We start from the raw sequence: 69,675 nt of genomic DNA on the forward strand, positions 1-69,675 counted from the left end.
TAACAGAGATCCAGGTCACAGTGCTGTGAGGACAGGAGGGGGGCGTGGGGGTTGCGGGGAGGAACATAGAACATAGAACATACAGTGCAGAATGAGGCCATTTGGCCCATCGAGTCTGCACTGACCCATTTAAGCCCTCACTTCCACCCTATCCCCGTAACCCAATAACCCCTCCGAACCATTTTTTTTTTGGTCACTAAGGGCAATTTATCATGGCCAATCCACCTAACCTGCACGTCTTTTGGACAGTGGGAGGAAACCGGAGCACCCGGAGGAAACCCACGCAGACACGGGGAGAACGTGCAAACTCCGCAGACAGTGACCCAGCGTGGAATCGAACCTGGGACCCTGGTGCTGTGAAGCCACAGTGCTATCCACTTGTGCTACTGTGCTGCCCTTAGGAGGAAGGGAATCAGCAGCAAAAGGTCAGGGTTCTGACTCTCAGCAAGCCCTTCAGTCTGTCACTGAGTGCCTTTGAACAAGGGTCTGTCCAGCGTTCCCCCCGCTGAGGCAGCAGTGCTAACCACTGCGGCACTGTGCTGCTCCTTGTCTGGATTGAGATGAAGACAGAATTGGATTTGTGAAACTCATTGACAAGACTCGGATGAAGAAGTTACTGGAAAAAAGTGTCAAGGATCATCAGCTTTATGTGAAATGGTACCTCAGCAAGCAGGTAACCCTTTCATAAGTATTCAGAAGAATTGAGAGGAAGGGAGTAAATGTACTTTGACCAACGTAAATGACTTTTATCTTTTCCTCCATCTTGTCTCTATTTGGCACGAGTACGGGAAAGGTAATGATCGGGAACTCACAACCAAGTGTGCTGATGCAGTAAATGTAATATTTATTCATTATACCAGATTTTTACTTTTCAAATTGTCTTTTTATTTTGCAATCCTTTGTATTTTCTTCTCCTTTCCACCTTTGACTCAAATCTCCACTCGAGACCGACATGCAGGCTTTGCTGTTGCCAAATTTCAACAGGCCACTCGGAGTCGTAGTCTCTTCTCTTCAATTGAGTCACAACGTGTCTGATTCAGACAGCAGCCAGAGAAAGAGCTTGAGTGATGACAAAGCTAAAATAAATCTGTCAAAGATTTTTATCCAGAAGATCATCTCATTCAGTTGCCCTATCTCAATCATTGCCGAGTCATTTAAAATCAAGTGGTTGGGGTGGGGATTGAGAGGGAATCCCAGCTGGAGAAGACAGAGGACACCCAGGTCTGGGAAGTCCATTGTTCCTTGTGGTGACTGGAGGCAGCAGCACACAAATTTGACCATTTCAACTTTCCCCGAGTTTAAAATTGGTCCATAAATTTAACAAATTGTTCAAGCTAAAACTGCAGTAGACAGGGCGAAGTGCTACGTATTCAACTAACTCAGCCAGGCAACCTGCTGATGTTGGACCTGAGTTCTCACAGAGAACTGATCCTGGATGTCACAGGAATCAAGCATGCCAAAGCCTCTTGAAGACAATCTTTCAAACCGTCATGGGAAAATCATGGTTGATTTCATGAAGCTTCTCAATTGGCAGTGGTTTTGGCAAGAGAGGAACAAAATGCCATTGCACTAAAATATGGAGGGACAGGTTTTGGGTTGAGGTCCATTTCTACCAAGGTCCCGCTCACTTTCTCCCCAATAAGTGACTCTTCATTGGTGTAGACATGTAAATGACATACACGTTGTATAAGGCATCAAAGTTTTCATAGGGTGGAATTTTACAGGCTCTCCCAGTGGCAGGGTTTTCTGCTCCCATCAAGTCAGCAGACCTTTGAATGACTCGCCCCATTTAATGACCTCGCCCCCACCACAACAGGGCCATAAAATTTCACCCATAATTTATGACCCCATTAAACATTGCTTCCATCACATCCAGATAAATGGTGTCGCCTTCTCAGGAACTGCACAGTTTGACCAAAGTGATCCATTTAAATGTGTGTACTGCCCAAATACTCTTCAGGTATGCTTGCATATATTCTATTTTTTTTACTTTGCGGAGCTGCCAAATTGAGGGGTTCTCCGGACCAAAGATAAGGACCGGGATTCTCCGAAATCTCGGCCAAGTGTTGACGCCGGCGTCAAAGGGCTTCCAGGCCAGGACTTCTGGTGGCGGCCATGCGCGGGTAGGTCACGTAATCGGCAGCTCCCGCCGTGAACGGACTAATGGGCCCTTTTAAGGAGCTTTAGCGGCTCCTCCTCGACGAAACTCAGCAGGCAAACGGCACTAGAAGGCTCCCCGCATCAGTTTATGGAGGGGACCAGGAGAAGGACGGCGAAACAAACGAGCACCGAGAAGCAGTTGGAACGGGTGCGCGAACATAAAATGGCGGCCGGCTCGGATCAGGCAGCGTGGGCCCAGTGGTTGCGGGAGCAGCAGGAGTTCCTTAGAAGTTGCTTTGCTGATCTGAAAACGGAGATGTTGAATCTGGTGAAGGCCTCAATGGAGAAGATGGTTGAGACCCAGAAAATGCAGGAGAAGGCGATCAAGGAGATTGAGAAAAAGTCTCGGATAATGAAGATGAGATACTGGGTCTGGCCGTCAGGGTGGAGGCACATGACGCCCTGCATAAGAGGTGGCAGGAGAGGCTGGAAGACCTTGAAAACAGGTCCAGGAGGCAAAACCTGCGCATTCTGGGCCTACCTGAGGGTGCGGAGAGGTCGGACACGAGTGCATTCGTGAACACGTTGCTGGGGACCCTGATGGGGACAGGAGCATTTCCTCGGCCTCTGGAACTGGACAGAGTCCTTGCAAGGAAGCCCAAAACTAATGAACCGCCGAGGGCTATGGTGGTACGTTTCACCGCTTCTCAGATAAGGAACGAGTCCTGTGATGGGCGAAAAAGGAGCGGAGCAGCAGGTAGGAGAACAGCATTTCCGCATTTACCAGGACCTGGGAGCAGAACTGGTGGCAGCTAGGTAGCATTGTGGGTAGTACAATTGCTTCACAGCTCCAGGATCCCAGGTTCGATTCTGGCTTGGGTCACTGTCTGTGCGGAGTCTGCACATCCTCCCCATGTGTGCGTGGGTTTCCTCCAGGTGCTCCGGTTTCCTCCCACAGTCCAAAGATGTGCAGGTTAGGTGGATTGGCCATGATAAATTGCCCTTAGTGTCCAAAATTGCCCTTAGTGTTGGGTGGGGTTACTGGGTTATGGGGAAAGGGTGGAGGTGTTGACCTTGGGTAGGGTGCTCTTTCCAAGAGCCGGTGCAGACTCGATGGGCCAAATGGCCTCCTTCTGCACTGTAAATTCTATGGTAATCTATGAAACTGGCCAAGAGGCACGCTGGATTCAACTGTGCTAAGGCGGCCCTCCACAACAAAGGGGTGAAGTTCAGACTGCTGCATCCGGCGAGGCTTTGGGTCACGTATCAAGATCGCCATCACTACTTTGATGCACCGGACGAGGCGTGGACATTTATCAAGCAAGAAAAGTTGGACTCGAGCTAAAGGACAGCCACACTGGGACGAAACGCTCTGGTGGGGATGTTAACTGTTTGATAGCCGGAGGGAGCTATGTTATGTTGTTTCCCTTTTTGTTCCCTGTTTCTCTGGGCAATTTCTCGGCTTTTGTGGAGTTCGGCGCAGAGGGAGGAGAGGGGCCCTATACTTAGGGCTGCTCTTCAGGCATCTGGAGCCGTTTCTTTTGTGGGGCCGGGTTTGTGCCCGGGGTTTGTTGTTTGTTTCGCTGGGGGGGTGGGGATGGAAAATGTTCTTTGGGGGCTGTTAAGGCAGTTAAGTTGGGCTTTTCATAGGAAGGGAGGGGCCCGAATAACAAGGCATCGGGATGATCGAAGACAGAGGCGGGAGCGGCCGGGGTCAGCATGGGTCAGCTGACTCACGGAAGCGTAATGAGGGGAGTGTTAAGCGGGTGCTTGACTTGGTGCATTGGGATATGGGGCTGATGGGGGGGGGGGTGGCGGATGCTGCTTTGCTGACAGAAAAGGAGCCAATGTGTGGGAACAGATGGAGAGTCGGGGGGGCCTCCAATGTGAGGGCTCGAGTAAGCGGGTGACGTAGGCTCGTGGCTGGCCGAAAAAGGGGGATGGCTAGTCGGCAGGGGAGGGGCGGGGGGTTATCCCGCGTCCAGGCTGATCACGTGGAATGTGCGGGGTCTGAATGGGCCAGTCAAGAGGGCTCTCGTGTTCTCGCACCGAAAGGGGTTAAAGGCAGACGTAGCCATGCTACAGGAGACGCACCTAAAACTTGCAGATCAAACAAGATTGAGAAAGGGGTGGGCCAGGTGTTCCATTCGGGGCTGGATTCAAAGACCAGAGGGGTAGCAATTCTGGTCAGTAAACGGGTGGCATTTGAGGCAGGGAATATTGTGGCTGATAAAGGGGGCACGTACATAATGGTTAGTGGGAAGCTGCAGGGGACCCGTGTGGTGCTAGTGAACATCTACGCCCCGAACTGGGATGACGTGGAATTCATGAGACGCATGCTGGGTAAAATTCCGGACTTAGACGAACACAATTTGATCATGGGGGGTGACTTCAACACAGTCATTGACCCTGTATTGGACCGGTCAAACCCCAGGTCGGGAAAGCGACCAGCGGCGGCTAAGGAACTGAGGGGCTTCATGGAACAGGTGGGGGCTAAGACCCATGGAGGTTTTTCTCCTATGTCCACAAAGTTTATTCCCGTATAGATTTCTTTCTTGCGAGCAGGGCGTTAAATCCCAAGGGTGGAGGGGACGGAATACTCGGCCATTGCAGTCTCTGATCATGCTCCGCACTGGGTGGATTTGCGACTTGGTGAAGAGAGAGGACAGCGCCCACTATGGAGGCTAGATGTGGGACTGCTAGCGGATGCGGAGGTTTGTGGGAGGATAAAGGGGAACATTCAAAATTACTTGGAAACTAATGATATGGGAGAGATAACGGCGACTACGGTTTGGGAGGCCCTGAAGGCAGTTATCAGAGGGGAGCTAATCTCTATCAGATCCTACAGGGAGAAGAAAGAAAGAGCGGAGAGAGAGAGAGAGAGAGAGAGGCTAGTTGAGGAGATACTCAGAGTAGACAGGAGTTACGTGGAGACCCCCGAGACGGGGCTACTGAAAGAGCGCCGGAGGCTGCAGGCGGAATTTGATCTGCTGACCACAGGGAAAGCAGTAGCACAGCTGAGGAAGGTAAAAGCGCCGATGAATATGGGGAGAAAGCAAATAGAATGCTGGGAGGGAGGCGGCCAGGGAAATTGGGGAAGTTCGGGATAAGGATGGTAACAAGGTCATGGACCCAGAGGGGGTCAACAAAGTCTTTAGGGTGTTTTATGGTAAATTGTATGAGTCAGAACCCGTGACGGGAGGGGAGGAGATGAAGCAATTCATGGACCAATTGAGGTTTCCAAAGGTGGAAGAGGATCTGATGGAGGGACTGGGGCCCCGATAGAGTTGGAGGAGATTGTTAAGGGTCTAGGGAGCATACAGTCGGTCAAGGCTCCAGGGCCGGACGGCTATCCTGTAGAATTCTACAAGAGATTTTCGGAACTGTTGAGTCCACTCCTGCTAAGGACTTTTAATGAGGCTAAAGAAAGAGGGACCCTCCCCCCAACAATGTCACAGGCCTCGATCTCACTCATTCTCAGACGGGAGAAAGATCCGCTACAATGTGGGTCCTATAGACCGATATCGCTCTTGAACGTGGACGCCAAATTGCTGGCCAAGAATTTTGGCCGCTAGAATTGAGGACTGTGTCCCAGGGGTGATAGGGGAGGATCAGACAGGCTTCATTAAGGGCAGGCAATTGAACTCCAATGTACGGAGGATCCTAAACATTATTATGATGCCCTCAGAGAGGGGGGAGGCAGAAGTAGTGGCTACGATGGATGCAGAGAAAGCCTTAGACCGGGTGGAATGGGAGTACCTGTTTGGATTCAGTGAGGGATTCGTAGGATGGGTCCAGCTACTTTATCAGGCCCCCGTAGCGAGTGTATGCACGAACAGGGTGAGGTCGGAGCACTTTAGGCTCCACCAAGCGACGAGGCAGGGGTGCCCCCTCTCCCCGTTATTATTCGCCCTTGCAATAGAGCCGTTGGCCATAGCGCTGCAGGCTTCAAAGAACTGGCAGGGGCTGGTCCGGGGAGGGGGGGGGGGGGCATTTTGGACCCACTAGAGGAGATGGGGGAGGTCATGCAGATTTTGAGGGACTTCGGCAATTTTTCGGGGTACAAAGTAAACAAGAAGAAAAGCGAGATGTTTGTGATCCAAGCTAAAGGGCAGGAGAAGAGACTGGGAGAGCTTCCGCTTAAGATGGTGGAGATGAGCCTTCGGTACCTAGGTATACAGGTGGCTTGAAACTGGTATGCCCTCCTCAAGCTTAATTTATCCCGGCTGGTAGAGCAGATGGAAGGTGACTTTAAAAGGTGGGACATGCTCCCGCTTTCTCTAGCAGGGAGGGTGCAGGCCGTTAAGATGACGGTCCTCCCCAGATTTCTGTTCGTCTTCCAGTGCCTTCCCATCTTCATCCCTAAGTCCTTCTTTAAGCAGGTGAACAAGACCATCTCGGGATTTATATGGGCAAATAAGACCCGGCGAGTAAAGGGACTCTATCTAAAGCGCAGTCGGGGGGCGGGGGGGGGGGGGCTAGTGCTGCTATTGGGCGGCTAATATAGCCATGATTAGAAAATGGGTATTGGGGGAGGGGTCGACGTGGAGCGGTTAGAGGCGGCCTCATGCAAAGGCACCAACTTAGGGGCACTTGTAACGGCACCTCTGCCGTTCTCGCCGGCCCGCTACTCCTCAGGTCCGGTGGTGGTCGGCACTAAGGATCTGGGGTCAGTGGAGAAGACACAGTGCGGTTGAGGGTATGTTATTCTCTAAGTCTGAATAAAGATTGTAGACTTCCAGTTAACATAAATACTTTATTCAGTGGGTTTGTTCTGTTTCCAGAGTTGAACTAGATATAATACAGTCAAGTGGTATGACCAGTGAAGCTAAGGTAAGCTGCCTATGCTGAGCTGTCTCTGTGTGCTGCTGCTCACTAGCCCTGTGCTTCTGAAAGAGGTGGATCCTCCCTTGGCTGGACCCTTTATACCCATCTCTGATGCCCTCTAGTGATACTGTGGCTGTTACATCTGTCTGTAGTCCTTGGTGTATGTGCAGATGTATGTACAGATCACTACATCCCCCCCCCCCTTTTATTGGACATGTTTTCTAGACTGGCCTCAAGAAAACTGCACATAACAAGTGGTGAGAATATGCAAATCTGCACACTGTGAAAATGATAAAAGTAATACAGAAACAATTAACTGTGTTGTGAGTCCATCGTGTGAAATGTCCATATTCGTCTTGTGCGTGTGTTGAAGTGTCGTTACAAATATCGCCGGTAGGGTGCCTTACGGCTTCTGCTGGAGGGTCTTAACGGTGGTAGTAGGGATGATGGTTTGATGTCATCAAGAGTACTGTCTGGCGTTGTGTGGCGAGGAACGTCCTGTGGACAAATGGACTCGGTCAAGTCCAGTGTGGGAAATATTGGCGTTGTAGGTCGAATCTCTAATGGATCCCGGCGCTTACGGCGAAAAAGTACTCCCGCAGATGATTTGACAATGTAGGACCACGGTGCCTCCTGCCTGATCACCGTGGCTGACTCAGACCATCCGCCTTCTGGGTCCCTGATTCTGATGGTGTCACCTATTGTCAGTGGCTTGAGTGGGATTGCATGTTGATCGTAGTATAGTTTTTGTTTGGAGCATAGTGCCCGCATGTCGTCGAGAACCAATGCGTTGCCAGGGTCTTGGAATTGTTTTGCCGGTAGGGTTGTCCGGATGTCTCTGCCGAAGAGCATTTGCACTGGCGACAGTCCTGAGCTCAATGGGGTTGTTCGGTACGATAACAGAGCTAGGTTGATGTCGGAACGTGACTCGGCTGCTTTGCTGATGAGACGTTTAATGATGTGGACACCTTTGTCCCCTGTTCCATTTGATTGTGGGTAGCGATTCTGTGTCGCACCGTTGTCTGACCTCGACTTTTTCCTGTATTTGTGGTATTGATTCTGTACGTCATCATTCGTGAAAGATGTTTTGCTCGTTTGTTCTGGAGCAGATGTGAATTCGTGAGATTCTTTATCATGCCATGGCATGTTTGTAATCTTGTCATTGTTACGCGGTGTGCTGTGGCATTGTCCTTCACGTGCAGAGTTGTACCATGTTATACAGGTCGTTGTTTCATTGTTATTGTTTCTGTCATTTCTGTCTTTGTTGTTTTCGCTGTCGTTCTTGTTGTTGTTTTTGTCGTTTCTGTCTTGGTTGTTTTCGTTGGCGTTCTTGCTGTTGTCGTTCTTGTTGTTCTTTTTGTTGCACTTGTTGATTCTGTTTTCGTTATTTTTGCTTTTATTCTTGTTCTTCTTCTTGTCGTGCTTGTTGTTTCTGGGATGCTTCTTGTTGCTTTTGTTGTTCTTGTTGCGCTGCATGTTGTTTTTGTTGTTGCTGTTGTTGTTCTTGGTTCTGCTATGCTTCTTGCGTTTTTTGTTGTTCTTGTTGCGCTCAATGAGTGTGCCATGAGGATGATTTGAGTTATTGTCACAGTTATTGGTGTCTGTGTCCTTTGTGGTATCTGCTACATTGAGTGTATCTTCTTGAGAATTGTGAGAATGATCTGATGTTGCATTGATGTTGGTGACATCAGTCATTTGTGGTGGATTCGATTCCTCTTCTTTGCTTATTTGGTACTCCTCTTCTCGAGTCATTTCTGGTTCACTTGAATCATCATTGATTTCTAGGTACTCCTCTGTTGGAGTCATTTCAGGTTCATTTGAATCATCTGTGATCTCTTTGTGCTCCTTTTCTGGAATCAAAATCTTCACGATTTCATTTTGTTGTGGGTCATGGTGCTCCTTTTCTGGAGTCAAAATCTTTAGGATTTCTATTGACGTGGTCTCTCTGGACTCTTGGTGCTCCTCTTCTGGAGTCAAAATCTTCAAGATTTCAATTGACGTGGTCTCTCTGGACTCATGAGTAGCCGTCCTCTGATTATTGAGTGCTTCTGTGCAGAGGAGCTGAGATATGTCAGTCTCGCTGTGATCCTGCACATCCTGTATGGGAATTGTGATTTTATTGTCACTTGTCTCACATACAGTGGGTAGACATTCAGTGTCTTCTTGTTGGTTAAATGAGCTGGGTAGACTTTCAAAGTCTTCTTCTGTTGGCTCAAATAAGCTTGATAGATCTTCATGGTCTTGTACATGCATGGCGTTCGCTATGGAGCGTTTGCTTGCTTCCATTTTTGAGTCTGTCACCAAGCTGTCTGTGGAGGCTTGCGTCGCTCCCTTTGTGGAGGCTTGCGTCGCTCTCGTTGTGGAGTCCTTCATCGCTCTCTCTGTGGAGTTTGTCATCGCTCTCTCTGTGGAGTCTGTCATCCCTCTCTCTGTGGAGTCTGTCATCGCTCTCTTTGTGGAGTCATGCAGTGTTCACGCTGCAGAGTCAATCTGTGCGCTCTCAACTGAGTCGTTCTGTGCTCTCTGTGTGGCGTCGTCTTCGGCTTGGGTATCGCTGTCATCTAATGTATCGACGATCTGCCATGGCACCATGGTATTGGATACATCCACCATGAGAAGTGTCGTATTGAGCTTTTCAACCATGTTGCTGATGCTGTGATCAGCATATCTGAATAACTCAGCCATGTCTGAGCAGTATTGTGTGTATTGTTCGATAGACAAATCAGCGCTTTTTGTTTCGGAGTTGCGATCATTCTCTTCATGCTCAATAAACAAATCATCTTCTTGTGTGGGACAATTCATGGTGCATGGCCCACTCTCTGTTTCTTGGTGTCAGGCCGCAGCATAATCCTGCACTCACGAGTCGGGATGTCATATATGCTGGGCTGAAGATTCCCCAATCGGAAGAACTCATCGTAGGGGTCTTCACGGTACAACACCTCTAGGGGTCGTTCGGATTTGGTACTAGGGTAGCCATCTCCCAAGATGAAATCTTCATCTGAGTCTTAGTCTACAAGGACCATATCATCTTCTAGGGTGGTGCTAACTGCTTGTTCCAGGGTGTTGTGAAAGTTATCTTCAACTGCTGGTGTAAGTTCGAGCATTGTTGTGCCTTTTGAGGCAAGAAAACTGGGTTTTGCAGCTTTAAATGTCTTTTTGTTCATTTTCGTGCATTTCCTTTTTAAGTGGGCGTGGTCCTGGTCCTCTGACATCATGACGCTCGTGATGTCATGCGTAGGACTCGATTGCCCAGGCGCACACTGCATTTCCTGTACTGTGTGCTCTTTTCGCAACTGCGCATGTGCGGCTTTTTTCTCGAGATGGCTGCCACTCATAACCTCCATTTTCCTCCGATTCAACCCTGCCTCCGCCACATGGTGAGTGTTTGCACCATTTTTACCGAATTTGTTTTCCAAATGATGATTCTGGGTTTGTAGAGACTCAAAGTATTGATGTTGTTTTTGTTCATAAGCAAGGCAGTTTTGTATAGCGATTTCTAGAGTTAGCTACTTATTTTGTGAAAGTTCTTCCCTCGAATTTTTATCACATAGTCCAGAAAATAATTGATGCATTATCACAGTGTCTCTGAAATCAGCATAATCACAGCCTTGTGGCATTAACTTGACATTGGTAATAAAATCAGAGATGGGCCCTCCATTTCTCTGACAAGAGTTAAATCTTCCCAGCATCTCACCAGACTGACTGTTACAGCGTTCAGCAAATTCTTTGAGTATAACTTCTACTTTGGTGTTGTCCTCACCTTCTAAGTAATTAAAGCAATTATAGATTTCTCTAGCTTCATGCCCTCCTGTTGAGAGTAGTAGGGCTATTTTTATTGCATCAGAGGTAGTGCTTAAATCATTAGCTGTAATAAATATTTGGAACAGCTGTTCAAACATTTTCCAGTTATAACTTAAATTACCGGTTGTTTCCAGCTGCCATGGAGTTCCATCAAGTTCCATCGAATCAGTTAGTCGTCGAGGATCCATTTGCTGCGAAGTCTTCCACAGTCGAATATCCGGTTTAAGTTTTTCTTCTCTTGCTGGTGTCGAGCTAGCTTTCTGAAATTACCCCTGGTATCATATGTTACTCTCTAAGTCTGAATAAAGATTGTAGACTTCCAGTTAACACAAATACTTTATTCAGTGGGTTTGTTCTGTTTCCAGAGTTTAACTAGACATAATACAGTCAAGAGGTATGACCAGGGAAGCTAAGGGAAACTGCCTATGCTGAGCTGTATCTGTCCTAAGGCCCAATCACGACCGCATACGCCCCCTCCTGGAACTCCCCCTCCCCCACTGCCCCAAGGCCCTGAAGAGATGCCTGTGGTTCTTCTCCTATTATGCCCAGTGGGTCCCCAATTATGCGGACAAGGCCCATCCACTTATTACATCCACCATTTTTCCCCTGACGGCTGAGGCCCGCCTGGCCTTCAACCGCATCAAAGCAGATATTGCCAAAGCCGTGATGCACGCTGTGGACGAGTCCATTCCGTTCCAGGTGGAGAGCGATGTGTCGGACTTTGCTCTGGCCGCTACCCTCAACCAGGCGGGCAGGCCCGTGGCTTTCTTCTCCCGTACCCTCCATGCCTCCGATATTCGACACTCCTCCGTCGAAAAGGAAGCCCAAGCCATTGTAGAAGCTGTGCAACATTGGAGGCTGTGACAAGCCCAGGCATTTAACAGTACAACAATACAATACAATACAGTGGTTTACCATGTCCCTGCTGGCTCCGAACCACTGTAGTATATAATATGTGTGTTGTGGTAAACTGCCACTGTATTATATGTAATGTGGTAAACCACTGCCTGCTGGCTCTGCCTCCCCTCGGGCTCAGTATAAAGGTGGCTAGTCTCCGCCGCTGCCTCAGTCCGGGATCCGAGGCCATGAGGCTTTCTGTTTAGTTTATTAAAGCCTCAGATACGTTCACTACTCATCCTGTGTTCATTGATGGCATATCAAGCAGTCACCAGCCATACCTGGGAGATTGCTGGGAAATGATGGCTGCCATGAATATCCCCCCCCCCCCCGATGCTTTTAGATGCCTCCATAATTGCTGTAGGGGAAAGTCTTACTGTGCTGTACTTGCACTCTGGAAATAAAAACAGCCAGCAAGGTCACCAACCCAGCATGGGAGTAGTGGTGGTCAGTGCGAAGGCCGTGCAGAAGAGGACAGTCATCCAATGCAGGAAAAGGATGAATGATCTCCTCCGTTCTGTCAGGATAAATCACTCTTCTCATTACTCTCAACTCACACACCCATCACACATCAACAGTGGTCTCACTCACTGCCAGCTCAAGGGACAGCACCACTCACTTTCCCACACACATCATCATCTCCCCCTGCCAGTTGTGTCCTCATCAGCTCACTGGTCCCACTCACCATCTACACAGGCCAGGCATTCTCATCAATTGTCCTGGCACGCGTCCTGCTTTCACTCTATCCGTCTGTTTTCATGCAGGAGGAGCTGGCACACAAGAGGGAAAGATCTCAAATGGGCGGAGGGATGCTAGAGCTCAGGGTCCTCATAGACTTTGAGGACAGAGTCACCCAGCTGGTGACAGCTCCTGTGCTGATGGTGAGGTCGACGGCGATAAACCAAGTGAGAATCCAGCACTGTATCATCCAATTGACACAATGCTGTGTCATGTTCCTGTTTTTCAGGCTCCTTGCTATGCAGTAATAACCTCTCTTTTCTTTCGCTGGTAAATCTGAGTAGCAGCCCAGAGAATGCACAGGCCAGGTCCTCGTCTCCAACCATGACACCAGCACCGAGGAGGATTCATACCCCCGATATCGAAGAATCGTGACATCTCTCACTCACACCCTACACCAGTGCATAAGCACACACCTCAGTGGGGCTGAGTTCTAGAGTAGCCTTGGGATTCACAATCTGGTGAGCACATCACTCTCTCAGAGCCACAGCAGGCAGAGGCAGGGACGCCCCAGGGTGTCGGCACTCAAAGAATTGCTGTAGGCCAGGATGGCGAGCCCCTGGACTCGGTCATGCCCCAGTTGCTGGAGCTCTAAAGGCAAACTTGGGAAAATCACCCGGGGTTGTGACAATTCGGGAGTATCCTAGCCGGACGGTGATATATCGAGGGGATCTCACCCGGATCAGTAACGTTTGGGTAACTCCACAGGTTTGGGTCGTACCAACATGGAACAATGCTCCAGCGAACGTGAGGCAGGTCTTCGAACCAACACCACCCTCAGCACTCTTTTGATGCTGCCGCGGGGCAGGAAGTGCACATATGGCGGGTATGGGCAGAGGTGTTGGGTTCAGTTTTCCGAACTGAGGAATTTCCAATTCTCATTCCCCAAACCCAACATGAAAATCCAGCTCAAAGAATGAATTTAACATCTCTGCAATTCATTGTTCCCTATTATAATATAATCTGTCCCTGCCCCAATGGACCCATGTTTACTTTCACTAATCTCTGTCTAATTACATGCCTAGAGAAATGTATACAATCTATCTATCGGACCAGACTATCCTGGTGGCAAGTGGGGCAAGGAAATCCTGCCCAGTGATCCACCTTTGCTGAATAGCAAAATTCTTCCAATCCTCAGAATTGTATTCTTTTTGGCAATATTATAAGCCTCTTTCTTTGATCCAAAACTACCTTTAACTCCCCTTGTTAGTGACAGGTGATTCACTTTTTCTCCAAGTTTATTGTGCCTTGAAAGGAATGTATGTTTGGTGCAAATTGTGTATTAATTTGTAATGTTCACCATTGCTTGTTTACCATTTTATGCTTTAATGTAGCTTCCCAAATTACTTCGGCCAACTCACCCCTCATAACTGTGTAGCTTGTTTTGTTAGGTTGAAGACTTTAATTTCAAATTTAACTCAATCACTTGCAAATTCAATACAGAATTCTATTGTATTATGGTCACACTTCTCCAGAGGCCCATTCACTATAAAGTTATCAATTAAGCCTTTCTCATTGCACAATACTGGATCCAAAATTTTATTGTTCCCATGTTGGTTCCTTAACATATTGATCGAGCAAACTGTCTTGTATCCATTTCCATGAACTAGTCCTCTGCACCATTAATACAAATATACCCAGTATATAGGAGGAATGATATACTCATGATTGCTGTATTACCCTTGTTACATACGCTTCTGATTTCCTGAATTCATAGAATCATAGAAAAGTTACAGCACAGAAGGAGGCCATTCGGCCCATCTTGTCCATGCTCTTCTGCTCTACAATGGTACCACCATTAAGAAGCCTATTAAAACTCTCGCTAGTATTTTCTGCACTTTGCTGATACCTGGCACCACCCAAACTGATTCTACTTCTTAATTTTCTGATCTACTCTCTATTGTCTTTACCCCCATTCTTTATTATTATGGCTAACCCTTCTCCTTTGTCATTTTGCATTTTTTGCAACGTATCCTGGAAAGTTTAATTCCCAACCTTGATCACTTCACAACCACACCTCCCAAAATCAAATGTCTTAATTCTGTTAATTATTGGTCACCAGAACATTTTAAGCATCTGCAGGTTGTAACAGACACTATTTAACAGTGTAGGTTTCCTTATATGGCCGGTTGCCTGTTCGACCCATTAAAGAACCAATAGAAGAGAGCTGCCGCAATTAGAAGAGATTTTATGGCCCCTCTCAGAGGTTGTAATCTGTATTTTATCTTGAGCTGGCCTCCTGGTGGCAGCCGTGGGTTGGGAGGGGTGTTTGATGCCTCTCCTCCTTCACCCCAGGACCCATGTTCACCCTCCACAATGATGGCCAACATCTGCAGCCATGCACTGCCTTTAATTTTACCCGGTGCTCCATTTTGAGGATCCCTCTCCTGAATACCTCAGGAGAACCCACCTCACACAGTGCGGCTAGCTGTGCATTGTTGCAAACCCGCCCCTCACTTCACTGGTCTCTCTCTCTGTCTCTCTCTCTCTCGCTCTTTCACTCTGTCCTTAATTTGATAGGACTTCCAGAGTCCTAATTTGGTTCTAATTTGGCCACTTTTGGGGAGATTGCAAGCATTGTCCCACCACAGCCATTTTCAGGTTGTAAATCAAGAATTGAAGCCACTTAGGAAGTGTGTCGTGGGGGAGGGGTCGGTGTGGAAGCGGATGGGGGCGGCATCATAGATCATAGAATTATAGAATTTACAGTGCAGCACCCTACTTAAGCCCACGTATCTACCCTAGCCCCGTGACCCAGAAACCCCCACTTAACTTTTTTCAGACACAAAGGGCAATTTAGCATGGCCAATCCACCTAACCCACACATCTTTGGACTGTTGGAGGAAACCCGAGCACCCGGAGGAAATCCACACAGACACGGGGAGAATGTGCAGACTCTGTGCAGACAGTGACCCAAGTCGGAATCGAACCTGGGACCCTGGAGCTGTGAAGCAACTATGCTACCCACTATGCTACCATGCTGCCCTCATGTAAAGACACAAGTTTGGGAGCACTGATATCGGCACCTCTTCCATTCTCGCTGGCTCGATACTCCACAAGTCCGGTGGTGGTGGCGGCTCTGGGGTCAGTGGAGGAGATATAAGAAAATGGAGGGAGCATCGGTTTGGACCCCAATTTATAATAATCATCGGTTTGTACAGGGTAGACTGGATGGTGGGTTGCGGAGATGGCAAAGGACAGGAATTAGAAGGATGGGGGATCTATTTATAGACGGGAGCTTTCCCAGCTTGAAAGCCTTGGAAGATAAATTCGAATTGCTGGCAGGGAACGGGTTTAGGTATTTGCAGGAGCGAGACTTCTTGAGAAGGCAGGTTCGGGCCATCCCGCTGCTGCTGCCATGGGGGATACAGGACAGAGTAGTCTCCAGTACCTGGGTGGGAGAGGGGAAGGTATCAGGTATTTACCAGGAACTTTTGGATGCGGAGGAAACTCCGGTGGAGGAGCTTAAGGGCAAGTGGGAGGACGAGCTAGGAGGAGAGAAAGAGGCGGGTCTGTGGGCGGATGCCCTAAGCAGGATTAATACATCCTCATCATGTGCCAGGCTTAGCCTGATACAATTCAAGGTAGTCCACCGGGCACACATGACGGTGGCCCAGATGAGCAAGTTTTCTGGGGTAGAGGACAGGTGTGCGAGGTGCACGGGAAGCCCAGCAAATCATGTCCACATGTTTTGGGCATGCCCGAAGCTTAGAGGGTTTTGATGGGTTTCGCTAAGGCAATGTCCGTGGTACTCAAAACATGGGTGGTGCCGAGTCCGGAGGTAGCGATCTTTGGAGTGTCAGAAGAGCCGGGAGTGCAGGGGGCGAAAGAGGCCTTTGCCTCCCTGGTAGCCCAGAGAGTGATCTTATTAATGTGGAGGGACTCGAAGCCCCCAAGTATATAGACCTGGGTTAGTGACATGGCTGGGTTTCTCAGTCTCGAGAAAATAAAGTTCGCCTTAAGAGGGTCAATGGTAGGGTTCACCCGGAGGTGGCAGCTGTTCGTCGACTTTCGCGGGGAAAATTAAAATGTCAGCAGAATCAGAATGCCAAAGGGGGATACCATGGGCGAAATTCTCCCGAAACGGCGCGATGTCCGCCGACTGGCGCCCAAAACGGCGCCAATCAGACGGGCATCGCGCCGCCCCAAAGGTGCAGAATGCTCCGCATCTTTGGGGGCCAAGCCCCAACATTGAGGGGCTAGGCCGACGCCGGAGGAATTTCCGCCCCGCCAGCTGGCGGAAACGGCCTTTGTTGCCCCGCCAGCTGGCGCGGAAATGACATCTCCGGGCGGCGCATGCGCGGGAGCGTCAGCGGCCGCTGACAGTTTCCCATGCATGCGCAGTGGAGGGAGTCTCTTCCGCCTCCGCCATGGTGGAGACCGTGGCGGAGGCGGAAGGGAAAGAGTGCCCCCATGGCACAGGCCCGCCCGCGGATCGCTGGGCCCCGATCGCGGGCCAGGCCACCGTGGGGGCACCCCCCGGGGCCAGATCGCCCTGCGCCCCCCCCCTGGACCCCGGAGCCCGCCCACGCCGCCTTGTCCCGCCGGTAAGGTAGGTGATTTAATTTACGCCGGCGGGACAGACAATTTATCGGCGGGACTTCGGCCCATCTGGGCCGGAGAATCAAGCGGGGGGGGCCCGCCAACCGGCGCGGCGCGATTCCCGCCCCCGCCGAATATCCGGTGCCGGAGACTTCGGCAACCGGCGGGGGCGGGATTCACGCCAGCCCCCGGTGATTCTCCGACCCGGCGGGGGGTCGGAGAATGTCGCCCCATGTTTATGTCGCTGTTTTGTTATTATTGTAAAAATTTGCAAATACCCTAATACAAATGTTTTTTTAAAGAATTGAAGCCACATCGGAATTGCAACCCAACCAATTATAAACAGCCCTGTATGTGAGATAAACAGATTTACGCTTTGTCGTAATGACTTTTACAAAGCATAGTTGTATTGCAGACAATACACACTCCAATTTACCTTTGACTAGAGCAAAGAACTGCAAGTGCCGGAGACCTGCAATGTCTCTCCCCACATATGGTGCCACGCCTGATCTACATTTCCAGCAGTTTCTTTTCTTAAAATAAATTTAGAGTACCCAATTCATTTTTTCCAATTAAGGGGCAATTTGGCGTCGTCAATGCACCTACCCTGCACATCTTTGGGTTGTGGGGGCGAAACCCACGCAAACACGGGGTGAATGTGCTAACTCCACGCAGACAGTGACCCAGAGCCAGGATCGAATCAGGGACCTCTGCACCGTGAGGCTGGAGTGCTAACCACTGCGCCACCGTACTGCCCTTTCCCAGCATTTTCTGTTTTTATTCCAGCTTTGTCTATCTCTGACGGTCCAGAATATCACTGGATGGAAAGTGCAAAGTCTCAGGCAAGCGAACATTCGGAAGCGGTGACTGTAGAAAAGTTTTGATTTATTCTCCTTACTATTTACACCTCCACCTCCACCTCTCCGAAACATCTCCCATCCCCGGCCCACACCCGGGCCAGAGTATGTGTGTCCCAGCAGTCCTAGGAAAAGGGGTTTAGCCCCTCGCCCCTCATCTGGATAAATCAAACTCAGGTGAGGCAACAGGGACTCTGAGGTTGCAGATCCCTGGCCTTCCTGTCGGGTTATAACATCCCCCACCCTCCCCCAAGCCCAATAGACTCTTAGGTTGCAGATCCCTGAGCCTCCTGTCAGGTTATAACACCCCCACAAGGCAAATAGACTGAGGTTGCAGAACCCTGAGCCTCCTGTCGGGTTATAACACCCCCCCAAGGCCAATAGACAGAGGTTGCAGATCCCTGAGCCTCCTGTAGGGTTATAAAACCCCCACAAGGCAAATAAACTGAAGTTGCAGATCCTTGAGCCTCCTGCAGGGTTATAATACCCCCACAAGGCCAATAGACTGAGGTTGCAGAACCCTGAGCCTCCTGTAGGGTTATAACACCCCCACAAGGCAAATAGACTGAGGTTGCAGATCCCTGAGCCTCCTATAGGGTTATAACACCCCCATAAGGCCAATAGACTGAGGTTGCAGATCCCTGAGCCTCCTGTAGGGTTATAACACTCCCCCAAGGCCAATAGACAGAGGTTGCAGATCCCTGAGCCTCCTGTAGGGTTATAAAACCCCCACAAGGCAAATAAACTGAAGTTGCAGATCCTTGAGCCTCCTGCAGGGTTATAATACCCCCACAAGGCCAATAGACTGAGGTTGCAGAACCCTGAGCCTCCTGTAGGGTTATAACACCCCCACAAGGCAAATAGACTGAGGTTGCAGATCCCTGAGCCTCCTATAGGGTTATAACACCCCCATAAGGCCAATAGACTGAGGTTGCAGATCCCTGAGCCTCCTGTAGGGTTATAACACTCCCCCAAGGCCAATAGACAGAGGTTGCAGATCCCTGAGCCTCCTGTAGGGTTATAACACACCCACAAGGCCAATAGACTGAGGTTGCAGATCCCTGAGCTTCCTGGAGGATTATAACACTCCCCCAAGGCCAATAGACAGGGGTTGCAGATCCCTGAGCCTCCTGTAGGGTTATAACACTCCCCCAAGGCCAATAGACAGACTTTGCAGATCCCTGAGCCTCCTGTAGGGTTATAACACCACCACAAGGCCAATAGACTGAGGTTGCAGATCCCTGAGACTCCTGTAGGGTTATAACACCTCCACAAGGCAAATAGTCTGAGGTTTCAGATCCCTGAGCCTCCTGTAGGGTTATAACACGCCCACAAGGCCAATAGACAGAGGTTGCAGATCCCTGAGCCACCTGTAGGGTTATAACAATCCCTCAAGGCCGATAGACAGAGGTTGCAGATCCCTGAGCCTCCTGTAGGGTTATAACACCTCCACAAGGCCAATAGACTGATGTTGCAGAACCCTGAGCCTCCTGTAGGGATATAACACCCCCACAAGGCCAATACACAGAGGTTGCAGATCCCTGAGCCTCCTGTAGGGTTATAACACCCCCACAAGGCCAATACACAGAGGTTGCAGATCCCTGAGCCTCCTGTAGGGTTATAACACCTCCACAAGGCCAATAGACTGATGTTGCAGATCCCTGAGCCTCCTGTAGGGATATAACACCCCCACAAGGCCAATACACAGAGGTTGCAGATCCCTGAGCCTCCTGTAGGGTTATAACACCCCCACAAGGCCAATACACAGAGGTTGCAGATCCCGGAGTCTCCTGTAGGGTTAAACCACCCCCACAAGGCCAATAGACTGAGGTTGCAGATCCCAGAGACTCCTGTAGGGTTATAACACTCCCCTAAGGCCAATAGACAGAGGTTGCAGATTCCTGAGCCTCCTGTAGGGTTATAACACACCCACAAGGCCAATAGACTGAGGTTGCAGATCCCTGAGCTTCCTGTAGGGTTATAACACTCCCCCAAGTCCAATAGACAGAGTTTGCAGATCCCTGAGCCTCCTGCAGGGTTATAACACCCCCACAAGGCAAATAGACTGAGGTTGCAGATCCCTGAGCCTCCTGTAGGGTTATAATACCCCCACAAGGCCAATAGACTGAGGTTGCAGATCCCTGAGCCTCCAGTAGGGTTATAACACCCCCACAAGGCAAATAGACTGAGGTTGCAGATCCCTGAGCCTCCTGTAGGGTTATAACACCCCCACAAGGCCAATAGACAGAGGTTGCAGATCCCTGAGCCTCCTGTAGGGTTATAACACCCCCACGAGGCCAATAAACTGAGGTTGCAGATCCCTGAGCCTCCTGTAGGGTTATAACACCCCCACAAGGCAAATAGACTGAGGTTGCAGATCCCTGAGCCTCCTGTAGGGTTATAACACCCTGACAAGGCCAATAGACTGAGGTTCCAGAACCCTGAGCCTCCTGTAGGGTTATAACATCCCCACAAGGCCAATACACAGAGGTTGCAGATCTCTGAGCCTCCTGCAGGGTTATAACACCCCCACAAGGCAAATAGACTGAGGTTGCAGATCCCTGAGCCTCCTGTAGGGTTATAATACCCCCACAAGGCCAATAGACTGAGGTTGCAGATCCCTGAGCCTCCAGTAGGGTTATAACACCCCCACAAGGCAAATAGACTGAGGTTGCAGATCCCTGAGCCTCCTGTAGGGTTATAACACCCCCACAAGGCCAATAGACAGAGGTTGCAGATCCCTGAGCCTCCTGTAGGGTTATAACACCCCCACGAGGCCAATAAACTGAGGTTGCAGATCCCTGAGCCTCCTGTAGGGTTATAACACCCCCACAAGGCAAATAGACTGAGGTTGCAGATCCCTGAGCCTCCTGTAGGGTTATAACACCCTGACAAGGCCAATAGACTGAGGTTCCAGAACCCTGAGCCTCCTGTAGGGTTATAACATCCCCACAAGGCCAATACACAGAGGTTGCAGATCTCTGAGCCTCCTGTAGGGTTATAACACCTCCACAAGGCCAATAGACAGAGGTTGCAGATCCCTGGCCTTCCTGTAGGGTTATAACACCCCCACAAGGCCAATAGACTGAGGTTGCAGATCCCTGAGCCTCCTGTAGGGTTATAACACTCCCCCAAGGCCAATAGACTGAGGTTGCAGATCCCTGGCCTTCCTGTCGAGTTATAACATCCCCCCCCCCCTCCCCCAAGCCCAATAGACTCTTAGGTTGCAGAACACTGAGCCGCCTGTCCAGGTTATAACACTCCCACAAGGCAAATAGATGAGGTTGCAGATCCCTGAGCCTCCTGTAGGGTTATAACACTCCCCTAGGGCCAATAGACTGAGGTTGCAGATCCCTGGGCCTCCTGTAGGGTTATAACACCCCCACAAGGCCAATAGACTGAGGTTGCAGATCCCTGAGCCTCCTGTACGGTTATAACACCCCCACAAGGCCAGTAGACTGTGGTTGCAGATCCCTGAGCCTCCTGTAGGGTTATAACACCCCCACAGACCAATAGACAGAGGTTGCAGATCCCTGAGCCTCCTGTAGGTTTAGAAAACCCCCACAAGGCCAATAGACAGAGGTTGCAGAACGCTGAGCCTCCTGTAAGGTTACAATACTGCCCCCCCTCCCCCGACAAGTCCAATGTGTTGTCCATTTCAACATGAGGGGAGAAATCCTTTGCCCTCTTCGCCTGGGGTTGTCTATCCAGCGTCCGCCATTCCAGGCCCGGAAGGGTATAACGGACTGGGGAGTGTCGTTTCCTGGCCGGACGTCAGGGAGGTTCCTCTGCCCATTGCTCGGCGGTCACTCCCGGACCTGCGTCAACTCTGTGGGCAAAATCTCCATATCCGACTCCTGGTCAGATTGGTCGACCTCACGCATTTCGGAATCACAAAGTTCAGCCACCTCGCTGGGCATAACCGGAGGCTGTTCCAGAGGTCGGCCCGCGGGTACCTGTTCCACCCGGCTTCGGGTCGGTTGGAGTCTTCTCCCCCATCATATACGAGACTGGCCCGGAATTCTACCATTATTCCTGAAATTCATTATGCCCCATCTCCAAAACTCTGAACAAACGGCGTGGCCTGAAACAAATTCCCTCATGGGCCTGCCTCGCTTCTTTCAAACTGTTCCTGCTGGTCGCGGATCGTGGGCGAAATTCTCCCCCAACGGCGGGATGTCCGCCGACTGGCGCCAAAGACGGCGCCAATCGGACGGGCATCGCGCCGGCCCAAAGGTGCGGAATGCTCCGCATCTTTGGCGGCCTAGCCCCAACATTGAGGGGCTAGGCCGACGGCGGAGGGATTTCCGCCCCGCCAGCTGGCGGAAATGGCGTTTGTTGCCCCGCCAGCTGGCGCGGAAATGCGGCGCATGCGCGGGAGCGTCAGCGGCCGCTGTCAGTTTCCCGGCGCATGCGCGGGAGCGTCAGCGGCCGCTGTCAGTTTCCCGCGCATGCGCAGTGGGGAGAGTCACTTCCGCCTCCGCCATGGTGGAGGCCGTAGCGGAGGCGGAAGGGAAAGAGTGCCCCCACGGCACAGGCCCGCCCGCGGATCGGTGGGCCCCGATCGCGGGCCAGGCCACTGTGGGGGCACCCCCCCGGGGTCAGATCGCCCCGCGCCCCCCCCCCCAGGACCCCGGAGCCCGCCCACGCCGCCTGGTCCCGCCGGTAAATACCAGGTTTGATTTACGTCGGCGGGACAGGCAATTTCTGGGCGGGACTTCGGCCCATCCGGGCCGGAGAATCCAGCGGGGGGTCCCGCCAACCGGCGCGGCCCGATTCCCGCCCCCGTCCAATCTCCGGTACTGGAGACTTCGGCGGGGGCGGGATTCACGGCGGCCAACGGCCATTCTCTGACCCGCGGGGGGGTCGGAGAATGACGCCCCTTATCCCTGATGTCCGGCGAAACAAGGCTCAATCGTGTGCGCAAGCGACGTCCTATCAAACGTTCCGCGGACGTCACCCTGGTGGTAGCGTGCGGTGTGGTTCTATCATAGAGCAGGAAACGGGCGAGGTGGGTTTCTGGGGAACTATCTCGCATCCCGAGTTTCAATGTCTGTACAGCACGTCCCGCCAACACATTTGAGGATGGACGGTAAGGTGTGGTACAGACATGACGGACCCCATTTTGTGTCAAAAAATTCGCAAACTCCGAACTTGCAAAAGCAGTGCCATTGTCTGATACAAGTACCTCCCGGAGTCCGTGAACACAAGAAGTTTGCCTGAGCCGCTCGGTGGTAGCACGTGATGTAGTCGTCGTCATCCATTTGGAATGTGCATCTACAATAATTAGGTACATCGCTCTCAGAAAAGGCCCCGTGAAATCTACATGGAGGTAGGACCATGACCGGTCTGATCGGGTGAAGTGGGGCTACCAGGGGCAGCTTCTGGTGCTCCTGGCATCATGTACACTGTTTTGCCAACTTCTCGATATCCTAGTCTATGCCAGGCCACCACACATAGCGTGTGGCCAACATTTTTATGTTAGAGACCCTTGGGTGTCAGCTATGGAGGTTTGCAAAATTGCTCCCTGGCTGCGTTCGGGAATGACCCCTCAGAAACCCCACAGCAGGATGCCTTCCACCAGGCTGGGTTCCGCCACTTTTATGGTAAAAGCCCTTAGGTCCTCTGGGAGGACATGGTGCTGGGCCCCATACAGCACTATATGGCAGACCTTAGCCATCAGCGAGTCCGTCTGTATCCATGCCGTTACTTGGGCCGCCGTCACCAGTAAAGAGTCCATAAAATGTTAGGGTGCAATTACTTTGTCCGATGCTGTTGGCGTGCTGGTGGGTAGCAGGAGGGGGCACAGAGCATCCGCATGGGGGAATTTTCATCCCTGGGCAATGTTCCAAAGCACACTCAAACACTGCCAAGAGGAGAGCACAACGCTGAATATGGAGGGGACGTCACTGGGGGATTTGCCTTATCCTCGTTGAATAAGGGTTTATGGTCTGTGAACCCATGTTTACGCTGTGAACACATGTCCATAGATATACTGATGGAAAAGTTTTACGCAGAACACCAGCGCCAAACCATATTTGTCTATCTGAGCGCAATTCCACTCTGCTGCCGCTAAAGTGCGGGAAGCGAACGCAATGGGTCACTCGGTACCATCGTCCATCTTGTGCGCTAAGACGGCCCTGATTCCATAGGGCGAAGAGTCACATGTGAAGAACAAAGGTCTCGATGGGTCCAAGTGAGTCAGCAGATGTGAGGGACTGTCGCCGTTTAACTTCATCGAAAGCTGTGTGCTGCTGCCAAATCCCCGCTGCCCCTTCTGTCACAACCCATGCAGTTGGACCAACATTGTCACCAGGTTTGGGATGATCTTCCCATAATCGTTTATAAGGTCCAAGAATGAGCGGAGTTCTGTAGGATCCTTAGGTATGGGCGTCTGCCGGATGGCCTGTAACTTATTCTTTACTGGGTGCAGGCCATGCCTGTCCACCATGTAGCCTAAATAGACCACCTCCTTCGCGTAGAAAACGCACATTTTGTGCTGCATGCGGTCCTCTGGCCTTTTCAAGTGTTCCTGGTCGGAGGAACCGGTAATCTGCACATCATCCAAGTAGACTGCCGTCTGCGACAATCTTTGGAGGATATTTTCTTTTTTAAAATAAATTTACACCTGTCAGCATCAACAGGGCTGAGGTGCAGATGGTTAGCAGTTTCAAATTCCTAGGGGTGCACATCTCCAAAAATCTGTCCTGGTCCACCCACGTCGATGCTACCACCAAGAAAGCACAACAGCACCTATACTTCCTCAGAAAACTAAGGAAATTCGGCATGTCCACATTGACTCTTACCAACTTTTACAGGTGCACTATAGAAAGTATCCTATCTGGCTGCATCACAGCCTGGGATGGCAACTGCTCGGCCCAGGACCGCAAGAAACTTCAGAGAGTCGTGAACACCGCCCAGTCCATCACACAAACCTGCCTCCCATCCATTGACTCCATCTGCACCTCCCGCTGCCTGGGGAAAGCGGGCAGCATAATCAAAGACTCCTCCCATCGGCCTACTCACTCTTTCAACTTCTCCCATCGGGCAGGAGATACAAAAGTCTGAAACACACATGAATAGACTCAAAAATAGCTTATTCCCTACTGTTACCAGACTCCTAACTGACCCTCTTATGGACTGACCTGATTTCCACTACACCCCTGTATGTTTCACCCGTTGCTGGTGTTATCTAGTTACATTGTGTACCTTGTGTTGTCCTATTATGTATTTTCTTTTATTTCCTTTTCTTTTCATGTACTTAATGATCTATGGAGCTGCTCGCAGAAAAATACTTTTCATGTACGTTGGTACACATGACGATAAACAAATCCATTCCAATTTAGAGTACCCAATTATTATTTTATTTTCCAAATTAAGGGGAATTTAGCGTGGCCAATCCACCTGCCCTGCGCATCTTTGGGTTGTGGGGGTGAAACCCACGCAGACCAGACATGGGGAGAATGTGCAAACTCCACATGGACAGTGACCCAGGGCCGAGATTCGGACCAGAGTCCTCAGTGCCGCAGTACCAGTGCTAACCACTGCGCCACATGCCGCATACAGTCCTTTTTGTGTGTTCATGGTCACATATTTGGGTGAGGACGGGTCCAAGATCAATTGAAGATAAGCATGGCTCAGGTCGAGTTTGGTGGAAGTCCTTCCTCCCTTGAGCCTTGTGGATAGGTCCTCAATCTTTGGCACTGGGGAACAATCCAGACGGGACGCTCGGTTGATGGTCAATTTATTATCTCCACAGAGACGGATGGAACCGGCAGGCTTCATAACCGGCACGACCGCCGCAGCCCGATCCGCAACTTGCACCGGGTGAATGATTCCCAACTTCTCCAAACGATTCAGTTCTGCATTGACTTTTGATTTCAAAGTGTAGGGAATGCGGCGGCCCCAAAAATAGCATGGCTGAGCCTCTGGGCCTACTGGTATCTAGGCAGAGGACCTCCGGATGATACCGAGGCCATCCTGGAATACCCCCGGGAAACGTAGCAACACTGCACCTGGCCCGTCGGGGACATCCAGCTGCCGGTCCATCCGGAAACGTTTCAGTCAGTCACACCCCAGCAACTACGGGCCCGAATCTTTTACCACTACCAGTGGTAAGTTGGCCGACTGAGCCAACCATCTGTATTCCACAGATGTGTATCCCTGAGCGGATACGTGCGATGGCTGATTACAGCAACCACGGCTCCGGTATCAAGATCAAGCTTCATCTGTATTGGGAAACCGTTGATTCCGACCGTCACTTGGATAGGCGCCCCACCCGTGGTGCCGGAATGCAGTAAAGGCAGTGGGCCTCCTCTGATTCATTGTTGATGAAATGCGTCCGCCCTCTGGGATGGTCGTCGGGTAACGGTGGCCAGTGGGTGCAATTTCCCGCTGGCGTCTGCCCCACCGATTCCCTGCGGTGTTGTGCGTTCACCCGTGCGTCAGGGGTCTTCGGTGCGCGAGAAACTCAGCATCCCTTGGCAGGAAAATGTTCCCATCGGCCCTGGTCGCCCAGAGTGCACCCCCTACGTGGGAGTCCAGAACTGCAGCACGGGAGATGGGCGCTCTGTGCCCTGTTGGGCGACCAAGGTTCAGGACGGCCATTCCTCGGAGCTCTAGAAACTGCGTTCTACCCCCCTTCCGGGACAAAGCTATTTCAGTCACTTTCTTCAGATCCAGATTAGTTTCACACAACAAACTTGGGTCGCCCCATCTCTGATCTCGCAAACCAAATGGTCTCTGAGTGCCTCAGATAATGTCGAGCCAAACTCACAGAACTCGGCGAGTTTTCACAAATGGCCCAGAAATTCCGTTACAGGTTCTCCCAGGTGTTGGGAAGCCGTGTGGAAATAAAAATAGCGTACGATTAGCAGCGGTAACGAGCTTAGTAACGAGCTCCAGAAACTGGGGAGTGTCACGTGAGTCAGGAAAAGTTAAACTTTTGATCATGCTGTAAGTCTCAGCACTGCAGACCACGAGGAAGGTCACCGTCTGTCTGTCATCCCCAACTATGTTATTTAGGTGAAAAAAGTAGCGCATTCGCTCAATGTACAGGATCCAATTCCCTGTCTCGGCATTGAAAGTCTCTAGCTTACCGATTAGCGACATATCTATTGCCTGAATGGAGGTCTGCTGAGGCCTAATCAAAGTGGACCTGGTCTGGAGCAAAGGGCGCCTCTTGCAGCTCCACTTAATCCTTGTCGCCAGTGTAAAGTCTCAGGCAAGCGACCACTCGGAAGCAATGTCTGCAGAAAAGTTTTGATTTATTCTCCTTACTATTTAAGCCAACTACTCCCCGAAGGGTCTCCTGCACCCGGCCCACACCCGGGCCGGGGTATTTATGTCCCAACAATCCTATGAAAGGGGGGGGGTAGCCCTGCTCCCCTCATCTGGGTAAATCATACTCGGGTGAGCCCACAGGGACTCTGAGGTTGCAGAGCCCTGAGCCTCCTGTAGGGTTATAACAGACAGCATATTCGACATATTAACATATTCAACGATTGACATTTCAATTTATGACTGAGAACTGCTGCTTGATTAGTAGTTAACGACTGCAGTGATAAATGTTAATAATGGGCATTAGTGCTGCATAAGCCAGCCAACAGTTAAACCAACTAAATGTTGCTACACTATAATTACTCAAGGAAAAGCCCAGCTTCAGGCAACATCACTGAGCTCTGCTGCTCAAAACCTGTACCCAGTGAATTCTATCGTGACAAATAAATTCACAGCCTTGCTCGTCTAAATCCAATCAATAGAGCGAGAGAGGCATCTCCAATTGTGCTCAAATCCATGGTTCATTGGAAGAAATGTCACAGAAGGAGATATTTTCTGCTAAGTGATCAGTGGCACAGCAGCAGAATGATGTTCTGTGGCAGAAGAATCAGTTACAGATCCATATATCTAGATCTGTGTTATATTTGTGCTGAGTGCAGACCTCTAACTGGCCCTGAAGTGCTCTCAGCAAAAATGCACTTGAGCTTCATTAAAGAGGCTAATAGATTGAATAAATGCACTGCATAGCTTTCTCTCCATGTGTACTTCATTTGACCATCTCGAACAGACTGCAGGGAAGCTTCATATGCCATGGAGCTCAAAGACTTTACAGACATTTTTTTTGCGTGATCAATTTCTATGCACATTTTGGCTCTCATTGTATTAAAAAATATTTTTTTAATGTATTTTCCACACTTAACTATTCTCCCCAGAAATGTTTCTGTGGATCCTGGAGAGGGTGAATCCTTTATTTTATGGTAATTCACCGCAAAACTGACTTAAGCAGTACAGAAGAAGAGGACACGAAGAAGCAACTCTTGTGTTAGAAATCTTCAAGGACAATTAAAATGAAACAACGCTTCTAAGCACAAGCACCAGTTGCAGAATTGCACAGTGCTCAGCAAGTCAGGTTAACATTAGTGATGGAGTTTAGTTCTGAAGGCAACCATTACAGTATTTTGTGGTTTAAGTGATAGAAGATACAAGGAGGCATACCATGAAGATCAGCCATACCTAGAGCCAGGTTGGCCACATTGACTTTATTCCACCAGTTGCATCTGCAGGGCTTAAGACCCTTGCCTGGCAATGACCCAAAACTGGCACCTGGGTCAGTGGAGTTGCACCACCCACAATAATGCCATCTGGAGCCACAGAATGTATGAAACACCTGGGGCCTTGAGCTCCCGATTGGCTGACTCGGTTTCACATGATGGTTATAATTCCAACGACATTTCGAAGAAGTGGCGACCAACAAAAGTGTTCGCCATACCAAAACCCAGAAAAGACCCCAAACTTCCAGCTAGCTACATCCAATCTCTCTCCTGTTGATCCCATATAAAATCCTTGAACGCCTTACCCTTCAGCGCCTATCCCCAATCGTTAAAAAAAGTCCTTAGCATCGACTAAGCTGGTTTCTGCAAGAACCGCAGAACAGGGGAGCCCACACTTGCCCTTACCACCTACATTGAAAATAGCTTTCAGAAAAACTTCAAGACAGGTCCTGTGTGCCTCCACCTCACAGCTACCTCCAACACCTTTTCCTGAATGACCTGAAGTCGCCATTATGAAGACTACCTCCTTGGACAGAATAATGGAAGGACTGGGTGAGATTTTTGCAAGATTTGGTTACCCTGAACAACTTGTTAGCCACAGTTCGCTTCGCAAGAATTCACAAATTATCTGAAGGAGAGCAGAATCAAACACTTCCGAGACGCCCCTTATCATCCGACCACAAATGAAGACAATGAAGTATTCATTGAAGGTAACAAGGTGAAGGTGAGCAAGGATCATTGTCGAAATGACTAAGCCAACTCCTGATGACAACTGTGGAAGACAGTACCCCAATTGAAGACACCTCAAAACCGAGTCAACCTCTGAACATGATGTCCACTCCGGTTGAGCCAACTACGGATGACGTCCAAACTAAACCAAAAATGCCAGCGGTTGCAATCAACACAACAAAAACCGATGCCTGAGGTCCGCTGACAACCATACAAAAGTCCTCCTAAACTTTAACTTATTGACTGCTGTGTATATAAATTGCTCATATTGTAAATTTTGCTTGTTAACGTTATGCTGTGTTTCATTGCAGGAACTTCTAATGTAAAGGGGGAGGAAAGGGTTGTGTATGCATGTTTGTTTCTAGTTGGAACAAGGTCACTGTAAGAGTCCGATCACATGACATATTGATGACGTCATCGGCTGTTTGCACAGGCGAATGAGCAGTCTATCCTAACACCTTGTCGAGTAAACACCTTTCCAATAAATATCTTGCTTGTTTGTACCTTTGTGGTCTGCATGCCTATCCTTTAAAAATACCACACTGAGATGAACAGATTTTTAATCAGTAAGGGTGATGGGGATAAGGCGAGGAAGTAAAGTTGAGGATTATCATATCAGATCTGTCATGATCTCACTGAATGGCAGAGCAAAATTGATGGGCCAAATGGCCTACTTCTGCTCCTCCGTCTTATGATCTTGTGGTCCAATCTGAGCATCTGGGGCGGGATTCTCCAAGCCTCCCGCCAAAATCGCGATTGGTGCAGGGGCTGAGAATGAGCGTTGATGCCAAAATCAGGCGCAATGCCGCTCCCCGGAGAATTGGCATGAATCGCGCGTGTGCGGTCTATGCAGCGCGGGTAGGGGGCCACTGACAGAGGCACCCTGCGGCGATTCTCCAAGTGTAACTGGCCGAGGTCCCGACGGCATGGGTTTCTCATGGCCCCACCTGTCGGGAACTTGGCAGCTGTGGACTCAGTCCACGGCTGTCCTGGTGGGGGGCAGGGGGATTCTTCACCGGGGGTGCCTCACAGACAACCAGGCTATCGATTGGTGGCCACCGATCCACAGGCACGCGTGATTCGGTGGGGGGGGGCCTATCTCTTTGGTGCCGGTCCATGGTGTGGGTCCGCCATGTCGTGCGGGGCAGCCAACGCAAGCTGCCGCTGTGCGCATGCGCGGACCCCGACCGGAAATGCAAGGCCCCGTATCGGGAGCAAGAGCTGCGAGGAGTACCCCGGGACCCTGCTAGCCCCATTCAGGTAGGAGAATCACTCCTCCCTTTCTTCAGGAAAGTCCAGAGTGATTCACCCGCGTTTTGACGCTGGAGGAGGGACATGGCCCCATTATTGAAGAATCCCGCCCCAGGTTTCTGTTGCTTCTCTATCATCAATGTTTTCTTTTCTTCACCTGTGCACTGTGACCTACCTGGTGTCATCTGCTCAGGCTTAATATACCCCAGAAAACATGTAACTGTGCCGGTGCTCACAAACACTTGTGAGAGGGGCACAGAGTATTGTTTAGCTCTGGGCCATGGGCAGTGCTGGCAAGCTGTTCTTCTCAGCCTACAGTCTATGTAAAAAAACAAATAGTTGGAAAGCTGGCTCAGACTCGTTAAGCAGAACTAACAAGATAGGGTGTGTGATGTTTGTGTGGCTGTGGTGCTGCCTATATACAATTGTGTGAGAAAGGGAACCAAACAAAGGGGCAGCATGGTACTCGGCTTGAGCAAGGGCAGCATGGTACTCGGCTTGAGCAAGGGCAGCCTGGTACTCGGCTTGAGCAAGGGCAGCTTGGTACTCGGCTTGAGCAAGGGCAGCCTGGTACTCGGCTTGAGCAAGGGCAGCTTGGTACTCGGCTTGAGCAAGGGCAGCTTGGTACTCGGCTTGAGCAAGGGCAGCATGGTACTCGGCTTGAGCAAGGGCAGCTTGGTACTCGGCTTGAGCAAGGGCAGCATGGTACTCGGCTTGAGCAAGGGCAGGATGGTACTAGGCTTGAGCAAGGGCAGCCTGGTACTCGGCTTGAGCAAGGGCAGCCTGGTACTCGGCTTGAGCAAGGGCAGCTTGGTACTCGGCTTGAGCAAGGGCAGCCTGGTACTCGGCTTGAGCAAGGGCAGCATGGTACTCGGCTTGAGCAAGGGCAGCCTGGTACTCGGCTTGAGCAAGGGCAGCATGGTACTCGGCTTGAGCAAGGGCAGCTTGGTACTCGGCTTGAGCAAGGGCAGCTTGGTACTCGGCTTGAGCAAGGGCAGCTTGGTACTCGGCTTGAGCAAGGGCAGCATGGTACTCGGCTTGAGCAAGGGCAGCCTGGTACTCGGCTTGAGCAAGGGCAGCTTGGTACTCGGCTTGAGCAAGGGCAGCTTGGTACTCGGCTTGAGCAAGGACAGCCTGGTACTCGGTTTGAGCAAGGGCAACATGGTACTCGGCTTGAGCTTGGGGAAGGTTTTCGCATCACCCTCCCCTCCTCATTATGACCTTAGGATATCAAGAATCTGATGCAGATGTCATGTGAGAGTACCTTTAAGAAATGGGTGTTTAAGAAATGTACCTTTTGAAATGGAGCTGCTCATGTTACTGGAGTGATGTCAGAGTGTGGGTGGAGCTGAGCTCTACTTCTGCTTTTTAGTTTCAGTTTGAGAAAGCTTGGGTGTGTCTGTGTTTTTCAGTGAGCTGCATCTGAAGTAGAGCTGTACTGTTGATCTCTGTCATCCAAAGACTATCTATGGATCATTTGGTGAACTCAGAATTGTAAAAGGTCTCAGTATTGAATGTAAACCTAATGTGCTCCTGTTTGAAGGTTTGTTATGTTTTTTGGATGTTAAAAGGACAGCTTACAGGGTTACTTAGTGTTGTAGTCTTTGGGGTTGTATTTGAATTAATGGTTGCTTAGATGTTCATTGTTTGTTTTAAAAAGGTGAACTTGCGTTCCTAGAATAAACATTGTTTTGCTTTAAAAAATACTTGTCCATTTTCTGCTATACCACACCTGTAGAGTGGGCCATGTGTTCCCCATACCACAATCTATTAAAAATTGTGGGTCAGGTGAACTCCATGATACACTTTGGGGTTCTCTAAACCCTGGCCCAGAGCTTTAACTTATGGAACTCTCTTCTCTTGTAACATTGCTTCTGCCTCTTACGTGTCATTTTATCCTCATAGTCTTGAGATGCTGGAAATTTCAACATGCAAGACACTCATAGCAAAGCGTTCTCTCTGCTTCCTGAGTTGTGCGTCAGTCAATTAGTAGGTATCGTGGAACAAGTTGAATTGAAAGCTTCCATTGTGGGCACGGTAATTGCAGTTTTCATTTTGCCCTGTAATAAACTGGTCATACTTGGGGGAAAGGATGACCATGTTGGCAAGTGTTATGGGGTTGGAGGGAAACCTTTTTTGTCATAAGTACTTTGTCCAATTACCAATTTGCGGGAAAATCGGAATTCCTACAGTGCTGAAGGACGTCATTTAGCCCATCGAGTCTACACTGACCCTCCGAAAGAGCATCTTACCTATGCCCACGCCCCTGCCCTATCCCTGTAACCCCATCTGACCGTTAGACACTAAGGGACAATTTAGAATGGCCACTCCACCTAACCTGCACATCTTTGGACTGTGGGAGGAAACTGGAGCACCCGGAGGAAACCCACGCAGACACGGGGAGAAAGTCACCCAAGGCCAGAATTGAAGCCGTGGAAGGTAAGGGAAGGTTGCTGAGTAGTTTTATATTGTAAATCTTCCTGAAGACATTTTCCTCAGCTGCTGAGCACAGGGGAGGCTTCTTTCATGCAATGGCGACTGCTCCACTGTGAAGCGTCTTACACTTTGGCCCAAAGAGAACAATCCGCCAATCTGCTGCCACTGCTGCTACCCTTTCCTTTCTTTCTTTAAAAAAAAATTTAGAGTACCCAATTCTTTTTGTCCAATTAAGGGGCAATTTAGCATGGCCAATCCACCTACCTTGCACATCTTTGGGTTGTGGGAGTGAGACCCACCTTTCTTTTCTTTCTTCTAGTCACCTCAATCAAACTAAAAGGATTCCAGCATTGTATTAATGGACGCCCTGAAGCCAAGCAACCTCCCTTCCAAAAAAAAAGCAGCTGACCTTTAACAGTTGCTGCCTGAATTTCTCTTCGTGAGCCCCCAAGGTCAAGCTCAGTGCTTCAAAAAGGAGACATTTAAACAATGAATTGCTAAACAGGGGTTCGAAAGCGATGCCTATTCACAATGAAAACATACGCGAGCACTGCACAACTGCACATTGATTGATGGAAGTCACCTGAAACCCAAGATTGTGTTACAGTACTGCATTTAGCTCTCGTATCCCTTTTGTCGTATAAACAGACTGGACTCCTATTTGCTGAAGTTTTAAATTACCTGTGACTTAGAAATCATTTTGGATCTGTGTGCTGTTAAATGTCCAGCAAAAACCCAGAAGGTGTTATGTTTGAACAAAAAAAAAAATTAATGTTGTGATGACAAATTTAATCTTAACTCATCAACTTGTAAGAATTATGAATATTTATCATTGAACACTAACCTAAGATATTAATACACAGTCATGGTCAAATTCTCAATGTATGGAGGATACAGCTTTCATGCCCTCCCAAAGAATGGCATGAGATTATGCTTATCGTTTTTCAGATAAAAACTGTGAGGAAAATATATCTTCAATGCCAATTCTTATTAATACTCAACCAAAAAACAGGAAGGGACACACATTATCTAATCAATGAGTGATGTTTGATTTCACTCCACAAATTGATATTGAGGAGAAGCACGATATCTATGCCATCAGGTGCAAGCTATTAATTGTCATTTGAGAATTGTTGAGAAACGCAAGCTTTTCTCATTGACAAAAAGAGATACAGTGGGAAAAATCAGGAATGAAAATGATTAAAATCTGTTTTACACAGGAATGCGTTTCAGAATCCCATTAAGTATTCTGTGAATGGGGTGGCATGGTGGCACAGTGGTTAGCACTGCAGCCTCATGGTGCCAAGGACCCGGTTCGATCCTGGCCCCAGGTCACTGAGCGTATGGAGTTTGCACATTCTCCCCGTGTCTGTTTGGGTCTCACCCCCACAATCCAAAGATGTGCAAGTTAGGTGGATTGGCCATGCTAAATTTCCCTTAATTGGAAATTCTTTTTAAAAAAGTATTCAGTGAAGGGAAGGAATTGTAGCATTGCCATTGTGGGAATGGAATCAGCTTACTCTCAAGGAGCGCTAGAAATCCTGTACTTCATTTTATATTCGGCTTAAGAGGTACATCAATGGGAACCATAAATCTTTGGCAAAATTGGTTCACATGAGTACATCCATTAAATTTGCTTGCTTTGATTTTTTTTCATTACTTTTTCTCTGCCTTTGTGAGCACACTGGGCTAAGTCGCTGGCTTTTAAAGCAGACCAAGGCAGGCCAGCAGCACGGTTCAATTCCCGTACCAGCCTCCCCGAACAGGCGCCGGAATGTGGCGACTAGGGGCTTTTCACAGTAACTTCATTGAAGCCTACTTGTGCCAATAAGCGATTTTCATTTCATTTCATTTCATACTGCATCGGTTATCCAAGGTAAATTTTACCACAGGCCTCTTACGATGAAAGTAAGAAGGTTTTGTATTTTTAAGGCTTCCTTCATGACCTCAGAATGTCCCAAAGAGTTTTGAAGCTAATGAAGTACATTTGAGGTTCAGCCACTGCTGTAATGCAGGAAAAGTGACAGCCAATTTGTGCGAAGCAAGATCTGACAAGAAGCAATGTCATTATGACCAGATCGTCTGTTTTTCAGTGATGTTAACTGGGGTATAAATAATAGCAGTGACACCAAGAAGAACTGCCATAGAATATTTTACATCCACCTGAGGGGCAAACCTGAGCCTTGGTTTAATGTCTCAACTGAAAGGCCTTCGACAGTGCAGCACTCCCTCAGTACTGCACTGAATTGTCAGCTTAGATTCTATGCTCAGGTTTTCTGGAGTAGGACCATAACCCGCAACCTTCTGAGACAGAGATGAGAGTGCTAACGCTGAGCCAAGGCTTTTTTGGGAGAAAATTGGGGAAATGCCCAGGATCAGTTACTCAAATTAACCAAACCAATTGATGAGAAATCGCTGGGATGGGATCAGTTTTCAACTGCGCTCCACCACGTGTCTCCACCCTACAGTCCCTCATTGTTATTGAACTATATTCCCTGCATTCAGCCATGGGTAAGGCACAATTCCTTCCAGTTAAATGTTCGGAGGACTGAAACCATCATCTTTAGCCCTGCTACAAACACTGCATCCTTGCCCCTAATCCCATCGTCTCCCTGGTCACCATCTCAGATTGAACCAGACTGTCTAAAATTTTGGCATCCTGTTCATCTGTGAGCTGAGCTTATATCTCTGGTCAGTTTGGCTAAATTTGGCTCAATTCTTGCTAAGCTGCTTTGGTTGCATCTAACACGATAAATTGGCAGCCAAATATTAAGACTTGCCACTTATAATGAACAAGACCAATTTTTCAAATGTTACGCCATTCCTAGACCTTACACTGTTCCCCAGCTCAGAGGGCTATAGGCCATTGACGGGCCTTTCCCATTGCGGCACTTCACCCAGAGTGAGAGAAGACCAGGGGAGTCAAATGTAATTTTCCCACTGTGCCAACAGTGAAAACCTTTTCTGGGCATGGATTAATTTCTAACTTGTAGGTGTACAGAAACTACCCAAAATGTTTTTATTTATAAAGCATTGCAGAGTCCCAAATTGTTATGGAACATCTACATCTTTATAAAATTGTCAACATCATTTTCTGGGAGTCACATTACCTGTTGAAAATCATATGACGTTTTGTATAACAAGCCAAACTTAAGCAAAGGTTGCAGTCACAGTCTGTAGCAAAGTGCTGCATTTGAAATGTAATTAGAATATAAAATGATGTGTTAGATTGAGTTTACATGTACTGTATTAAAAAAAGCGACGTAAACGTTGCAGCAAATTGAAGTTTAAAGTGCTAGATTGAATTTGTCACTAATTATTTTTGTTCTGATTTAGAAAATATTTCCAGTTCATGAAGTACTGATTTGCCCAGAAAGGGAGGGTAAGGCATTTGTTACAGAGACTCCATGAATGTTCCAGTACTTTCCATTAGACCTGTGTGTCCAAAAATAACTCACCCCCTGCATTCCACTCAACATAGCTTTATTACATTTATACATCATACCAGTTACTTTATGTGACATAGCAGCATTACATACAGAATCCACAACAGGAATTAATGCTAATTTTTGGTGTTATTTAAGTGCAGATACATACAAAGTGCATTTATTACTACTTTGGTACACATGGTATATACACTCATTGATATCTGAAAGAAACCGGTTCCTATAAAATGAGTCATTCAGTGATAAAGTTTGCTTCAAGGTGCGAAATAACGCAATACCTATGAATTTCACTTCTAGCTGTTTGTTACTGTAAACAATGTTTAGGAAAATAAATTTAGTATATATTGAGGATAACCCCATTGATAAATGTATCAACATGGTTCAGTTGAGTCTTTCAAAATGCGGTGCAATTGTATCAAAGGCTCTTCGTTGTCAGAAGACCATAAGACATAGGAGCAGAATTAGGCCACTTGGCCCATCGCGTCTGCTCCGCCATTCAATCATAGCTGATATTTTCTCATCCCCATTCTTCTGCCTTCTCCCCATAACTCCTGATGCCCTCATGACTATAAACATTTCCACGGACAGATAAATTCCCCTTTATTTTATTACTTAACAGCAAAAACCAAATGCATAATTCTTTACTGTATGAATCTTTCTATTAAGAAACATTTGGTACTGTGGTGAATGTATTACTGCTACCATCACCATTCTATTGTATTATGTTGAAACTCTTGTGGGGGGGGGAAAGGTATATAGATCTGCAGCCTGTGGGTGGCACTCAGTACAGAGCAGTCGCAGGCAGGCACAGATCTAGCTGATTAAAACGACTGTTCACTTCAACTCTTCATCTCGTGTGAATTGATGGTCGCATCAGATACATTTTAAAATTTGCCTACAATTTGTGAATGCACAGGAAATTGAAATCAACAGGACGAGTGTACATTTTTACTTGGGTAACTTGAAACTCATTCCAAAGGAACAGGTCACTGATTTATCTATGTGTTATGGATTTTTTTTTTTGGTAGAGATAGCATGCTGCACAAAAATGAAAATACATGCTGGTCTTTGCATACAGTCAGCAGAATAAGGATAGTCATGTGCAAGTAAAACTATTTGACACGCATATTATAAAATAGATTTTTGAGTTCTCGGTTATTTTTAACTTTATGACAAGAGAAGCTGCAGATATCTGTAATCCTATTGCTGCAACATATTTTAGTAATTTAAATATTGAGAACTAAACTTGACCTGGAGCTTGCTAATGTAGTCTTAAACAATTTAAAAGAATTATAAATACTGGAAGGTCGGGTAAACATCAGGAAGAATTTCAAATCAATCTGGCATTAATACTTTATAAATAACAGCCTTGTCAAATCTATTAGCGCCGTACTGAGTGACTACTATACTTCCGAAGTTGGCCTCTTTCAGATGAGTTATTAACCCAAGGCCACATCACTGCTCGTTCAAGTGGGAATAAAAGAGACCAAAGCAGTATTCAGATAAGACTAAGGGAGATCTCCCAGTGTCTGGCCAAGGTTTATCTGTATTATCACTAAAATTTGCCCATTTGTCTGTGTGCTGTTTGTGGGACCTTGCTATGCACAAACTACTGTTATAACGGCTCTCCAAATGTACTTAATTGACCTTGCGTTATCTGTAGGAGATGAAAAGTGGTATTTAAATGCAGCGTGTTCTTTTGTTCTTAGAATTATATTCAACAAAGTACTAATATTATTTGTGTTTTACCAATATTTAATTTTGAAGGTCCAAATATTTTACATATATTAATGCGATGCCTTTATTTTTCTTGAAATGCGCAGGTCAATCATTATATGCAGAAGATCAACCATCATCTAAGTTTCAGGTGTAACAGTTCATCAAAAGACTTCACCTGAAATGTTAACCCATCTTTCTGACAATTCTGAAATGAAATGAAATGAAATGAAAATCGCTTCAAATGAAGTTACTGTGAAAAGCACCTAGTCGCCACATTCCGGCACCTGTTCGGGGAGGCTGGTACAGGAATTGAACCGTGCTGCTGGCCTGCCTTGGACAGCTTTAAAAACCAGCTCTTTAGTCCTGTGCTAAACCAGCCCCTTCTTTTTTTATTTCCAGTGTTTGCAATTCAGGTTTCATCTCTGCCTTCATTTCCTATTCTGTATGTAAGGAAACCAAAATTATTTGTGTATTCATATTAAATTATCCCATCAGGGTCAAAAGAAAGAATTGCAAAATTGAATATTGTGGATGTGGTTGGTGCTTCTTTCTCCTTTTTAAATTAAATTTAGAGTTCCCAATAATTTTTCCAATTAAGGGGCAATTTAGCATGGCCAAACGCCTAGCCTGCACATCTTTGGGTTGTGGGGGCGAAACCCACGCAAACACGGTGAGAATGTACAAACTCCACAGGGACCGGGACCCAGAGCCGGGATTGAACCTGGGACCTCGGCACCATGAGGCAGCAGTGCTAACCACTGCGCCACCTTGCTGTGCTTCTTTCTCTGAATGGCTTTCATGTAAATGTAAATGTTGCCACAGTCCCAGAGGCTGCTCTCCCCTTTGAGGGAAAGCTGACTGGTGGTGATTTAACCTGAGAGTCACCACACCGCAGGCGGGGGGGGGGGGGTAACCTCAGCCAGTACGGAATTGAACCTGCACTGTTGGCATTTCTCCACATCACAAACTGCTGTCCGGCCTACTAATCGACCTCCCCAGCCTTTATAACGGCCGACTCGGGACATGACAAGGTCTTTAAATCCCATGAGAGGCCTTTTGAGGAACTTATAATGCTCTTTTCACCTTGCGAGATCCAACAAGATCTTGTGAGGCATCATGATCTGGATCTCACCTTCAATGGGTGTGATCCAGATTTGCATATTCAGGCATGCAGATAGGATCACTTGATTATGTCTGTGCCAGTGTTACCCAAGACACTCGATCAAACAGCTTCACCTTGGAGATCCCAGCGGGTGCCATTTTGCACTGGGCAGTAGGGGAGCGTCTCCCAGGTGATCGTAGGCCCCCAGGTGGTCGGGCTTTGGGAAAGGTGGTACCCTGTCACACCGATGCCACCTTGGCACTGCCAACCTGGGGAGCCTGGCAATACCACCTGGGTGCCACCAGGCATTTGTCCCATGCCTGGGATCGGGTCCGGGAGTGCCCTGCCCTTATGAGGTAGGTTGCGGGGGGCTAAAGGACTCCTAATTGGTAAGGTGGTGCATTGAGAGGTCCGGAGATACCCCAAACACTTCATGCACTGGCAAGCTGGGTTCGTTAGTGCAGAAAATGAGCCCAATTGCACCCTCAGCGGGACATTCCTCGCCGAGGCCCAGAAATGACGCAGTCCTGTTTAATAACAGGGTCATTCCCGGCACTGCAAGCGCCGTGAAACACCCCGCTAAACGTGCCCAAAATGGGACTCGGTTTCATTTCCGTTAAATCGTGCCCATGGTGTTCATTAGCACATTCACTAAACATCTCAAAACACTTCAGATGATTTTTTTCAAAACAAATTTAGAGCACCCAATTCATTTTTTCAAATCAAGGGGCAATTTAACGTGGCCAATCCACCTACCCTGCACATCTTGGGGTTGTGGGGACAAAACCACGGGGAGAATGTGAAAACTCCACACGGACAGTGACCCAAAGCCGGGTGGAACCTGGGACCTCGGCGCTGTGAGGCAGCAATGCTAACCACTGCGCCACCGTGCTGCCTGAAAGCACTTCAGATTATAATGAAAAACTAACCTCTCTATCCTTAGCCTCCTACATTGTTTCAATGAAACTCAACTGAAGCTCGAGGAATGACACCTCATCTTTTAATTAGGCTTTTTTTACAGCCTTCAATATTGAGTTTAATAATTTCAGATCATAATCACTGTCCTCAACTTTTCAGACAGTAGTTGTTGATAATGATGCTGCTGATCATATTTACACCTCCTTCAGACCCATCTTTTGTTTCATGGCTTGTCCGATAACAATCCCCTTTTGCCTTGTACCACCATATCTTTTGTCATTTATTGTTTCCTGTCTGCTTCCATCCTGTCAGAGACATACTCTATTGTTCTAACCGCACCTCCCCCCACATGACCTTTTCCAGTTTTGATGAAAGGTTTTCGACTTGAAACACAAACTCTGTTTCACTCTCCACACATGCTGCCTGACCTGTTGCATTTTTCCAGCAATTGCTGTTTTTGTTTCAGATTATTATTTTTTATTATAAGTTTAGAGTACCCAATAATTATTTTCCAATTAAAGGGTAATTTAGTGTGACCAATCCTCCTACCCCGCACATCTTTGGGTTGTGGGGGTGAAACTCACGCAGACACGGGGAGAATGTGCAAACTCCACAACGGACAGTGACCCAGGGCCGGGATTCGAACCTGGGACCTCAGCCGCCCGAGGAAATCATATTAAACACAATTATCTGTGTAACTGCACTGTTAAGATTGTTTTACTGCTCAAAATCTACATTTAAAGCATTAAACCAGATTGCAGAGAACAAATTGTGGCAAGGAGTAAATTAGAAATAGCTCTTGGTCTTTAACTGCATATTTGCTACGTATGTGAATATGGAAGATTTAGGCTTTTACAATGTTGTAAAAACGGTTGTGTGAATGTACATGTGGTGTTAAACCCCTTACAGCCAGTTGTGAAGTCAGAGACTTGAACCCAGCCTTTAAGTAATTTTAAATTTATTCAGAGAGGAAAATAATGGAAGTATATAGCTCCTATCGCGACTCCGCTACCAGTGTCAGTAAGTGTATCTTTCTGTGCTAAAGTAATCATCCAATCAATGCTCTCCACCCACATATACTTGACCTTAATTTAATACAATTAACATATGGTTCTACTTTTCAGTACCATTCCAGCCTCAACATGAAAAATAAATTGAAAAATGACCGTGCTCATGTTGCAAAGACAGAGTTGGTTTCTTAAAAAAAAGGCACTGTCTCCATTTAGAGTTTTTTGGCAAGAGCTTCCTGTCTGGGATGGGAGAGGAGTCATGTGCCAAATCCATTATAATTGTAGCACCTGCAAATAGCATGATTATTCATTCCGATGTGATTCGTGATATTGCATATTGTGTTTGAGAATAAATATATGCGTAAAACAATTCCTGTCAAGATATTTTAATTCAATAATATGTATTACTTTTTAAATGATTGCAAACTTATAAACCATGCATCTCTCCATAACAGCTGGAAATATTTTGTTCTTGTCTTCGAAGAGTGGTCAAATAAAAGGAATTGCGTAACCTGAAAGTAGTGCCTCTCCATCCCTCCTGAATTGGAAAGCAGTAAAGTGAACAGCCAGCTAGTCTGGCAGTGCAGCAGGCAGCCTTGGATGATCGGGGGCCTTGGTTTTTGCTCGTCAACTTCCTGATCCAAAATGGCCCACAATTTGGTGAGGAACAACTGCTTCACTGTTAAAATCATGCAAGTCAAAGGCAACCACCAGAGATGTGATAGGAAGGTGGGCGTGAGCAGGGGAGGCTCAAAGTACCTTCCAGACCTGAGGGGCCCTTCAAGTAAGCTTTCATCTTCCTCAAGGCTCTGAGATTTCTGAAGTTGTTTCTCTATTGTTATCAGACCATCCTCCTGGCTCACATGGAAACAAGAAAAAAATAAATTACTGGGCCTCTTCTGGCCTTGGCTGATCTAGTCGTACTGTTCCCCCACCCATGGCTCAGTTAAATTTGCTAATTGGGCTCAAGAGCCTGATTTGCATATTTATAGAGTACCTTGCCAGCTTTGGAAGCGAAATCCTTGTTACCTGCAATTTAAAATTGTGATCAGCCAAATTGAGGTGAAAAAAAATGGGTAAGTCCCCAGCTCCATTTTAACCAATTGCCTGCCCGATCACACTTAAAAAGCAAGGCTCAAGTGGTCCAGTTGCACTTTCGTTCGCCCATGATTTATTACCCATTTTATCACTTGTTTTCTGGGAGGCCTTGTGGCTCCAGGGTAGCATTCCTATCACTGGGCCAGAGCTCCTGTTTCAAGTCCAACGTCAGGAGTTGTTGGCACAGAGGCAGCGTTCATGGCGCAGTTCAATGGGCTGATAATCAGCTCAGGAATCCTTCCACTGCCTCTACACTATTCCCCAAAAAGATGGAGAAAAAAAGTGTGCTATGCTTAAAAGAACCTAAATTTCTGTCTTTGGTTATATTAGTTTAGGCAATAATTGTTCACCAAGGTAATTCAAAATGTGTTGACTACTCTATCACCTTTTTACCAACTTCCTTAAAATGCAGGTGTATAAAGGTACTGGGGATAGTGTATAAAGTTATGTTAGTTGTCACTCTGGAGTTAGCATGTAGAAAAATAAATTAGTGTCATACTCTTGGTCTTTCAAATTTGCCTAAAATTGTGTAATTGCTAGAGAAAACATTGTGATCATATGCTTGTTCCAGTGACATTTTTTACAGTAAAGTACAACTGCAATGTAACCGTGACAACTGCAACGCCCTGGAAGGATATATTCTAGCTTCAAATGCAGCTATTCAACGATCCTCATTACTAAAGGCCATTCTTAAAAACACATCTCTGAAAGTTTATTGGTTACATCAAACGCCGGGCAACATTTGACTTGAACAAATGTCACTGATCTGCACTCCGCATCGTTGCTGCCATTGCTATAGACAGGATTCAGATCCAGAGCGTATTCATTTGTAAACAAACTGGATCATCAAATAGATTGAACTTCTGCCCAAAAGCATCAGCAAAGGACTGCAGTTTAAAAGGAAGGATGGGAACACAACATATTTTCAAGTCTTTAAAAAATAAACCAAGATACCCTGCATTTTAAAATCCAGTACCTTTTGTAAGCAAATTATCCTTTGGAAGCAACATATGTACGTTTAAATTCTTGCTGCTTACTAAACAAAGATTGCACAAAATGCAAATGCAATCTGAATTTATTGCTTCCTCTGTAGAATAGAGAAACTTTTATCAATATTATTTTACTCATACTCCATCAGTGTCTTACACATTTTAACAAAGTTGTTCATAAAGTGCCCAACAGTGACTAAATTGACACTTATACTTCACAGGCAACACTTAATGTTTATAACTAAAATGGTTACTCTGGTAATTTATAAGGCTTTCTAACCCACCATCATGTGGCACGAGATGGTATTTTGGCAAGGTTCAACTTAATGGAGATACCAAGTAACACAATGCAAAACACAGAGGCGTGCTCAACATCTGTTCAACAGTTCTTCACCAAGATGAATGTATTTTTTAAAAAGTTGACTACAAGTAATCAACGACTTGCACGGCTCAACCAATAAGCTTCTTTTGTTCACAATTTTCTCTCCAAGACAGCGGATAAATAATATTGGGGCACAAAACTACAAAATAAAAAGCCTCCTGATGGCATGCATTCATTAAACATTTTCATTGAACATTTTAAATGCAATTTATAAAATGACTGGCGGATGCATTAGTGATATTAAAGGATTAATGTTCATTTTTATCAGAAATGTCTTTAATGTTGCAAGCATCACCAGGCTTTCTGGGGTTCACTTCACTTTGGTCAGTTTCCATTTTTGATTCTGTTGCATTGGCGTTTGTGCACTTTTTGTCACCTTCCATATAATCCATTTGAGCTGATTTCTCAGTTATTCCAGGCTGAGGTTCAGGAAAGCTTTTGGCGTCTGGGCCCATGCTGGCTCTCTGTTCCAACTGTTCTAGAAGGTTCTGAACCTTCTTAACACCGTCTCTTCTGGCTTGTCGCACATCATCCCGACCCTCGGGATCCACTGAATCAAGGGCCAGCAGCTCTTTGGTAAGCAACTCTTCCATCACCAGGTAGTGTTTATCAGTCCCCCTTCCTTCAAACAAGCTTACATCTTCCTCAAGCCTGTAGACCTTTTGGAGAATTTTCTCTACTTTTACCAGTCCGGGGTGTGCCTGCGCTTCCTCATTGGCTGTAGGCTTTTTTTCAGGGACAACACCCTCTTCTTGCTGGGTGTTGCTCTTTGCAGGGGGTGGAGTTTTCCTCTCAATTTTAGTCTGAGGTTTATGGGGCTGTTGCCTTGTGACTTGAACAGGGATGTAGGCTGCAGGGCGCTCGGACCCAAGAGAATTAGCTTTGCTCTCCTGTTGCATTCTGGGTGCCTCTTGATGTTGTGTTCGTTGTTGAGCAACCTGTAATGGTCGGGGAAGGGGAATTTGGGTCATTAGCAGTACTTTTAGGCTCTTATGCTTTCATTACTAATTTATATTTCAGATGGCAACCAGACTAATTTGGGGGATTTTGGGCAGATAAATTACTTCACCTTATTATTTGTGACTTATGCATTTTTATTTTTGGATTTCTGTGCTCTGTAACTACACTCGGTCAAAATATACTGTTTACCAATGTATGCTTACTCCTTTAAAATACATTGTACAAAATATCTCCACAATTTCCAAAGTTTTTTGTGCAATAGTTCCAAATTACTATGATAAAAGATGATTGAACACAACAAACCCATTCAGACCTACCCATCTTCTCACCACCATTCTCCTCAATCCATTCCTGGAATCAGTCCCATTAGCATCAATAGCCTTTCCTGTTGACTTATTCCTCAAGCGCCTTTCATTTCAGATAAAACCATTTTGGTGGCAACATTTCTTTGCTTACTTCTCATTATATAAAAAAGCCCGGGTTAGTGCGTGCATGTGACTGCTGCAGCGATGTATTTTTAAAAATCCGAGTTTAAAAGACATGTAGATACTCTGGCTACTTAAGGGATAATTAAAGCACCCTAAAAGAAAGATCATAATTCATATATATTGTTTACCAAAATAAGGCTAATGGAATTTTGTTCATGGAAATAACATTTTATAGCGAGTAGATAATTAGAGGCGTTGCGCATGATTTACCAGCCAACCGACTGCATGTTTTTCGGTGGTGGAGGCGGCCCGCTAGCGGAATTTTCTGGTCCCGCCGTTGTCAACAGGATTTTCTGTTGACTACACCCCTCATCGCAAGGAAACCCATGTGCCATCGGGGGGACCAGAATATCCTGCAGGCTCGAACAGCTGGTAAATTTCACCCCTTGTGTTTAGCCTTAGTAAGGTAGTCAAAACCCAGTTAGCGGGATAGAGATTATGTAGTTAATGGGAGGTGCCAAGGGATGAAGCAGGGGGTCAGTTGTTGTGTTTTCAGTAAATAACTTGCTGTGAACAGGAGCAATTTGCCAAATGCTAGGAAGTTAACCAGTAGTTTGACACAGGCAAGAATTTGCAGGTAGTTTCCTGAAGGATCTCTCTCTCTCTCAAAGCAGTTTATCCATGACATATCTATGCAGCAAGTATTCCTGTATTTGCTAACTATATTTAAAGTGGGTTTTGAGCTGAGATGGGTTTACTTGATTGGAAATAAAAAGATAATAGTTAATAATCTTTATTGTCACAAGTAGGCTTACATTAACACTGCAATGAAGTTACTGTGAAAAGCCCCTAGTCGCCAAATTCCGGCGCCTCTTCGGGTACACAGGGGGTGAACTCAGAATATCCAAATTACCTAACAGCACGTCTTTCGGGACTTGTGGGAGGAAACCGGAGCAACCGGAAGAAACCCACAAAGACACAGGGAGAACGTGCAGACTCAACACAGATAGTGACCCAAGCCGGGAATCGAACCTGCAACCCTGGAGCTGTGAAGCAAAAGTGCTACCCACTGTGCTACTATGCTGCCCTTAAGTTAGGAGTTAAAATGTTCCATTTTATAGTTATGCATTGTTTATCTGGCAATAGATAGCTATTTCTTATATGATGTTAATTCCAGTTGAGTTTAATCCTGTGTTAGGAATAATGGGCGGGATTCTCCGACCCCCCGCCGGGTCGGATCATCGCCGGGGGTCGGCGTGAATCCCGCCCCCGCCGTATTCCCAATTCTCCAGCCCTCCAAAAATCGGCGCGCCATGAGTCGCGCCGCCCACCTTGGAGAATGGCGGGTGCAACTCAATGGGCGCCGGGGCTGCCCGAATTCTCCGGCCCGCGATGGGCCAAAGTCCCGCACGTCTTTTGCCAGTCCCGCCGGCGTAAATTGGAGTAGGTCTCTTACCGGCAGGACCTGGCGGCGCAGGCGGGCTCCGGGGTTCTTGGGGGGGTGCGGGGGCGGGGGGTGGAATCTGGCCCCCGGAGGTGCCCCCACGGTGGCCTGGCCCACGATCGGGGCCCACCGATCCACGGGCGGGTCTGTGCCGCTGGGGCACTCTATCCTTCCGCACCGGAGGCTGTACCGGTCCACCATGCCTGCTGAAGAGATGAAGCCCTCTGCGCATGTGCGGGGATGACGCCAGCACACGCTGGTGCTCCCGCGCATGCGCCAACTGCCGCCGGCCTTCGGAGGCCCTTCTGCACCTGTTGGCGTGCCAAGCCCCTTTCCCGCCGGCCGGCAGGCACAAACCACTCCGGGGCAGGCCTAGCCCCTGAAGGTGCGGAGGATTCCGCACCTTTGGGGCGGCCCGACGCCTGAGTCGTTCACGCCACTCCATCTCACCAGGACCCCCCGCCCCGCCAGGTAGGGGAGAATCCCGCCCAATGTTTGTTTTAATATAACATATCCCTATTTGTGCATGGAGTGAAGAATACGTTACTTACAGTCTGACAAATTAAACAAAATATTGGAGTTTCTGTTTGGTATCCTAGCAACTGTTAGGATCTGGGCTGGGATCATATTAGTTTTTTTTAAACCTTTCTTTCTTGAAACTGTTATTTTGTTGCTTCATCTCTGAACTTTTATTCTTGGTGCAATAATATCCTTCCTTTGATTGGGTGATCATTATTCAGCACAGTGAGACGTACCTGACTCATATCTTGTATAACTTATGCAGCAACACGTTAACTGTTGACCTGCAGAGCTCCTACTGCTGTTCAGCTGATACAGTCACAGGCCAGGAGTTAAACCTGTGTCTCTATGAATCAGAGATTGTGATTTTACTTTTGTAACATCAGAGGAGAAAGTGACAAATTATCTGATGCATTTAGTCACAGAGGTATGCTCAAATCCCTATAGAATTGTGTTGTTTAACTGACTATATAACTTACAAACTTCCATGAAACACACTGACACACACACTGGCTCTCATTTAACTGTATCCCGTATTTTAAAAATAAATTTAGAGTACCCAATTTTCTTTTCCAATGAAGGGGCAATTTAGCGTGGCCAATCCGCCTAACCTGCACATCTTTGGGTTTTGGGGGTGAAACCCACGGGGAGACTGTGCAAACTCTACACAGATGGTGACCCGGGGCTGGATCAAACTTGGGTCCTCAGCGCCATAGGCAGCTGTGCTAACCACTGTGCCACCGTGCCGCCCATCCTGTTTTTTCCACCTGCAGTTATTCACTGTTTCTTGCTCTGAGCCTCCAAGCAGTATGGACAGCTGAGAGACTCTCAAGTGCCATTTTCTTTCTGGAAGAAGTCATTGTGCTTTAAAAATACCCTGTGGTGGAAAATGTTTCGCAAAACTTTCAATGTGTGTGACACTCTGTTAGTGCAGGAATATATTTTCCTTCTTTGCTGCCAATAATTACAATCTATTATGAAATGCTCGCTGTTGCAACTGGAACACAAAGTTGTAGTTTTACTCATGTGTCAGTGCGTCATGTCAGGAACCGAGATACAATAATCTCTGCTGGTGATCGGGAGCTGAATGCAAGAACAATTAAATCCAATCGATGCAGTGATCCTAAATTTAAAGCATGTGAGATTGTAGCAGCCTAAATGGGCTGACCTCATGGCACAGACAACCGCCAATCTACCAATTTGTTAAACAGCCTATGCATTGTACCAGTGACCTGTTTAACTTCTCCGGTTAGCTGTTGTTTTAAAGTAAGGACTGTGTTTTAAATATGTTAACGTGCATTATTATTGCTAGATGATCAAACAATTTCCTGCTTATCAAAGACATACCAACTTACCTGTGGCCTGTCCACACTGGTCCTAATGGGTGACTGCGGCCGAGCATGTGAAGTCACCCGGGCTGGCGAGCTCTCACGACTTGATGCTCCCTTCTGAGCCATTCTTACCGGTGACTGCACCCGAGCTCTGTTTGTTCCCCAGTCTTCAGGAGAAATCTTGTAGGCAATCGGCTGCTGCTGGACTGTGCACTCCGTTGGATGGAAAGGGTAGTGTACATGTGAGCCAGGTTGGTACGCTTGTTGGGTAGGGTACTGAGCTTGTTGAATTGGATACTCTGCCTGTTGCACTGGGCGGTGCATTTGTTGAGTTGGATACTGTTGGACAGAGGCCTGTGTTTGCTGGTTTGGCTGTTGTGTCTGGTGAGCAGGGTGACACACCTGTTGAGATGGCTTTACTCCTTTTCCTTCATGGATCACAGGGATAGAGATATAACCTGAAGGTAACTGGGAGCTTCCCAAGCTTGACCGACCATGTTGCTGAGACAAAAATGTTTGAGGGCTGGTTTGGAACTGCGAATTCTGAAATAAAGGAAGAGTGTCGCGGTTATTAAAGATTCCAGTCTTTTTGGTTTGTTTTGGAAATGTAGTCATTTCAATCACCCAAAAAAAGAATAATTTCAATATGATGGAAACATAGGTTTGTATGTTGATCTGAAACAAAACCTAATTTCCTTATGTTTATGAAGAGCCTGCCATACGAGGGGCAGTTGAGGACTCTGGGTCCGTACTCATTGGAGTTTCGAAGGATGAGGAGGGCTCTTATTGAAACTTACGAGATACCGAGAGGCCGAGATACAATGGACGTGGAGAGGATGTTTCCAAGCATAGAAAAAACTAGAACCCGAGGGCACAACTTCAGACTGAAGGGACAATCCTTTAAAACAGAGATGAGGAGGAATTTCTTCAGCCACAGGGGAGTGAGCCCCCACAGATGCGGGGAGAATATACAACCCCCACAAAGCCAGTGACGGCCGGGATCGAACCATGGTCCTCTCCACCATGCTAACCACTGCGCCACCGTGCCGTCCATCATTGGGTCCATCCTTAAGACAGAGATAGATAGGTTCTTGATTAATAAGGGAATTAGGGGTTATGGGGAGAAGGCAGGAAAAAGGGGATGAGAAAAATATCAGCCATGATTGAATGGCGGAGCAGAGTCGTTGGGCCAGGTGGCCTAATTCTGCTCCCATGTCTATTGTTGATCTGAAAAAAAAAGTCCTTCACTTTTTTGTTGTTTTTTTTAAATGCCTTTACAGGAGTTCTACTGTTTAAGTTTAAAACACGGCCACTAAAATGCAAAAGAAGAATGTAAAACCCCTGCTGGAACATGGTGTGACCTGGAACAAACAGAAGTAAGACAAGAGTATCACATCATGGGTTGGCTATTTTTAGTCTCAAAAACATGACCGTCTAAAAATAAATCCACAATTAGCCTTTTGGAAGGAAAACATGTATTTTCTTTGATATTTCCCACCCAACACAAGAAATATTACATCAAAATTAATCTTTCTTTTGACTTCAAGACAGATAAAGCAAACCTTGTGTGAATTATGTGTAGATTTAATACGAGTGGTTTTAGATTCTTGGCTGCCTGATTTATCACTTTCTTCCATTTCTTACAGGACTCTGACTATTCAGTCTTGTACATGACAGTAACTTCATAATCATAAAAAACAGCTTGAGGAAAATAGACAAATTACCTCTGACCCTTGTGAGCCAGGAGCCTGGCTGGCAGCAGCTGTTGATGTTTGTCCACTTTGTTTATCTGCCTGCGTGGCTTCGAATGGAGACCCAGCTGGTGACTCAGCTCGAGCTGAGAGCCTGGATGGAGACTGAGATCGTACTGGAGAGTGTGCCCGGACTTCAGTTTTAAGTCTCTGTAAGTCAGGCTGCTGAGGAGAATAGTGTAATTTTTGCTGATAATGGTCAGGAGCTCCTTCATGGATTATTGGGATGGGAATGTAGCCTGGACGAAGCTGAGGGCCTGTGGAGCCAAATTCCTTTCCATGTCGTTGCTTTGGGATATCTTGTGATGATTGATGATACCCTGATGGAGGCGGACCATTGGAAAAAGATTGCCTTTCCTAGAAATAGAAAATAAGGATTCCAAACTTTTATTCTTTGCTGTGACCTGATATGAATGCAATATCAATACAAAAGTACCAGTAAACAACCACCCTACCACAAAGAAAATTGAATGCTGTGAACAATTAAACTGTGACAAAGATAAGAAAAAATGTCTGAGAATTAATTTGCAAATCCATCTCATTTTCCATGACTTTCATGAATACTTTAATGAATGACTGATGGAAATAAGGCTATGACAGGTGAGGACCTTGAGATGATTGTTATCACTAAGGAGGTAGTGATGGGCAAGCTAATGGGCTAAAGGTAGACAAGTCTCCTGACCCTGATGGAATGCATCCCAGAGTGCTAAAAGAGATGACTAGGGAAATTGCAAATGCACTAGTGATAATTTACCAGATTTCACTAGACTCTGGGGTGGTCCCGGCGGATTGGAAATGAGCAAACGTGACACCATTGTTTAAAAAAAGGAGGTAGGCAGAAAGCGGGTAATTATAGGCCAGTTAGCTTAACTTCGGTAGTAGGGAAGATGCCGGAATCTATCATCAAGGAAGAAATAGCAAGGCATCTGGATGGAAATTGTCCCATTGGGCAGACGCAGCATGGGTTCATAAAGGGCAGGTCATGCCTAACGAATTTAGTGGAATTTTTTGAGGACATTACCAGTGCAGTAGATAACAGGGAGCCAATGGATGTAGTGTATCTGGATTTCCATAAAGCTTTTGATAAGGTGCCACACAAAAGGTTGCTGCATAAGATAAAGATGCATGGCATTAAGGGTAAAGTAGTAGCATGGATAGAGGATTGGTTAATTAATAGAAAGCAAAGAGTGGGGTCTAATGGGTGTTTCTCTGGCTGGCAATCAGTAGCTAGTGGTGTCCCTCAGGGATCCGTGTTGGGCCCACAATTGTTCACAATTTACATAGATGATTTGGAGTTGGGGACCAAGTGCAATGTGTCCAAGTTTGTAGACGGCACTGAGATGAGTGGTAAAGCAAAAAGTGCAGAGGATACCGGAAGTCTGCAGAGGGATTTGGATAGGTTAAGTCAATGGGCTAGGGTCAGATGGCACATTGCAGATGGAATACAATGTTGACAAATGTGAGATTATCCATTTTGGTAGGAATAACAGCAAAAGGGATTATTATTTAAATGATAAAATATTAAAACATGCTGCTGTGCAGAGAGACCTGGGTGTGCTAGTGCATGAGTCGCAAAATGTTGGTTTACAGGTGCAACAGGTGATTAAGAAGGCAAATGGAGTTTTGTCCTTCATTGCTAGAGGGATGGAGTTTAAGACTAGGGAGGTTATGATGCAATTGTATAAGGTGTTAGGGAGGCCACACCTGGAGTATTGTGTTCAGTTTTGGTCTCCTTACCTGAGAAAGGATGTACTGGCGCTGGAGGGTGTGCAGAGGAGATTCACTAGGTTAATCCCAGAGCTGAAGGGTTTGGATTACGAGGAGAGGATGAGTAGATTGGGACTGTACGCGTTGGAATTTAGAAGGATGCGGGGGGATCTTATAGAAACATATAAAATTATGAAGGGAATAGATAGGATAGATCGGGGCAGGTTGTTTCTACTGGCGGGTGAAAGCAGAACTAGTGGGCATAGCCTCAAAATAAGGGGAAGTAGATTTAGGACTGAGCTTAGGAGGAACTTCTTCACCCAAAGGGTTGTGAATCTATGGAATTCCTTGCCCAGTGAAGCAGTAGCGGCTCCTAAATGTTTTTAAGATAAAGATAGATAGTTTTTTGAAGAATAAAGGGATTAAGGGTTACGGTGTTTGGGCCGGAAAGTGGAGCTGAGTCCAAAAAAGATCAGCCATGATCTCATTGAATGGCGGAGCAGGCTCGAGGGGCCAGATGGCCTACTCCTGCTCCTAGTTCTTATGTTCCCACATGTTTCAATGCTGCATCTCATCACATAGTAGCTGTGTTGTGGCCCTATTTGAAAACAATTTAAAATCATGAAGATTAGTAAGACGGTGAATTAAGCATCGAACAACTTAATTTGCTCAAAATCTCTTTTGGATTAATTAAATATTTGTCTCGTAGAGCAGTATTTTAAGGTGTACAGACTCCGGGAACGTAATACAGCTATGATACACAGTGTTCTTTATTGTACATATTTAGCCCACCAGTTTAGCTCTGTTGGCTGGACAGCTGGATGGTGATGCACAGTGAGGCCAACAGAACGCGGGTTCAACTCCCGTACTGGCTGAGGTTATTCATGAAGGCCCCATCTTCTCAACCTTGCCCATCGCCTAAGGTATGGTGACCTTCAGGTTAAATCACCATCAGTCAGCTCTCCCCCTCAAAAAGGAGAAAGCAGCCTATGGGACTATGGTGGGTACTTTGGCCCACTTACAAGAAGAAATTATTGTACCCACAGATAAACATAGTTAAGATTCTTGGTGCAAACCAAGCAAATAAAACAATAAAATCCATTGTGAAATATAGTTGTCTTCACATGGTATGCTGGTAAAATAACAGGTGACAGTTAAGATTTTATCCTGGGCCATTAGATATACTGTTGCTGGAAATTGGCAAGACAAGTCAACATTTTTGAAGCATCACATCATGCACCTCTAAAGATTTTCACTGCTGTTCCTACAGTGGTAATGACCAGAGTACAGATGTCCTTCATGAAATTCTTTCTTTAAGATTCACTCATTCCTCAGAATGTATGTCAACATTTAGTTCAGCTTTAAGAATTATCTCACAATGAGGTTTAATACACAAATAGCACTTCCAGATGACACCTATTTATCATGAGAATGTACTTTACAGAGTGAATACCTGAAGTAACATTCGGGCCACACAAGTGGCAGGCAATGACTATTGCCAACAAGAGAGAGAGAATCTAACCATCTCCCCCTTGGCATTCAAAGGCATTACCATCGCTGAGTTGTCCTCCATCGACATCCTGGGGGTTACCAAAACTTAACTGGACCAACCATATAAATACTGTGGTTGCAAGAACAGGTCAGAGTCTGGAAATTCTGTGGTGAGTAACTCACCTCCTGACTTCCCAAAGCCTGTCCACCATCTACAAGGCACAAATCAGGAGGGTGATGGAATACTCTCCACTTTCCTGAATGAGTGCAGCTCCTACAGCACTCAAGTAGCTCGAGTCCCACTTGATTAGCCCCCACACTTACCATCTTAAGCATTCCCTTCCTCCACCACTGGCAAACAATTGCAGCAGTGTGTACCATATACACGGTGCACTGCAACAGCTCAGAGGCTCTTATGTCAGCACCTAGGGACTGGTTTAGCACACTGGGCTAAATCGCTGGCTTTTAAAGCAGACCAAGGCAGGCCAGCAGCACGGTTCGATTCCCGTACCAGCCTCCCCGAACAGGCGCCGGAATGTGGCGACTAGGGGCTTTTCACAGTAACTTCATTGAAGCCTACTCGTGACAATAAGCGATTTTCATTTCATTTCATTTCACCTTCCAAACCTATGACCCTTATCACATAGAAGGCCATGGGCAGCAGATTCAGGAGAACACTATCACCTGGAAGTTGCCCTCCAAGCATCATACCAAAGTGACTTGGAACTATATTGCAGTTCTCCCACTGTTGCTGGGTTGAAACCTGGAACTCCCTTTGTGGCACAACTATGGGTTTCCCTGCACCAGACGGACAGCAGCAGTTTAATAATGGGTTACACTGCCATCTTCTCAATGGCGATTAGGGATGGGCAACAAATGCTGGCCCAGCCAGTGATGTTGACATCCCATGAAAAAGAAGTTAAAACATACCTGTTACACTTTTTGTATGCAATTGTTTTGATCATTTTTTGTTGTACTTCTGTTGCAATTTGTCAAAACCTCAGCCACATCCTATCCTTCTGCTCACCCTGTCCTAACTGAACTACATTACCTCCCAGTCTCTAGCACAATCAAGTTAAACTTTTTGTCCTTATCTAAACACCCCTCAAGGCCTCACTGAGCTGAGTTATTAATAGCTAAACCTACAAGCTGTGAGAGGTTCAGCTGGTCAGACCCATTCTGGAGGATGACATTCTATTTTTGCACTGTGCAGTTGCCACAATTGTACCAGCTTTTAAAGGGTTAATGAAAGCAGGTTTCCTAAACTTGGCTTGTATTCCATTGAATTTAAACGGTTGAGCGGTGATCTAATTGAGACACATAAAATCATTAATGGATTGAAGTTGGATAAAGAGAAACTATTTAATTTAATGGGGAGTCCACAACAAATGGGCATGGTCGACAAATAGCCCAATTAAGAGTGAAATCGGGAAGCACTTTATCACTCATCGGATAGTGGAAACATGGAACTTGCGAGTGTTCTCAGGTCACTGAAATTTTCATGTCTGATATTAATAGATTTTTGTTGGCTAATTGCATCAAGGGTTATGGAATAAGGATGGGTAAATTGAGTTGAGTTACAGATCTGCCATGTTTTAAAAGAGTGCTGGTGGAACAGACAAAAGAGTCAGAATTACCAACTCAAGTCCTATGGCTACCACACCACATTACTTCTGCAATCTCTACAAGTTTAATATTCTCTCCTACGCCCTCAAGCTTCAGTTTGCACTCTTCTCTCCACTACCTTGATGTCTGAAACATCTTCCCTAAATAGCCCAATATCTCTCTTCACCTAACCCACCTTTTTGACTAATGTTATGATCGCACCCCCTAATTTTTTCCTTCAAAGTTCATTCTCTGTTCCCTTGCCTCGACCCATTGTATAATGTATATGCTGCTGTCCTTGTTGGTGTAAGCTTTAATTCTGCACACGCAGTCAATCTTGCTGGCTTCCTTTCACCACTCTCAGCAATAATAGCAGGCAACCTAGCTCCCAGGCTCCCCCGCTGTTTTTTTGAACCCGTCACTAGATTTAAGAGTGATCCACAGACATTCTATTCCAATTTCCCTTCCGCTGAGCAAATGTCTCCTTTTAGTCTCTCTTCAAGCTGAGAGCAGTGACTCAGTCGTTTAGGAATCATGGTGGAGATTCCTTCCTCTAATACCCTGTAGTAGGTCACATTGCTGTCCTAGTACTGTTGACCATAAAGGCACCAAACAAACTTTTATACCCTGAATCTCCAATTGCATCAACTTACTAGAATCAGAAAGAAAGTTTAGAATTTGTTTGAATAACCATTTGGGTGAAATATGAACTTGTGACTTTACCACAAGTGACTACTGAATCCAAGTGAAGTGTGGCATTTAAGAGGAATTAGGCTTAAAACAGATAAATATTAAAATGGTAGTGGGGAATAAAAGAAATAGGATTTGAGTAGATAGTTCCAATGTGGATTGAACACTTGGGAAAGGAATCTTATCCATTTTCCTTTGTAGATTTCAGGCGAGTTTTACATATAAAGATCAGCTAAAATATATATGTGCTTGAAGTGGTTTAGAAGCAAAACTCTCCTGAAACTAGCAGCTCAGTAGTTCAACACATGACTCCCAACCAGGTCAAAGTTTGAAATCTTGGGCACACCTACCATCAGAACTTGCTCAGTTTGCTCCACTGAGAGCCATTATGCTGAGAGCCAGCATATCACAGGCAAGCAATATGTTCCACCCCAAGAAGAGCAGAAACTTGACACACTCCGGTTCAACCGGTTTGAATAATGTTTCTCTCCTGTAGAACTCAATGATGGCAGTCATAAAGATGTTTATGGCCCAAGATGCATCAGCCTCTCATTTGTGGGAGAAGTATATAAAGGAGGAAGAGGAGGGGACCCCAGCAGACAAGTTTTAAAATATTTTTTAGAGTACCCAATTATTTTTTTCCAATTAAGGGGTAATTTAGCGTGGTCAATCCACCTAACCTGCACACCTTTGGATTGTGGGGGTTAAACCCATGCAGACACGTGAAGAATGTGCCAACTCCACACAGACAGTGGGCGGGATTCTCCAATCCCGCGGCAGAGTGTCCACGCCATCATAAACGCCGTTGCGTTTTACGACGGCGTGGACCCCCCTCCAGGGGGCCAGCACAGCGCTGGAGTGGGGTCGGAGAATCCCGCCCAGTGACCCAGGGCCGGGATCGAACACGGGACCTCAGCATCATAGGCAGCAGTGCCAATCAATGTGCCACAGTGCCGCCCCCCCCCCCCATATAAGTTATTGCAAAATTATTTAAATACCACTGTTTTATTTTTTAATATTTTACTCAAGAATAAGAGAGTATGTTTGTACTTTACCATCAACTGGTTTGTAACTTTGTTCATTTCTGAGACAGCAATATCAGTTATGCTGCAATACCTGTTTTTTTATCCTGGTTAAGTGTTGTAGCATTATATCTTCTAAACAATCTAAAATTAAAACCTGTCGCCGGGTGTTTTTGGGGGGGGCAATTAATTCAGCTTTATCTTGTACTGAAATTCAAGCAGTCACTGTATTGGAAAAATGAATCAGTTTCTGGTTGCTTACTTCACACGGTAGAAACTTCACTGCATGCCGATGAGCTATGCTGCATGTCACCATCGACATAGCACCATTTTTAACATCTGACAGCTGTGTAGCTCCACAAGATCCCTAATGTCTCCAAACTTTCTCCTGACAACTGACTCAGTCAGCTAAACAAGGTGCCAGCTGCCAGGCTCCGTTGAGTCCAACCAGACACTCGGCGGATTCAACACAAATGCAGAGATGCATCCGCATCATCTCTCCCTTAGCTTTTTAAAAAACATCGAGCCTCCTTTACTTTTGTACATTTTCGAGGGACTGGACCCTGCCCGATTCCCCCTCCCCACAAACCGCACTGGGAACCCTGAACGCTGTGGCTAAGATCTCCGCTTTAAGATCAACCTCGCTCGCTCAGGCCGAAACTTAAAAAGGTTAACCAACCAGTGCAGGTTTCATCAGATTGGACTGCAGTGTGCGTCATCCAAAACACCAAGACTTAATATCAACATGCCACCTTGCTTCTGGCTAACTTCAACATTGTTAGCATTGCTTTAATTTAAGATTGTTTTAATTTCAGTTTTTATAAAATGATGCTCCTGTACCAGAGGGGGGGTGGGGAGGGAACAAGGCAGGTCACTGTCTTCATGGCAGGACGGCCCGCACTGCAGTCTGTCTCTGGCAAACAGTAAATTAAATACACCCCCCCCCCTCCCCGTGCTCAAATAATGCTTTGGAAAACACCTTAAGAACTTGGCCCCCAAAACATCCCTTTTTAACCCCCCCCCCCCCCCCAGTGGCCCTGAAGTCCCCGGGCACAGCACTGACCTTCTGCAGCTCCATTCTGGGGTCACTCCACGTTGTCGTGCGGCTGTTGTGATCGACGAAAAAGGGCCACCCGGTTTGAGGGTCAATCTTAATCTCCCAGCCGGGGGGGAGAGCGTCGCTGCTGACCGCTTGGCTGGGCGAATTCTTCATGGCGAAGCCCGGAACGGTGAACTGAGCCATACTGCGCTCCGCTTGGCTTTCACTGTAATATTTATAGAGAGAGAGAGACGCTGGCAGGGATTGTCCGGAATATGATTCTGAAAGAAGCGGTGAGCAATGCGAGTGCACAGGGCTGGAATATTCTGGCTGCTTCTCCCTGCCCCTGTGAAGACGATTGGGAGAGATGATAAGAGGCGCGCCCACCCCCTGAACTATTACTGCCGCGAACTGCAGTAACCCGCTTGCTGGGAAAGTGGATGACTGGCACGCTCGCTTCTTTACAACCGGGGAGGAGTCTGATCGTTCTGATGTGTTGAACAGGAGCAGTATTCGCCAGCGCCGATCAATTATCACCCCTCCCATATGAAATATTGTAACATTGAAGAAAACTTCTCCAAACTCAACCATATCCTAATATGGTAAAAGTTTCACAGAGGGGTATAAACTTTTTTTTAACAAGGGTTATAAATCATAACACGACTTAGTTTAATGTCATTTTGTTTGAATGAAATATACCCATATAAGGTGGATTTCCAAAAACGTGCAAGGATCCAATTTAAGGAATCACATGAGAAGAGCTGTATTTGATGTTTTTTTAATATGTGTGCAACTGAACCAAACAAAAATATAATCAAGTCTTTTGTGGTGACAAATCGCGGTGCTTTGATCAGACTCCTTGAAGAGCGTCAAGTAAGGCCGGGGGGTGGGGGGAATGAAACTTTGTCAAAGTAACCTCTCGGTCAGCTTGAAAGTAAACATTCAGTTCCATGATGCAGGATTTGAAGGTGAACTGTTCATTGTCACCCTGGTTACTCTGAATCTAGGGGGGCAGTTAGCTCAGCTGGCCGGAGGACTGGTTCATGATGCGGAGGGACGCCAACAGCATGGATTCAATACCAGTTATCCGTGAAGGCCCCTCCTTCTCAACCTTGCCCATTGCCTGTGGTTGCTGTCACATTACCTGCAAACACCACGGCACAGGCACTGCAACCTCCAGTCAATGCACAAAGACAATGCTGGAGCAAGGAACTAACTACCATGGCACGGTGTGCATGTACGGTGGCACGGTTCATTTTTATTTATTTATTTTTCAATGTTTTTTTCCAATTAAGGGGCAATTTAGTGTGGCCAATCCATCCAGCCTGCACATCTTTGGATTGTGGGGGCGAGGCCCATGCAGACACGGGAAAAATGTGCAAACTCCACACGGACAGTGACCCGGGGCTGGGATCGAACCCAGGTCCTGGACGCTGTGAGGCAGCAGTGCTAAGCATGGCGGCACAGTGGTTAGCACAGCTGCCTCAAGGCGCCAGCAACCCAGGTTCAATTTCAGCCTTGGGTGACTGTGTGCAGTTTGTACGTTCTCCCTGTGTCTGCGTGGGTTTCCTCCGGGTGCTCCGGTTTCCTCCCACAGTTCAAAGGTTGTGCTAAATTGCCCTTAGTGACCAAAAGGTTAGGTGGGGTTACTGGGTTAGGGGGAGGGAGTGGGGCTGTGGACCTGGGTTGGGTACTCTTTCGGAGGGTCGGTGCACTCAATGGGCTGAATGGCCTCCTTCTGCATTGTAGTGTTTGCATCAACATTTTAGAGCACATCTCAGTGAGGCACAGAGATACACGGAAGAACACAGTGTTGTGATATAAGCCAAATTGCAAGGTGAGCCTACTGATGAGGAACATCCAAACAATAGGAAGTGACACCTTCAACTCCCTCACAGTGGACCACATGGTAAAAGAAAAAACAGGTTTATACCACAAATGAATGGTGAACTCTTTCCGCGAAGAATGGGGCAGACTGGTGGACCTCGAGCAGAGCAAATGATGGGTTGACAAAAAGAAATTCAACTCCCAGCAGCAGAAAAAAACATATCAGAAGAAGAAAACCAAGTTCCAGAAACACAGACCACAAATCAAACACCAAATCAACACAGGTTTCCCAAATCAACAGAGACTTCCACTCCTCCAAAGTGGAATTGTCCAAAATTGTCAAGCCTCCAGACAGTGTGAGGTTTGAGGTGTTGGGGGATGATTGTAATGTAAATATGTCTGGCAAAGACTTGGGGGAGGTTAGTACAAGGGTATCTGGCATAGGAAGGGCTCATGTGGGACTGGGAAACAGTACTGGCCACAGTGTGATATAAAGAGACACATGACCAGAGACCAGGATCAGTAGTGGACTGAACAGGGACCTGTGTTGAACCAAGCATGGAGTTAGCTAATAGCTTGGGTTATGCCCTGTATATATGTGCATTGTTATAAATTGTCAATGAACAACGTTCAATCGTAGAAGACTCAGAACCTCTTTGTGAGACCGACTGAATATACAAGACATACAGGAACCTCGTAATACATGCGATTTGGATCTCAACATAATTATAAAGCTACGATTGATCTCTCCAAGACACTAAAAGCAAGAGATTGGCAGAAGAGTTCCCAGCACAGAGATAGCTTCTTTTAACATTGTTGTCTTACTTGTCCCCCGCACCACCTCCACCCCCACACTTCCGCCAGTCTCCATTATGCTCCTTTGGATGGGTACCATTATTGACAGTCTCATGTGAAGGAGGAAAAAGTGAAACAATGGAGTAGCAGCTGCTTCTACAGCAACCAGCATGAACAGCAAGTGAACCACTTGGATGGTGGTAGGGAAGTAGTCCTGCAGGTAGGAGGATGTGCTTGGACTACTGAGTGTAATGGCAGTATTATTGGATAGATCTGATCAGCAGTATTTTCCAAGCAGTTCATTGCAGACCTCCACAGTCTCCTGCACAGAACCTGTTGCCTGCTGAATCAGGGAGTCATGCTTTGTCAGTGGTTGTCAAAGTTACTTTGCTAACTTTAACTTACTTTGCCACTGGCCGATTGCAGAGGACATCTCTCAGTCTGGAGTATTGGCTGGCTTTCCTCACATTCAAAGCAACTCAGGGTTCTTATGGTCAGGTGAGGAAGTTCTCTTTTCCCCTTCCACATTTGACAACAACAGTTTTTGTTTTGCACATTACTTGCAGATTCAATGAATGTTTATCTGTTTATGTGTGACAATCATAAAAGACACAATCAGATGAGCTTTCCTGAGTTTTGACAAAGCAAAGAGGATGGGTGGGATCCTCCGCCGGTGGGATTCTCTGTTTTGCCAGCGCCCGGGGGTTTCCCGACAGCGCGGGGCAGCCCCACAATGGGAAACCCAATTGACTGGCCAGCGCAATGGAGAATCCCACCGGCGGATCGAGGCAGAATAGCGGTGCGACAGGGCAGAGAATCCAGCCCGATAGCTTTTCATCATAGAATCATAGAATCCCCACAGTACAGAAGAGACCACTTTGGCCATTGAGTCTGCACTGACCCTCCGAAAAAACACACCATTCAGGCCCACTCCCCTTCAACCCCGCCTAACCTCTGGACACTAAGCGGCAAGTGATCATGGCCAATTCACCCAACCTGCACATCTTTGGACTGTGATAGGAAGTCAGAGCACTGGCGGAAACCCATGCAGGCACAGGGTGAATGTGCAAACTCCCCACAGACAGGTCAGAACTGAACCCAGTTTCCTGGTGCTGTGAAGCAGCAGTGCTAACCACTGTGCCACCATGCCACCCACGATGGGTGACTCTTCATTCAGACCCAAAGTGTAAGCTCTCTTCTCTCTCCGCAGATGCTGTCAGACTTGCTGAGATTCTCCAGCATTTTCTGTGATTGTGTTGATGCCTTGCTAATGGTTTCCTCATATTCCCCTGAGGTCATTATCTTTGATGGTTTTTTTGCAGATTTGAGGTCCCCATCTCAATGGGTTGGAATGTGGAAAGCACTGTGATACAAATAGTGCAGCTATATTTGGCTGCGAGCTCAAGTCACTCTTCAGCCTCCGATTTGAAAAGTTCAATTCCAGCTGGTGCATTCAAATCATTCTTTGATACAAAGCATATTTTTGTGGCAGTGCACAGTTCTTGCTATCGGGGCACTGAAACACCATCCAGCAGCTTTTGTGAACAGGAAGGGATACAACTCAATTAAAGTGCAACTGGTCTCCAATCACAGGAACAAGCGAATACAAGTTTAGGCAAGGTTACCACCAGCTGTCTCAATGCTATCTTGTGACACTCAACCGTCCAAGATGGAGCCCAAAGTCTGCCTGGCAGCCCTTTGAACTTCTAGCAAGGCTAAAAAGACTAGAGACATTGACTCCAGTTGTGAGGACATGCTATAGCATCATTTGGGGTGGTACCATTCTCCATGGTAGGCTGCAAAGTGTTGAGGCAATTTGAGATGGCACCACAGGGTCTGAGAGAGGACTCCTCCATATTTCCAGCCATAGTTCTGAAACACGTCAGCTGGTCGAATTGTTTGTCAAGCAGACTTCTCTTCATCGGAGGGTGTCTTAGATTTAGATTTATTGTCACGTGTACTGAACTACAGTGAAAAGTATAGTCCTGCGTATAGTCCAGGCAGATCGCTCCATGCATGAAAAACATAGGAGGTAGGATTCTCCGCTGCCCGATGCCGATATCGTAATTGGCGATCTGGCAGAGAATTGATTCCGACGCCAGAATCGGGGGCGGGGCCGGTTGTACGCCGGTTTGCAAGTCTTTGCCCCCTCCGAAATGGCGTCATGGTGACACATGGCACGTGTAGTCGCAATGTCATTGGCGCCTCATCGGCCGGCCCACTCACGATGATCTGCCCCCGATGGGCCGAGTTTCCAATGGCGCGGGACACATGTCCTCACACAATCGTGAACCCAGCGTGGCGGCTGCGGACTGTGTCCAGCGCCACCACACTCGGTCGGGATCCATGCCGCTGGCCGGGGGGGGATTCAACGAGGGCTGGGGAACTGGTGAGGGTGGCCAGGGAGTGGGCTGTGGGGTCGCAGATGGCGGGTTCGGTCCACGCACAGCCAGCGCTATGCTGCAGGTCGTCAGCCGTGGACATGCGCAGCCCGTGTCCGGCCATTCTCCAGCCTTTTTCGGCGCGGGAGGCGAGAGGTTTGGTTGTCGTTGGTGCCAGCCCCTCACCGGTACCCAAATTGCTCTGATTTATTTCCGCGTAAACCTCCCGCAGATTCTACATTCTAGCCAGCACTTAGCCATAGGAACGGAGAATCCCGCCCAGGATATACAATAAATACACTATGTAAATACATAGATATCGGGTTAAGCATATGGTATACAGTGCTACAACTGTGGAGAAGATGTGTAGAAAGATCAGTTCAGTCCATAAGTGGGCCATTCAGGAGCCTGGTAACAGCGGGGAAGAAGCTGTTTTTGAACCTGTTAGTGTATGTTCTCAAACTTTTGTATTTTCTACCAAATTGAAGCGGTTAGAAGAGAGAAAAAACCGGGTGGGAGGAGTCTTTGATTCTGCTGTCTGCTTTCCCAAGGCAGCGGGAGATGTCGACAGAGTCAATGGACTGGGCTGTGTTCACGGGTCTGTAGCTTATTATGGTTATGGGCCGAACAGTTGCCATACCAGGCTGTGATGTAGCCAGATAGGATGCTTTCTATGGTGCATCTATAAAAATTGGTAAGAGTCATTGTGGACATGCTGAATTTCCTTAATTTCCTGAGGAAGTACAAATGCTGTTGTGCTTTCTTGGTCATAGCACCTACGTGGGTGGACCAGGACAGATTGTTGGTGATATTTACGCCTCGGAATTTGAAGCTGTCAATCATCTCCACCCCAACGCCATTGAAGCAGACAGTGGTGTGAACGACACTTCGCTTCCTGAAGTTGATGACCAGCTCCTTAGTTTACTGACATTGAGGGAGAGATTGTTGTCATTACACCATGCCACTAGGTTCTCTACCTCCTTCTTGTACTCTGGACTCATTCTTGTTTCAGATCTCGGACCCACTACGGTCGTCTCATCAGCAAACGTGTAGATGGAGTTGGAGCTTAATTTGGCCACACAGTCATGTGTGTAGAAGGAGTATAATAAGGGGCTGAGTATGCAGCCTTACGAGGCCCCAGTATTGAGGACTATCGTGGAGGAGTTGGCATTGTTTAACCTGATTGTGGTCTGTGGATCAGCAAGTCAAGGATCCAATTGCAGAGGGAGGAGCTGTGACCTAGGTTTTACAGTTTGCATATGAGCTTGGCTGGGATTTTGGTGTTGAAGGGGGAGCTGTAGTCAATGAATAGGAGTCTGACTTGGGAGTCCTTGTTGTCAAAATGCTCCAGGAATTAGTGTAGGGCCAGGGAGATAGCGTTGCTGTGGATTGGTTGTAGCGGTATGCGAATTGCAGTGGATCAAGGCAATCTGGAAGGATGGAGTTGATGTGTCTCATGACTAACCTCTCAAAGCACCTCACAATCATAAATGTCAGGGCCACCAGTCAGTAGTCATTGAGGCACATTACCTTCTGTGGCACCCTCACAAAGCCCTCATGACTGCCCTGAATTGGCAGATGACCTCAGCCATCCAATATGCTGTATTCTGGGATGTCCCTACCACCAGTGTCTCTTGCTGTTTACTTATGTTGGATGTTTCGCCATTTGCAACTCCCTCTAGTTCACAGCTTAACCCTGTGGAATGCCAATCATTGAGCTGGTACTTGGTGGGGATGCATTGATTGATGGTGCACACTCAGGTGAATTTTCCTCCTTTGAATTGTCTTCTTCTGCAGGGCTCAAGTGATGAGAAGGATCCAAAAGAAAGGGAAAAGGGACAATAGGTTGGGAATCTTCAAAATGCATCCAGATGTTGTCAAGTTGACTCAATGTGCAATTTGTTGAAGTGAATTACAAGTAGTATTGAGACACCACTGTTGAGTGAAGCAACTAGCCTCTTCTTCCCCAGTGCTTGTGATTTCTGCTGGACTAATAATGTCTGGAAATTGCTGCTCCTTTTGAGTGAAAGTTACAATGTCAAGCAATCCTCCCCTGGTCTTGCTCCTTCCTTTCAAATTTTATGTTGTCTTGTGCTGCAGGTAAAAGAGGTTGAGAATAAGTGAGTGACTTCTTGAAAAGGGAAATGGAGATCTGTAAAACTTCTGTGAATAATTCTTCCCCTTCAGTAGAAGCCAATCTGGCCACAGAGTTGAGGAATGTAATGTGTGTGTGGACTGTGAAGTGAGGATTTGGGTGTGAGAAAAAAGGCTGTTTGTCTGGTGTGACGATAATAAGGAAGAGTTGAGTGTGTTTGGAATCAGAAAGAGAGCTGTTGCACTGTGACCTTGCTATTTAACTTGAAGGATGAGAAGATTATTGAGTGTGTTGGGAGCGGGGCGAAAGGAGGGCTGCTAGATATTGTTAATAGGGATCCAAGTCCTGGGAGTGTTACTGCTGGAAATGACCTCTCAGCCCTTTCTGTTCATGCTCGATGTTCATCCTAGTTATTTTCCTGCAAGTCCCGGGGGGATAGGACCTCAGTCCTTAATCCTCACCTCCTCCATTAAAACTCCAGAGAGGCATCAGAGTACCTGCAGAGAGGCCTCTAACCTCATTTCTGCCGGCTCAGTGCCCACAGTGTTGGCACGGAATCTGAAAGCAGGGACTGGAACCTCCTTTACGAAGTGCATTCCTACATTAAATATTTCTTGGTTGCTGCAAATTGGGCAGCAAAAATGAGAAGACTACCCAATGCCCAGATGATTGGACAGGAACTATTAATTTTATTCAAATTAATCTTGAGAGTTAAACTTGTCCAAGCCTGTGCAAGTGACGTTATTGGAGGGGCGGTGGGGGGTGGGGCTGCTCCCACAAACATTCAAACCCTCCACCACCGACGAACAGTGGCAGCCATGTGTACCATCTACAAGATGCACTGCAGTAACTCACCAAGTTTCCTTTGACAGCACCTTCCAACCTCACAACTTCTACCATCTAGAAGGTCAAGAGCAGCAGGTACCTGGGAACCCCACCACCCTGACTTGGAAATATATCGCTGCTCCTTCAGTGTTGCTGGGGCTACATCCTGTAACTCTCTCTCCAGCAGCTTGGTGTACCTACACCTCAAGGACTGTAGCAGTTCAAGAAGGCAACTCACCACCACCTTCTGAAGGGCAACTAGGGATGGGCAATAAATGCTGGCCTAATCAGCGATGCCCAGATCCTGTAAATGAATTTTAAAAAGGGTTTGAAACTTGTCCTGCCACCCACCCACCCAAATGATTTCTACTCTCTGCTTCCATCAACTTAAATGAATGGTGGATGCCACATCCTCCATTTTGTCCAGCCAGCAAAGGTGAACTTCAAACACTATATCATATTCAAATTGCACTTGGAAATTCACTTTCAGCAACAGTTTTCTTTTGTGCTGGTGACCTTGTAATAGTGAGTGTACTCATTCATTTGTGTGCTTGCGTTTGTATACCTGTGGGAGGGCGGTCCCTTCAAAGGGCTTATGTGACTGGTTCAGGGCCTATCGTGCGGGAATGGCCAAACCCCAATGAGGAAAAAGCGCAGGGTCCGGGAGTGGGGGTCCCGGTCAGATTGGGCCCGGGAACCAGTGTGTTAACACCTGTATCAGAGTCTCTGTGCCTGTACATAAGTTACACTTCTTGGTTGCCAATAAACACTTTGTTCTTCATTACTACCATCTTGCTGGTTTTGCCTTGAGCCACCATATTGGTGACGAATTAAACGCGGATCGATCGCAAGCCATAGTAGTTGAATTTGAGGGTGGAAGGCAAAGCTTCCAAGTCAAAAACAGAGATAGAAAGCATCAGCGATGCCAGAGAACAGTGAGCGTAAAATGTCCATGATTGGGAAGTAAGACTCATTCAATCAGGGGTGCTGATGTCTGGAGTCAGTCGATTGAGTGGCTCTGTTGCTTCTTAAAGGCAAATGAAATAATGGAGGAGGATAAACCAAAAGCTATCCTAGTGACAGTTTGGGGCCAACATTCTACAACCTTGTAAGAAATTTGATGTCCCGGGAGGCTCCTGACACAAGGTTATTTGACCAGTTCACCAAGCTGGTCATGGAGCATTTCAACCCCAGACCCTCGATGATAGTACAGTGATACAAGCTTAACTCAGCTGTCAGGGACCCAGGAGAAACTAGCTCCGACGTCATTGCCAGACTCAGGCAAGTTGCCAAGCATTGCAAGTTTTCTGCAGCTCTGGGTACATGCTGGGAGATTGTTTAGGATACTGTATCAACAACATAAGTGTACACAAGAAGCTTCTGGCTGAAACAAAGATTACCCCAGAAAGGACGATTGGGATCGTTCAGGCAACCAAGTGCGCTGAGTGGGGTGCGTCACAGCTTCAAAGCTTACAAGAGGGTGAGGTGAACCAGTTGTGGGGCAGTGTGCCTGCAAGGTGCACAGTCAGATCGACAGGCACAAAGGAGGTCAGCCACGATCTCAGGAACAGGATTGTAGCCAGTGGCCAGGAAAGAAATTGAGCCATCAGCTCAGAGGTCAGGATGACCGTTATCAGTGCGGGGGGAGATCGCCTCCAGGAATCGTGCTGCTGCAGAGAATTTATTTGCTTTTGGTGCAATAAGAAGGGACATATCGAGTTACCTTGCTATGCCTGTCAGAATGCGCCAATTCAAAACGAAAACACCAGTGAACAAGATGGAGAAGAATTCAAATGAAGAACCTGAAACATATGCATTGAACATGGTGGCAGTGAGCATAACAGCCCCAATTGAGATGCCCTCACAGTAAATGGATGACCACTTACGATGGAGGTCAACGCTGGGGTGTCGGCCACAGTTGTGGGTGAACAAATGTTTAAATAGGTTTGAAGACGTGTTCAGTCTTTGAATTTGTGTGTGATAACAGCCATATTTTCAACATATGCAGGGGAAGCCCTAATATTTTGGGAACAACCAGTGTCATATCATCAATGAGATGCCCAGTTGTCCATAATCATTATTGAGGGACATCGACCAAGCCTGATGGGGTGGGACTGGTTGCGGCAAATCAAGTTGAACTGGTTAGAAATTTCTTAAATCTTGGGCAGCGTCTGTCAGGAAGTCATGTACAGATATAAGGTCGTGTTCCAGAACAAGTTGGGCCAGATAAAGGGAGTAAAGGCCAAGATTTATGTCCATCTGGACTCAACAAATCTTTTTCAGAGCAAGACCTGTCACTTACCCCTTGCACCAGGGGCTGGTTTAGCATAGGGCTAAATCGCTGGCTTTGGAAGCAGACCAAGGCAGGCCAGCAGCATGGTTCAATTCCCATACCAGCCTCCCCGAACAGGCGCCGGAATGTGGCGACTAGGGGCTTTTCACAGTAACTTCATTTGAAGCCTACTTGTGACAATAAGCGATTTTAATTTCATTTCTGAGATACCCTCAATTACAACTCGCGAGAGATGATTGGTAATACAAAGGCTTTAATTAGCAGAGAACCATACAGCTGCCGAGAAGTGTGCTCACTGCCCACTGAACATTACCTTATATATGGCTCCCTGGGGGGGGGGCGGAGCCGGAGGCGGAGTCCCCCAGGGTTCCAAACCCAGTCTTAAAGGGATCATGACATTAAAGGTACAGTTATCATTCATCACATTCACCCACTGTTTTAAAAAAACGCATAGTCCCTCGGGGGTGAAGTGGAATTACATGGCCAGTCTTTTGGGTGGTCTGATTGTCCGTGTTGACCTTCTCAGCTCCGGCGGTGGTGCGGCGGACACGGTCGTCTTCAGTGGGGGGATATCCGGGAGCACGGTGGTCTGAGCCTTTGCCTGTGTTGGAGCAGAGGGGGTATCCGGGGTGACTAGGGTGATTGGTGCCAGCGCCGGCGGGCGGGGCGGAAGAGGGCGCTGGGAGGGGGGGGGGCCCTGTCAGGGTCGGCAGCAGATGTGGGGAGGGGAGCGTCGGTAGAAGGGGGGCCGTCAGTGGGAGAGCCAGCGGGTGCCAGGTCTCGCAGGGAAACTGTGTCTTGCCTTCCGTCGAGGTGCTCGACGTAGGCGTATTGAGGATTTGCATGCAGCTGGACCCTCACAACTAGAGGGTCCGTCTTATGGCTCCTTGCGTGCCTCCGGAGTAGAACTGGTCCCGGAGTCATCAGCCAATGTGGAAGCGAGACCCCAGAGGTGGACTTCCTGGGGAAGACGAACAAATGATTGTGAGGGGTCTCGTTCGTGGCCATGCAGAGGGGCGACCTAATGGAATGTAGGGCATCGGGTAGGACCTCCTGCCAGCGGGTGGTTGGGAGACTTCTTGACCGTAGGGCTAGAAGGACAGCCTTCCAAACTGTTGCATTCTCCCTCTCCATCTGCCCGTTTCCCCGCGGGTTATAGTTGGTCGTTCTGCTCGAGGCGATACCATTGAGCAGATACCGACGCAGCTCATCGCTCATGAACGATGTACCCCGGTCGCTGCGAATGTAGGCGGGGAAACCAAATAGGGTGAAGCTGCTGTGCAGTGCCTTGATTACGGTGGCCGAGGTCATATCGGGGCAGGGGACAGCAAATGGGTAGCGGGAGAATTCATCGATGACAGTGAGGAAATAAATGTTGCGGTTGGTGGATGGGAGGAGCCCTTTGAAATCCACGCTTAGTCGCTCAAAGGGTCCAGAGGCTTTCACCAGGCAAGCCTTGTCTGGTTGGTAGAAGTGCGGTGTGCACTCCGCACAGATCTGGCAAGCCTTGGTCATGGCCTTGACCTCCTCGGTGGAGTACGGTAGGTTGTGGGACTTGATGAAATGAGCAAGTCGGGTGACCCCCGGATGACAGAGGTCATCGTGGATGGCCCGCAGACAGTCTTTCTGCGCGTTGGCTCACGTGCCGCGGGACAGGGCATCTGGGGACTCATTGAGCTTCCCTGGATGATATGTAATATCATACGTATAGGTGGAGAGTTCGAACCTCCTACCAGCTAGATAGTGCCTCCAGTGCCGCATGGCCTCCACAATGGCTTGTGCCTCCTTCTCAACTGAAGAGTGCTGAATTTCCGAGGCGGTGAGGGTTCTTGAGAAAAAAGCTACTGGCCTGCCTGCCTGGTTGAGGGTAGCAGCCAGGGCGACGTCTGATGCATCGCTTTCTACCTGGAAGGGGATGGATTCATCCACTGCGTGCATGGCGGCCTTGATGATATCGGCCTTGATACGACTGAAGGCCGACCAGGCCTCAGCCGTCAGGGGAAAAACAGTGGTCTTAATGAGTGGTCGGGCTTTGTCCGCATATCTGGGGACCCACTGGGCATAATAGGAAAAGAGCCCC

General features: G+C 47.3%; 1 protein-coding gene across 1 annotated transcript; it reads right to left on the reverse strand.

Annotated features, from left to right (window-relative positions):
• Nucleotides 1-36,194: 36,194 nt before the first annotated feature.
• bag3 (BCL2 associated athanogene 3) lies at nucleotides 36,195-57,826 on the reverse strand. The gene is made up of 4 exons (XM_072479351.1): nucleotides 57,404-57,826; nucleotides 49,799-50,182; nucleotides 48,099-48,617; nucleotides 36,195-44,330 (listed from the first exon to the last, which is right to left on the reverse strand). Exons 1-4 carry the CDS (start codon nucleotides 57,581-57,583, stop codon nucleotides 43,641-43,643), a joined length of 1,773 nt encoding a protein of 590 aa, XP_072335452.1. The 5' UTR covers nucleotides 57,584-57,826; the 3' UTR covers nucleotides 36,195-43,640.
• Nucleotides 57,827-69,675: the final 11,849 nt, after the last annotated feature.

This window comes from Scyliorhinus torazame, chromosome 16 (assembly GCF_047496885.1).
Source record: "Scyliorhinus torazame isolate Kashiwa2021f chromosome 16, sScyTor2.1, whole genome shotgun sequence".
Lineage (NCBI taxonomy): Eukaryota > Metazoa > Chordata > Chondrichthyes > Carcharhiniformes > Scyliorhinidae > Scyliorhinus > Scyliorhinus torazame.

What these genes read in the sequence shown, in the direction of transcription:
- bag3 (XM_072479351.1), bottom strand. Translation starts at nt 57,583, where the DNA reads ATGGCTCAGTTCACCGTTCCGGGCTTCGCCATGAAGAATTCGCCCAGC. An exon ending in CTGGCTCACAAGGGTCAGAG is followed by an intron (nt 48,618 to 49,798) that starts GTAATTTGTCTA and finishes CCTTTATTTCAG; the next exon opens with AATTCGCAGTTCCAAACCAG. An exon ending in CCAGTGTGGACAGGCCACAG is followed by an intron (nt 44,331 to 48,098) that starts GTAAGTTGGTAT and finishes CGACCATTACAG; the next exon opens with GTTGCTCAACAACGAACACA.